General features: G+C 43.1%; 2 protein-coding genes across 3 annotated transcripts; both read right to left on the bottom strand.

The window, feature by feature from the left end:
* Positions 1–6,435: 6,435 nt before the first annotated feature.
* LOC149440596 (uncharacterized) lies at positions 6,436–26,328 on the bottom strand. Its single transcript, XM_089658422.1, has 4 exons — positions 26,113–26,328; positions 19,027–19,231; positions 15,877–15,932; positions 6,436–7,247 (listed from the first exon to the last, which is right to left on the bottom strand). The coding sequence occupies exons 1-4, from the start codon at positions 26,267–26,269 to the stop codon at positions 7,150–7,152; spliced, it is 516 nt and encodes a 171-aa protein (XP_089514548.1). The 5' UTR covers positions 26,270–26,328; the 3' UTR covers positions 6,436–7,149.
* Positions 26,329–34,073: 7,745 nt separating this feature from the next.
* On the bottom strand, positions 34,074–50,030 carry LOC149440595 (uncharacterized). 2 transcript variants are annotated; one of them, XM_089658385.1, is made up of 5 exons: positions 49,770–50,030; positions 43,176–43,386; positions 40,924–40,979; positions 37,822–37,863; positions 34,074–37,767 (listed from the first exon to the last, which is right to left on the bottom strand). In XM_089658385.1, the coding sequence occupies exons 1-5, from the start codon at positions 49,978–49,980 to the stop codon at positions 37,433–37,435; spliced, it is 855 nt and encodes a 284-aa protein (XP_089514511.1). In that variant the 5' UTR covers positions 49,981–50,030; the 3' UTR covers positions 34,074–37,432. The 2 variants fall into 2 exon arrangements, with proteins under 2 accessions (XP_089514511.1, XP_089514510.1); XM_089658384.1 differs by having other exon boundaries at positions 34,074–37,863; positions 49,770–50,024.
* Between the last annotated feature and the right edge of the window lie 22,059 nt (positions 50,031–72,089).

Below are 72,089 nucleotides of genomic sequence, written 5' to 3'. Positions count from 1 at the left end.
TATTGGAGACCTGAATAATACTAGCAAGTTTCTCATGGGACATAATCCAAGAAATGTTTTGCCATACTTGAGAAACGGGGGCTGAAGTTTTCTTCCATGCTCTTGCGATAGTTTGTTTAGCCACCAGAAAAAATAAAGAAAACTAAGCTTTGAGTGGATCGAGACACCTTCTCCAATGGTTCATTCAAAAGAGCTTTTGTATATCTAATGCTAAGTCTGTCATTTATCTGTCAAATGCCAGTATTGCAGTGTCCAGTAGAGGCTCTTGCATTTTGCAACAAGTGATATAGATGGTTGGGCTTAACTTTGATTTGGTTGAACGATTATTTTAAAGTCTATCTCTTGGTGAATTTGTCCCCATCCTTATAATCTCTTCCTCCCTTGTAAATACTCCTATATATGTGCCAATTAATAAATCAAATAATAATTCATGATAAAAATAATATATAAAGTCCAAAAAAATCCAAAAGGTATAAATAAAAAGTCCCAAGTGCAAAAAGAAAGTGCTATAGTGTTCAAGTCAAATCAAATCAAACCATACTCTCCTTCCAACATATGGTTTACTTCAATCCTGCAGCTTTATAATCAGCCTGTGTGTCTGTGAGGGATGATCCCTCCTTTGATCCACTCTCTCCTTCTAATATGTGCTTCAATCCTGCAGCACATCATCCCCGAGACGAAGCTACGCAGTCCCTGTGGCGCAACGCGTTGGGGAGGGGCAGTGACCTTTTGGATTTTTTTGGACTTTATATATTATTTTTATCATGAATTATTATTTGATTTATTAATTGGCACATATATAGGAGTATTTACAATTTTTTAAAGGTATCATTAATTGTTGATTTATTTATATTATTTTTCAAGCACTGAACACTTTTTTAATTAGTATTAGAGCGCGGTAATTATTGAATTAATTGATATCAAATGCATACCTGTAGAGAGTGTGCAAAATAACCAGCGATCTAGAAAAATATATATGCTCCTCTGTTAGTATACCCTGGTGGCTCACAAGTAAACACACTATAATCTTCCTCCCTTGTACAATGTCTTTTTCAAACCCTTTCTAAAACTTTTTTTTTATTTTCCACATGACTTTCTACAGTCCCTCTTCCATGAGTGGAGTCTATTGATCTACCAGTTTAGTTTGGGCCCCAAAGATGTCTTGTTTTCACCCTTCATCATGATGTCATTCCACTGCATCTAGAGTCTTTAGGATCTGTACGTATCCCATGGATGGACAGTCAAGAAAGTGGCCACATCATAAGGCAGTAACAATGTCACCTGAAGAAAGACCCTTTTGCTTTGCAGTTCAAGAGATAGAACACTCGGGACCCAGTGCATAAGTGTTTTGGCCAGGAGGGGTGTGTCCTAACATAGAATGTGAAAGTACACTATCTTTTACAGCTCTGCTAAAATCCTTTGCATTCCTGCTCCAATCTGAACTGAGTTTAAATAATCGTTTTTTGCCAAGGGCTTTTTTTATGATCTGAGGACAGGTGCCTAATCCAAATAATGGATCTGTAAAGTGCCAAAGCTTAACTTAATGTGCTGAAGTTAGAAGGTGATTGGTTACTCTGCACAGCTGCATCAGATTCTGTGTGCACCAATTTTAGTAAATCTCCTGTCTCCACACCTGAATTCTTTATGGAGCCTCCGGATGCCTTGACATCTGCCTTTCCAACCTTGCAGGTACAGCCACATCTTTTCTTCTCCTTGTAGTCACGCTCAGTTGAGTTCAAGGGTGGACCAGAGCTGACGCTGTCTGAGGTATTGTCAGGTACCTGACTGGAGACTATAGAGATAGGGCTCCCCGTATGGTTAAGTGCAGTGCGACCTGAAGGTGGTAACAGAAGGTGCAGTGCCCAAAGAAGCACGGGTTGCCAGGGGTATTACGGCTTGGTGATGCCTGTTGAGACAGAACCCGTGAGTGCTCCAGATTCAGGAGGAGTTTCTTCAGAGGACACGTGGATCCCAGAGGATGAGTAGAGTAGTCAGTATCCAGGGTCAATACGGAACAGCAGACAGGAGCAAGGTCAGGATCAAGCTGGGATAATTCATAGAGAAGCAGACAGGAGCAAGGTCAGGATCAAGCCGGGGTTGTACACAAAGCAGCAGACAGGAGCGAGGTCAGGATCAAGCCAGGGTAGAGAGCCAGGAAGAGATCCAAAGCAAGATCAGGATCAAGCTGGGTCGGTAACGGTTAATCAGCAGTTTACACAAGAACACAGGAACAGGGGGCTGATGATAGTCCAGCAATTCTTGAGCAGAGCTAAAATCTTTATAAAGGCCACTGAGCGTCAGTAATTATCATGCCCTGAGTGTGCCGGTGGACTTTCGCGCACAGGAATGCACGATTACCTGCCACCCACCTATACGCATGAGCACATTTTTGTGCGATTTGGCGAAGCCATATTGAGCATTGGCATGGAAATATTGAGCATTGGCACATTTGCCAGTGCTTCCTCGTCTTTTCTCCTGACAGGTATTAAAGGCCATAAAGGTAAACCACACTTATCTAGTGGGTAAGGTGGAGGAGTTGAAAATAAACTTTACTATACTGCATCAGGATGTGCTTAAAATGTGAGAATGAGTAACCACTTATGAAAGACTCATCAACCCATTCATCCCCAGGGTCAGCAATTTAGATACCAGACTAAAAGGGATAGAAGACAAAAATGATAATCTTGAAAATAGATTGTGCAAAAACAACCTGCAGTTAATTGGCCTACCTGAAAAGGTGTAAGATGTGGATTCTACAGTTTTTGCAAAGAACTAGTTTTAATAAATCACACCTCCTACGATGTACTACTCACCATTTAGGAGACTTCATTTGAGTCTTGAAGCCTGATCTGTACAGAGTCAACCCTTGCAGCCAGAATCCATATATTCTGATAACCAGTGCACAGCCTATGGATATATATCGATATATGGCACTGGAAGTGTCCTACCACAAAGGTATATTTGTGTCAATCCAAATTTTATAGGATCGTATCAAAGCCTAAATATTCTATTGCTACCGCCAATCTATTTCCATGGTTATTGCATGTCCCATATCTGCCTCCATTGCTGTCTGACCACTTTCCCATAAATTATCTCTTCTGTTAGGTCACAGACCATTTTTTCATAACTGTTGGTTAAGTCCTTTGGAAACCTATTGAGGGGGTAAACGTATATGTCCAACGGGGCATGAAAGATTATGGGGATCATAACTTGCACTTTAAATCCTACCACTCCTCAAGGAATGCATTCACTAGGGGCTCCTGTATTCATAGTATTGCCATATACAGACCCTCTTTTCATGCTGTAAAGTCTTCCCTGAACATAAAATTGGAGTGTGCTAGAAAATCATACTTTGAAAACACCTCTCTCTATATAATCAACCTACTGCATGGGGGAGTGGGGGACTTCAATACCAATCCACCTGCCTAGCTGAACACAGAAGGAAGATTATTAAGGCCCTGGCATACCTTTCTAATTTGGACACTTTCATACCTAATATTCATCTCTGAGACGAGACCCCTTATACAGACCCCATAGATGTACCTAAGGCCTTTGCGCAATTCTGCAAGCAACTATACAGTGATACTCTTCCAACTTCCAGACCTGTTCTTGAAAATTGCTATGGGGAACAATAACCTAAATAAGGTTTGGCCCTTTCTTCCTTAAATGGCCCTTACTCCCGTAAATATGGGGCCTAGAGTGAGAGTCCAGGCTAACACTGATATATTGGTATCTTTTCCTCCCCAGAGGATCATTGGGCAGGACTTCCTTCTCTCACTCTTGCTATTCACTATAGCCATGGAACCTTTGTCTCCTTTAGACAATCTCCTTGCATCACTGTTATCTGCTAGGGCCCCAGAGAATTTCACTCTACATGCAAGATACCTTGGTGGATTATTTTCATGTATTGTTACATGTCGTCTTTGGGTGAGTCTCAGGACTGAAAATAGATTGGGATAAATCAACTGGCTTCCCAATAATCCCTTATGACTACATAGCCCAATCTAAATTGCAAACTACTGACCAATTTAAGTACCAGAGAAATTATATCCAGAATGATCTCACTGTAATATAACTCCCATTATGACTCATATGAAATTTTAAATACAAATTTATCTAAAATCCTTGCCCTTAAATCTTATCAGTCACATGAGCATAAATACAATGATATTCCTTCCCAAGTTTCTCCTTAAGGCGTCTCCCACATTAGTCTTTCAGCAATTATTTCAATGTATCGATTCCATTGTCTTCTTTATTTGGAGCAATTCCCAACCAAGAATAGCCAAGTTCTCCTTGCTGGCCACACAGGTGGAGGAAGGCTTGGCCTGCCCTAATCTCTATATTTTACTTCACTGCTTCTCAACTTATTTATCTATGATAGGTTTAATTCTACAAACTTTACAGTAGTCCCTCTACTTTTTTCATGGCAGCAATCAAAGTTCCTCCTTGGTCTTACTAGATGACCTTAAAAATTGCAATAGTCTCAAGCAAATGTTCCTTCGCTGACCTGAATAATAAGGGCATTATCTCACCATTTCTAACTCATGTATCACTCCAGACTCCCCTGAGGCATAACTGTAGGCTGGAAGCCTACAGACAAATGTATTGTATACCTTTCACAGTTTTTTGAAAATGACTTATTCCTCTCTTTGGAAGCTCTTGGGGAAAGGATGCAGATGAGTAATTCATTTGCCCTCCAATACATTTTATTACCTTTTGCCTCAGTAAGTTCAAATTGGTGAACTGTAGATGAACTTGTCTGCTCCCCACTGGAGTGCTCTTTTTATAACGCAGGACAAACTAAGCTACACACAATGATCTATAATATTTCCATTTTGGTCCTACCAATAAAAAACAGAATTATTCTCAACATGTTTTGTGGTCTCTATATGCTGCTTCTTCAAGAGGTAATGGGGTGCAAGTTGCATTGTACTGTGAAAAAAAAAAAATAGCCCAAACTAAAAGCAGAACCTGGTTAATGCCCGGAGAGAATCCGTGACAGCACCTAGTTTGATATATAATAAATTGCACGTAAAGCAATTTTGTATATATTTTCTTCATTTATTATGGCTAGCACTAAAAAATAAAAATGTAAAAGATATACAGTATGTATATGTATATAGTACTGTGCAAAAGTCTTTTTTTTTATAATATAATTCAATATTAAGGCTACAGTCACACCTAAGTATTGGCCTGACAACGTGTACATGCAAGTGTGAGATGGGGAAACAGCTCTCATTGTTTGAACAGTTTGTGTGCAGTAAATTATGGTGTGGAGTAAATTGATGTTTTGACTGACATTCTGCAGTTTAGGCGATGAGATGTCACTGTTTTTCTAACACAGGCTCAGACTGCATTGATATTTGTATATTCATGAAGAAGTGGGGTTTTTAGTGAACAGGAAGAGGAGACTGCAGCCATGTTTTTGGACGATGCTGAATGCAGGACCCATGTTCTGGAGAATGCTGAAAGAAGGGGCCGTGTGAGCTGCAGCTGGGTGAAGCTGATGAGATTGCTGCCAGGAAGCTGATGAGAGCCAAGAAACAACGCAGCATACACTACAATATCACAGGCCTGTTGGAGTGACATTTGTTCTGTTCAGAGTCACCAGCGGATGCAAAGCAGACCCGGTTTGGTAAGATCGTGCACGCAACTCACTTCAGTGTTGGCGCCTTGAGACTAAATCCAGGCCTATAGTTAGTTAGTTAGGGTCTCTGTTTGTGTCAGGCCACAAGTGTTGTTACTGATTATTGGAAGGACTCCACAACTTAAAGTGACATTTCACATTGGAGAGCTGATAAAATCCTACCAACTCAAGCCAGACTGGCCTTTTTGCTCAGCAGGAATACTCAGGCACGTGCTACAGGACCAGTTATGGGAGAGGGAATACTGTAGATTTGTGTAAGATTGTAAGCTGTTGTGCTGCACCGCAGGCTAGCCCATACCATACACCCATACACTGATTCCTGCTCTTTTAGGGTAATAACAGGTAAGGTGTGGCAGCTTAGTTGTGCCCGCCAGTAGGTAAATTACTTCACTTTCTACCTTCATCCATCAGAAGGTGCCGTGCTGTGCAGCACAAGGGTCTCAGCCTTTGGGCTGGGTGTATGTAAATTTATTGTATGTTTCCAGCATTTGTGGCTGTGTTTATTTGCCACATCTAAGTAAAATTCTGTTGTGGCAAAAGCTGGTGTTGGGGTTGCTTTCCTCGTTCGTGACTTCACTGTATCCTGGGGAGCCCACCCCGGTACACGGCTTACACAAGAACCCCAGCAAGCGTCATGGCGATTAGTCATAGGAGGCAGCCTCACTGAAAGCAAGCTCCCTTGCGGCCGCTCACATGTAACCACTATGCAGGAATCACCTGCAAATGATCTGGGTCCAGGTCTGATCACTCTCAGGTGATCGTAAGAGTAATCATTACAAAGTACAATATGTTTTTGATAGTCTTTATTAACTTAAAAAGTAAAATAAAATATTAAAACAACAATTAATATATATACAATTAGCAGTGACTTTCTAATAAAATGCAAATAAAATTTAGCATGGGGAGGAGATCAGCTGTGACTTTATATGTGTTAAACATGTCAAGAAGTTGTCACTAATAAATAGGTATGTTATGACATTTTATAGGTGGGACTGAACCAGGGGCGGACTGACCATTTGGAAACTCAGGCACTGCCCAAAGGCCTGGGGTCAGTAAGGGGCCCCATGAGATGCCCCTGGTACCTTTTTCATAGGCTTTTTTGAGTTTGGGCAAGGACACAGGGGCCCCATGATCCCCTATTGCCCGGGGGCCCCATGATTTGTCAGTCCGCCCCTGGACTGAATCCATTCATTCCTACAGAGAGTCCATTGAGGAGCCAGAGATACCATTGTTTTGTTGTCATTGCTCCTCCTGGTGTATTTTAAATAGATATATTCAGACTAGGGAAGGAGGCGGTTCAGCTCTTGAGGTTCCTCGCCTTTCATGATAGAACTAGAGATGGGGGTTAATTTCACACATTGGGTTTACAAACAGCAGGTATAACCCAGTAGATGGATTTAACCCTTAACTGCTTTTTACAAAACAAGGATAAAATGGATAAAATTAACTTCACATTTATATTAAAGAGTTCATTATGTTGATCCAGATGCTGGATGTTGTGTTCATAACAGCTTGCTGGTGATCAGAAGTAGGCTGAAGGCCTCAATTAGCACTAAGAACATTGAATATGGCTGAATAAAAGAAGCTGCATTTGCTGCACCTGAAAGATAAAAGTACCGAGTTATTACGTTTTATACATTTCTCCTGATGACAAAAAAAACAAATGTGATGAACTTTTAGATATATTATTTGGCAGATCTGTCGTAGTAAACATGGCTGTTTTGGATCACAAAGATTTTTAGCTCTATACTGTATAAACAATGACACAGCGATTCCTAAAATACCATTCATATTTGCAGCGGCAATGTAAATTCCAAAAAATATACTGTATAAGGGTGAAGCAAATCTAACACATACTTTGAAAATTTTGCATATAACTCAGTTCCTTAATATTGTCTGTTTTAGTTTCTCAGGATGTCAGAAATTATCCCACACCAAATATTACTATAAATCTGTAGCCTATGTATGCTTAGTCTGTATATGCAAATCAAAGAGTATATCAAATTCTGTGTTTGGTTCACTGCCTATTTAACAATATTTTATTTACCACTCCAGCATCGGAAAGCTTCACCCCCTTCATGATTAGGTCATTGTTTGCTATTCAGCGCTGTGCTATTTTAACTGGTAACACTGTATTCAAATAAAATTTATATCAATTTTTTTTCACCAAATAGAGCTTTCTTTTTGTGATATTTGATCACCACTGGGTATTTTATGATTTTATTTAATAAAGGAAAATAGACTGAACATGTTGAAAAAAAAATAATTGTTACTTTCTGCGATAAAACCTTTTTTAAAAATCTAATTTCTTCATTTAGGCCAAAATGTATTCTGCTACATGTCTTTGGTAAACAGAAATCCCAATAAGTGTATATTGATTGCATGACAGTTATAGAGTCTACAAACTATGGTGTATATATACAGGAATTTGTATTTACTTTTTTTCATACTAGCAATGGCGGTGATCGGAGACTTATAGTGGAACTGTGATGCGGCAGGCAATCTGACACTAACTGACACTGGGTGGGAACTAACTAACTCACATTTACCCCTGTACAAATCATTATTTATACCTCATCTGGGATATGCAGTTCAGTTTTGGGCTCCAATTCACAAAAAGAACATTGGAAAACTGGAGAAAGTACAGAAAAGGGCAACCAAACTGATAAGAGGCATGGAGGAGATCAGCTATGAGGAGAGATTAGAGGAACTAAATGTATTCTCTCTTGAGAAGAGGAAATTAAGGGGGGATATGATCAACATGTATAATACATAAGGGAGATATGATCAACATGTATAATACATAAGGGGGATATGATCTCCATGTATAATACATAAGGGGGATATGATCACTATGTATAATACATAAGGGGGATATGATCACCATGTATAATACATAAGGGGGGATATGATCTCCATATATAATACATAAGGAGGGATATGATCTCCATGTATAATACATAAGGGGGGATATGATCTCCATGTATAATACATAAGGGGGGATATGATCTCCATGTATAATACATAAGGGGAATATCATCTCCATGTATAATACATAAGGGGGATATGATCTCCATGTATAATACATAAGGGGGGATATGATCTCCATGTATAATACATAAGGGGGATATGATCTCCATGTATAATACATAAGGGGGGATATGATCTTCATGTATAATACATAAGGGGGGATATGATCTCCATGTATAATACATAAGGGGGATATGATCTCCATGTATAATACATAAGGGGGATATGATCTCCATGTATAATACATAAGGGGGGATATGATCTCCATGTATAATACATAAGGGGGATATGATCTCCATGTATAATACATAAGGGGGATATGATCTCCATGTATAATACTAAAGGGGGGATATGATCTCCATGTATAATACATAAGGGGGGATATGATCTCCATGTATAATACATAAGGGGGATATGATCTCCATGTATAATACATAAGGGGGGATATGATCTCCATGTATAATACATAAGGGGGATATGATCTCCATGTATAATACATAAGGGGGGATATGATCTCCATGTATAATACATAAGGGGGATATGATCTCCATGTATAATACATAAGGGGGATATGATCTCCATGTATAACACATAAGGGGGGATATGATCTCCATGTATAATATATAAGGGGGGATATGATCACCATGTATAATACATAAGGGGGATATGATCTCCATGTATAACACATAAGGGGGGATATGATCTCCATGTATAATACATAAGGGGGGATATGATCTCTATGTATAATACATAAGGGGGGATATGATCACCATGTATAATACACAAGGGGGGATATGATCTCCATGTATAATACATAAGGGGGGTATGATCTCCATGTATAATACATAAGGGGGCATATGATCTCCATGTATAATACATAAGGGGGGATATGAACAACACGTACAAATACATAAGGGGGGATATGATCTCCATGTATAATACATAAGGGGGTTTATGATCTCCATGTATAATACATAAGAGGGGATATGATCTCCATGTATAATACATAAGGGGGGATATGATCTCCATGTATAATACATAAGGGGGGATATGAACAACACGTATAAATACATAAGGGGGGATATGATCTCCATGTATAATACATAAGGGGGGGTATGATCTCCATGTATAATACATAAGGGGGGATATGATCTCCATGTATAATACATAAGGGGGGATATGATCTCCATGTATAATACATAAGGGGGATATGATCACCATGTATATTACATAAGGGGGATATGATCTCCATGTATAATACATAAGGGGGGATATGATCTCCATGTATAATACATAAGGGGGGATATGATCTCCATGTATAATACATAAGGGGGGATATGATCACCATGTATAATACATAAGGGGGATATGATCTCCATGTATAATACATAAGGGGGGATAAGATCTCCATGTATAACACATAAGGGAGGGATATGATCTCCATGTATAATACTTAAGGGGGGATATGATCACCATGTATAATACATAAAGGGGATATGATCTCCATGTATAAAACATAAGGGGATATGATCTCCATGTATAACACATAAGGGGGGGATATGATCTCCATGTATAATACATAAGGGGGGATATGATCACCATGTATAATACACAAGGGGGGATATGATCTCCATGTATAATACATAAGGGGGGGTATGATCTCCATGTATAATACATAAGGGGGGATATGATCTCCATGTATAATACATAAGGGGGGATATGAACAACACGTATAAATACATAAGGGGGGATATGATCACCATGTATAATACACAAGGGGGGATATGATCTCCATGTATAATACATAAGGGGGGGTATGATCTCCATGTATAATACATAAGGGGGGATATGATCTCCATGTATAATACATAAGGGGGATATGATCTCCATGTATAATACATAAGGGGGGATATGAACAACACGTATAAATACATAAGGGGGGATATGATCTCCATGTATAATACATAAGGGGGATATGATCTCCATGTATAATACATAAGGGGGGTATGATCTCCATGTATAATACATAAGGGGGGATATGATCTCCATGTATAATACATAAGGGGGGGTATGATCTCCATGTATAATACATAAGGGAGGGGGGTATGATCTCCATGTATAATACATAAGGGGGGATATGGTCTCCATGTATAATACATAAGGGGGGATATGATCTCCATGTATAATACATAAGGGGGGATATGATCTCCATGTATAATACATAAGGGAGATATGATATCCATGTATAATACATAAGGGGGGGATATGATCTCCATGTATAATACATAAGGGGGATATGATCTCCATGTATAATACATAAGGGGGGATATGATCAACATGTATAATACATAAGGGGGATATGATCTCCATGTATAATACATAAGGGGGATATGATCTCCATGTATAATACATAAGGAGGGATATGATCCCCATGTATAATACATAAGGGGGATATGATTACCATGTATAATACATAAGGGGGATATCATATCCATGTATAATACATAAGGGGGGATATGATCACCATGTATAATACATAAGGGGGATATGATCTCCATGTATAATACATAAGGGGGGATATGATCTCCATGTATAATACATAAGGGGGATATGATCTCCATGTATAATACATAAGGGGGGATATGATCTCCATGTATAATACATAAGGGGGGATATGATCTCCATGTATAATACATAAGGGGGGATATGATCACCATGTATAATACATAAGGGGGGATATGATCTCCATGTATAATACATAAGGGGGGATATGATCTCCATGTATAATACATAAGGGGGGATATGATCACCATGTATAATACATAAGGGGGGATATGATCACCATGTATAATACATAAGGGGGATATGATCACCATGTATAATACATAAGGAGGGATATGATCTCCATGTATAATACATAAGGGGGGATATGATCTCCATGTATAATACATAAGGGGGAATATGATCTCCATGTATAATACATAAGGGGGGTATGATCTCCATGTATAATACATAAGGGGGGATATGATCTCCATGTATAATACATAAGGGGGGATATGATCACCATGTATAATACATAAGGGGGGATATGATCTCCATGTATAATACATAAGGGGGGATATGATCTCCATGTATAATACATAAGGGGGGATATGATCTCCATGTATAAATACATCAGTGGTCCATATAGTGAACTCGGTGTAGAGCTATTCACCCTGAGGTCATCACAGAGGACAAGGGGGCACTTTTTACGTCTGGAGGAAAATAAATTTAATCTCGAAACACGGAAAGTTTTCTTCACAGTAAGAGCTGTGAGAATGTGGAATAGACTCCCTCAAGAGTTGGTTCTGGCCAGCTCAGTGGATTGCTTTAAAAAAGTCCTGGATTCTTTCTTGGATACACAGAATATAACTGGATACTAACATTTATAGGTAAAGTTAATCCAGGGAATATCCGATTGCCTTTCAGGGGATCAGGAAGGACTTTTTTCCCTGCAGGAGCAAATTGGATCGTGCTTTGCTGGGTTTTTTTACCTTCCTCTGGATCAACTTTGGTTATAGGATTATTACTTTTTTTTTTCAATGATTGAACTGGATGGACTTTTGTCTTTTTTCAGCCAGACTAACTATGTAACATTGACATCACCAGTGAGACTAATACAGTGATCAATTATAATACTATACATTGTCACTGTAGTAATAGCACTAACTAGGAAGGGGTTAACATCTTGGGGTAATAAAGAGGTTGTGTGTGCTTGGCAAGTGTTAACGTATGTACTATGTGCTGCTTTTTAGTAAAAATCTGTTTTTTCCTTCTCCCTTCTTTGCAGGGAGAAGAAATAAAGAGATTGTTCCCTCTGTATAGAGCCCTGTGTTGATTGTCAACACAGGGCACATGGCTGTGATTAGACACAGCCGATCAGCAGGTCCCAGCCATGAATCATTGGCTGAGACCTGCTGACAAAATCTCGCTGTGTACAATCACAGAATGAGTCGGCAGATGGGGGCCCTTGCGTGCCCTGTGCCCAGAAGAGGCCAGCGATGTACAGGTATTTGCTACATTATTTCATTTATACACCTGGAGTTGCTAAATTTGCCCAGCAGCTTCTAGATGGTAAGTGAAACTTGGGCATCTTTTTTCACCAAAAGAGTGGTGTTGCTTAATGCTGAATAGAAAAAAAAGTAAAACAGATCTAAGCTCTTGAACTGGATCACATTGGCTCTTTTTATCTCTTATTTATTATACTTTTATAGTGCCATCAATTTATGCAGCGTTTTACATATATATTGTACATTCACATCAGTCCCTAACCCTCAAGGGGTGTACAATGTAAGGTCCCTAACTCACATTTATACATACACATACTAGGGACAATTTAGACAGGAGCCAATTAACCTACCAGCATTTCTTTGGAGTGTGGGAGGAAACCAGAGTACCTGGAGGAAACCCACGCATGCACAGGAAGAACATGCAGACTCCAGGCAGGTGGTGCCATGGTTGAGATTTGAACCAATGACCCTAGTACTGCCAGACAGAAGTGCTAACCATTTAGCCACTGTGCTGCCCATGAGCTCATATGTGAAGGTCTCAAAGTTAGACCTCACCAAGATTAAAGTGTTTTTGCTTTTAATATCAGGTCAGCAATGGAAGGCTCTGAGTTCATCTCATTACAGTTTGTTTGAAGACAATATCACTACAGAAAAACAAGATTAGTAAGTTACACCCATTCGGGTTGGTATTGTGTATCCTACCATGACTGAACAGGAATGCCCTTAAGGCTGTCTAAATAGTAGTTTAGGAACTCTCTATCACATGTCTGCTTGTTGAAAGCCCTGCTGGGAAGTTCAAAGTCAGGAACCTGAAACTCAAGAACCTAATCAGCCTAATTATGTAACCCCTGAATACATACGCTATGCCGATAAGCACCTGGATATATGTAGAGAATGCCTGTGCATATTTAAAAAAAAAAAAAGTTGTATCCACATATTAAGTGGCAGAGTGCATATAGCCATTCATATCAGTGACCCCCACCAAGGGATCTTACAGTCTAATGCAGAAGCAAGTGATTTGGTAACTGGTCACAGGCCACAATGAAATCAAGTCGTTTAGAATTTCAAATTTTTTATTTTGAATATTTTGAATAGCATAATGAACATTTTCAGAAAGCGCACCAAACCCACAGGATATAATAGAAATCTATGGCTCAGTGCAACTAACCTGCAGAAAACCGGCGGTGCACCAGCGAATCAGCGTGAAAGCAGCCTAAGATTGACTTCTCTATCATCCAACAACGCTACCATCAAACCCGCCCCGCAGTCCAGAGTACTTGGTGTCATTCTGGACTCCAACCTATCCTTCCAGCCCCAAGTCCAATCTTTAACAAACTCGTGCAGACTCCACCTCCGCAACATCACCAAAATCCGCACGTTCCTAACCCCAGAAACCACTAAACAGCTCATCCACTCCCTCATCATATCACGACTCGATTACTGCAACTCCCTCCTTACTGGCGTGCCTCGCCGCTGGCTATCCCCACTTCAGTCGATCCTGAATATGGCTGCCAGACTCATTCACCTTTCCAACCGCTCCATTTCCACCACCCCCCTCTGCCAATCCCTCCACTGGCTTCCGATTGCGCAAATTCAAAATCCTAACACTGACGTACAAAGCTGTCCACCATACTGCCCCAAACTACATCCCTGACCTAATATCCAAGTACCGCCCAACACGCACACTCCGCTCCTCACAAGACCTCCTTCTCTCTAGTTCCCTGGTCTCCTCCTCCCATGCCCGCCTCCAGGACTTCTCCAGGGTGTCACCCATCCTCTGGAACTCCCTGCCCCAACCCATCAGATTATCACCTATTCTCCTCTCCTTTAGGCGCACCCTGAAAACCCACCTTTTCAGGGAAGCCTACCCCGCCCCCTGCTAACTTGCCAACCTCCTCCACTCTTCCTACCATTCCATCCCCCACAGTTATCTCCTCCTGTGCCACCATCCCCTCCCTCCTAGATTGTAAGCTCGAAAGAGCAGGGCCCTCAATCCCCTCATGTTTTGCATTGTATTGGTATTGTTCTGTCACATGTTCTGTCCCCCTCTGTAATGTACAGCGCTGAGCGAACTATCGGCGCTTTATAAATAATAAATAATAATAATAATAAATAATAATAATAACAGTTGTTAACCCGTTTAGAGGGGCTAATATGCCCATTGGAAAAGTACAGTGTATGTGTTGTGACCTTTTATCTCCTCTTCCAACTTTTGCTGGCATCACTCTCCAGTCTGCTGGAAAAGTCCCAGGTGAAGTGCACTTGGCATCATTGCAGAGGAAGCATCAGCTTAGCTGCTGGCTTAATGCATTCTGATGCTCTGGATTGTCAGATCGGCAAGCCCATATCGCAATCAATGGGTTGCCGGCCCCAGGCATGTGCTTCCCTGATTTGAGGTCGAGAGCCACATCAGAGGGTTCCGAGGGCCACATGTGGCTCGAGGGGCACAGGTTGAGCACCCCTGGTCTGTTGTCTCTGCCATAATGATGTAATTACATGCATAGATACTTTGAATGATTTGGTTGAACACCAGCTAATCTACAAATATTTTTTGGTTGCGGGAGAAAGCCCGCGGAAGCACAGGGTAGAAAAAAAATGAACTTCCTGAAGGTAGTTTTCAGAAAAGAAACTAAACATGGTGCCACAGATTATATCCCTTTAGCAACTATTTGTTTAACCACTTGACCTCCAGAAGGTTTTACCCCTTTCATGACCGGGGCATTTTATTGCTATTCAGCACTGTTTAGGAGCTGTTTACTGTGTCTTCAGCCGGTGATTTCATTGTGAAAGGATGGCATTCTTATGCTCGAGAGTGATATCATCGCAGCTCAGCCTTTCAAACTACCAGAGCCCCCGAACCTGGAAGGAAGACCAGGTGAAGATGGAAGCCCTGCCATTGGTGGTAATGCAACACTGGAAAGCTTTGTTTTAAGGTATGGGATGCATACTAGCACATTATGTCTTTGGTATTTCAAAAAAAATGAAACCCCCTGCAAGCAGAGTTTATTACCGCTTTAATATATGGAATTTTTCTCTTCCTTTCTTCTCTATGATATACATAAGGTGAGGGTATGAGGGCAACAATAAAACCCTTTCCCTTTCTCTATCCACCACCGGTTTAGCTGGAGTTCCATATCTAGATACACTTACCAGCATGCAGTGTTTTTGAGAGTTTAATGGTCACAATTTCATTACTGATCGAGACTCTAGAAGTAAAACAAAATCAAGTGAGAAAAATCCTGCTAATATGTGGAATGCATGCAAAATTTATGTTTAATTCAGCTTAAAGCAGAACTAATTTTTTCATGCAAACACTCTAATATTCCCATTTTAAAAAATTTTACAAGTTCAAAATAGTGCCTGAGTGCGCACATGCAAAACTATGTGTTTGTTTTCACTTTTATAGAAGGTGCTAATGCTGTTGTGTAGGCACAGCACAGGGTCTGGGATTCTGTATGATCTTTTAGTTTCAAATCTGCAGCTTAGAGCTCATAGACTTTCCACACCTCTCTCTCAGTATGCACTTGGGTTGATTTACTAAAATTGGAAAGTGCTAAGTCTGGTTTAGCTTTGTATAGAAACCAGGCGCAGACTGACCATTTGGAAACTCGGGCACTGCCCGAGGGCCCGGGGTCAGTAGGGGGCCCCATGAGATGCCCCTGGTACCTTTTTCATAGGCATTTTTGAGTTTGGGCAAGGACACAGGGGCCCCATGATCCCCTATTGCCCAGGGGCCCCATGAGTTGTCAGTCCGCCCCTGATAGAAACCAATCAACTTCCAGGTTTTATTGCCAAAGCTTATTGAACAAACTGAAGTTAGAAGCTGATTGGCTCCCATGCACAGCTGCACCAGATTCTGAGTCCTCCAGTTTTAGTAAATCAACCCCAGTATTTTTAAGCATTGGCAAAATAAGAAGAGACCATCACTGCACAAAACAATTTTACTTCCTCCAGTTCTCCCTTGTGCCTTTCTGTTTGTTGACAGCAGACAGCCATCTTCCATTCCAATCAGCATGGGATCCATAAACAGATTCCCAGCCAGGGGCGGACTGACAACTCATGGGGCCCCCGGGCAATAGGGGATCATGGGGCCCCTGTGTCTTTGCCCAAACTCAAAAAAGCCTATGAAAAAGGTACCAGGGACATCTCATGGGGCCCCTACTGACCCTGGGCCCTCGGGCAGTGCCCGAGTTTCCAAATGGTCAGTCCACCCCTGTTCCCAGCTGAATCCAAGCTAAACAGGAACAATGCCACTTTTGTGACATTCATATGCATTCATTTTTTTTCCTCCAACCTGTGAGCAGAGGCAAATTGACCCATGTTAGGTCTTTAGGCAAGCAGATGGACACAAACATGCATTCCCTTATAGACTTTTACCTGAAATCCATCACATTCAGATTAAAAAAAAACAGAAAAGGACTAAAACATTTTCTTTTTTTTCTGATTTAGACAGATTCAGAGGTAATCGGATGTATACAAATAGATTGACATTGAGCTTCCGATCACATCTGAGAGGTGGATCTAATCCAGTAATGCCCGTAGCGTAAAAGAAAGAAAAGAAGTAGCGCAGGGCAGGCATGACTAGGCCTAGAGTGGGAAGGAAGATTAGAAAGGGTTAAGTTAGTGCCAGGGGGTTTGAAAATATAGCGGGGGAGCTGGTTGGTAGAGAGAGAGCGTGGGTGGTCTCTTTGGCACCTTTGGGTGGGGTGTCCTGGGTGGGGGGCAGTCATTCGGAGCTGGACGCTGGTGAGTGAGCGTGGTCCGCAGGTGCATTTCAGAGCATTTTGGTGTGGTGCCATCAAAAGACTAACAACATAATCTGTATGTTTTTTCTGTTATAAGGAATGGTTGGTGTTAAAACGTGTTGTTAATAAAAGGCCACGTAGGCCATTTTACTCCAAATTGGTGTCATGTTTTTCTTTAAGTTGAAGTAGAGGGGGGGATCTGGATGAACCGATCTCTGGTGCACTAGTCAAGTGTTTCTCAAACTTTTTTAAGTCAATGCACCCATTAAAATTCTGCACAATCTCAAGGTACCCCATTCTAAAATATAAAAACTATTCTACACACATTCAGCACACCCAACGGTAGAGGTGATTTATTCTTCCAAAGCAAATACACCTTTGCACACTGGTACTGACTAGTATTCCAGTGTGTCTCTCTTTTCCTCTTCCTCAATCTGCTAATTTGACTCCAGTGCTGATGGAGAGGTGAAACCAAGGATGATGTGCATGCACCCCACGTCCTCCTTATCAACTGATGATGTCACTGGTTGTTGGGTTGCCAGCACATTATGTCATAAAAGTGCACAATGAAAACCTGTGGCTTTGTGTACTAAAAGGCAGGATTGATCCACCTGCTGGCTTGTATACAATGTTTGGGTATTTTGTCAAGGCTCCCCTGAAGAAGCCTGCAGGCACACCAGGGTGCCTGGGCACCCTGGTTGAGAAAGGCTGATCTAATCAAACGCTAAAAGGACCCTAAATGGTCATTAAAAAAGGAGAAAGGGAGGATTACGCCTAGTACACACAATGAGAATATAGGACAAAACAAATACATTCTGAGTGATTGTTCTATAATCTCTTCTTTAGTACAGCTTTGGAGAGTGGATCATCCATTTTCAATATGAGACTAGTGTACACAAAAAAAAAAAAGGATGACCATTCTTCCGATATTCTCAACGTGTGTACTAGGCTTTACGGTGGAGATAGAACCATCCAATTACAGGCCTGATTCCTGGCAATGAATACAAATAGTCTATACAGGCAACTTTCAGCAAGGAAATGATTGCATCACTTCACTCAGTATTACCTTCATCAACTTCCTATATTGCTGAGAAAGAGAAAAAGTATAAGAGCCGTAGCTTGTGTGCAAGTGGGACTTCTACCTGCAGCATTTAGCTAAATATATCGTAAAGAAATTAGGAAAGCGCCAAATCAAAAAATTAGGAATAAATAAATAAATCACAAAAGCAGCAAACCTCAAACCCCAAATTAGGTATAAAAGGTAAATATAAATAGGAATGCGCTGAAAAGAAACAGAAAAAAAGTCCAAATAACTTTGCGTAGAAGTCCAAACACCATATGGTTTATATGGTGCTTGGACTTCTACACAAAGTTATATGGACTTTTTTTTCTGTTTATTTTCAGCACGTTCCTATTTATATTTAAAATTTAATTTAGCTAAATATGCCATATTAGCATAGATTGACCCATTAAGCTGATAGGTAGTCCATAGTATACTAAATCCTGTCTTTTGCATAGCTATTTGTCATGCTTTCATCATGTTTGTAATACTTACATTATGTCAACAGAATCAGGAATTGATGAAGATGGTGAGGTCCAGTTAGCAATGAGTGAATTATTTGCATTAAAGGTGAAATTCAGCAGTGGTCCTCCAGAACAGCTACTATATCCACTTAGTGACCAGTTTCCAGCAGCTGTGTTGTTTGATAGAGACTCTAATAGGACTTTGACACTTTCATTGCTGTTGCCAGTGATATTAACTGCAATTCAGATGTAAAGTGTTATTCAAAATCAGCCAGTGGAGGTAAAACTTTTATCTACAGAATTTAACATCAACGCACCTTCATGTCAAAACAGTTATAGTGTATTTTTCTTTAGTAACTACTATTGTCAGGAAAACCAAGTTGCTTGTAAGCATGAGCATGCATGTTTGAATTGACTTTGGCGACCAGTGGCCGGCCGTCAGCTCCTTTTACCCATGACTAAACCCTACTTGTTCCTGTAATATATCTGGTTTGCCTTCTGACTACACCTGATCTCAATCCCTCCATTATCTGACCTTTGACTTGCTTCCCTCCAGCTCATCTGCTACTTCTGTGATACTGACCTGGCTCCTCTTATTTTCTAAATCTCTACCTTCTGCTGCCTGCCTGTTGCCAACCTCTGCCTGTCTGACTATGTTCCTGCCTCCTGCTTCTGTAAGCCCTCTGACAACATCTTTTCAGTTCTTATGCTGGCCAGGACTTGCTACCCTCTCCTACCCTGTCATCATTGCAAAAGTCAGTTCTTATGCTGGCCAGGACTTTCTACAGTTGCCCATGCCACGCCATATACTCTCCTACTCTGTCATCATTGCAAGAGTCAGTTCTTATGCTGGCCAGGACTTACTACAGGTGCCCATGCCATGCCATGTCCTCTCCTACCCTGTCATCATTGCAAAAGTCAGTTCTTATGCTGGCCAGGACTTTCTACAGTTGCCCATGCCACGCCATATCCTCTCCTACCCTGTCATCATTGCAAAAGTCAGTTCTTATGCTGGCCAAGACTTACTACAGGTGCCCATGCCACGCCATGTCCTCTCTTACCCTGTCATCATTGCAAGAGTCAGTTCTTATGCTGGCCAGGACTTACTACAGGTGCCCATGCCACTCCATGTCCTCTCCTACCCTGTCATCAATCTCGGGGACAAACAGGACAGGAGGCATAAGAAGGGCTGTGGATAAGGGGGTATCACCAGTCCTCCTGTATGGGGCCCAGGCCAGCAGGGGGGCCCAGGCAGCTGGGTGAATTGAATGTGTGCAGGGAGGGTCGTCGGTAAGGTGGGGGGCAATTACTGGAACTGATCCCCTGTGTGGCTCTCTCTGTAGCAGCTGAAAGCCAGCATCTTCTCCTCTCCCTCCCAATGGCTTTCAGCTGCTGCAGAGAGAGCTGTACAGGGGATCGGTTGCAGTAATTACTCCCCCCTGGTGCATCCATCACACTCCCTGTGCATTATAAATTTTCCCCTGCTGCCCAGGCCCTCCTTTGTGCCCCCACCCTTGCAGTGCGGCCGACTTCCCTCTTCTCCTTCCCACCAGCAGCTGCAAGCACACAATAGGATCCTTCAGGATGGAGAGTGGGGGAAGGGTCCAGTAAATGTTTCTCATTTACCAACCCCTACCTTTCCTGAATGAGCGCACAACGAGTGATCAATACCCATCACCAGGGGCGGACTGACCATTTGGAAACTCGGGTGCTGTTTGAGGGCCCGCGGTCAGTAGGGGGTCCCATGAGATGCCCCTGGTACCTTTTTCATAGGCTTTTTTGAGTTTGGGCAAGGACACAGGGGACCCATAATCCCCTATTGCCCGGGGGCCCCATGAGTTGTCAGTCCTCCCCTGCCCATCACCCACTGTGTTCATTAAAACTGGAACATTGTAAACTTTTTTTTTGGGGAGGTTCCTATCAAGTTGGCTGTATGGGGTCCCATGGTTTCTAACAGCAGCCCTGGGTGTAAGGGACAGCCCTCTCTTCAGTGCGGCCTCTACCAGGTACGTGACAATTGGGTATTTTTATATCAAATCTAGCCTTAGATGCCTTATGTTGTAACACTGCTAACGCATTAAAAAGTCATATTGGTAGCATTTAGCAATTCAGTGACCCAGATGGGTTAGCAGAAAATATACTCGCTCTTCTGAAGGCAGTGCATAATTCCAAATGTTCTGAGATGGGAAAGAAGGACAGCTTTTAACATCCTGACCACATCCCGAATCACACAGACCACTCAGAATTAAAGCATGAGGAATGTCATACTAACCCAGTGGTGCTGTTCTTTTACCGCTTCTTTTCCTTTATGTTAGTACATGACAATATAAATGCAATGATAGGGAATTTGGAATAAAATGGGAAAAAAGTGCAATATAACCATGCTGGCAGGTAAACCGAAAACTCATCTATGTAGTCCACTACATCGAACCAAAGCAGGAAAAAGGAATTCGGTTACAATTCGGTTATATTTGGCTTTCTCATAGAAAGAACAAATTCATTTATATCAAATTTGGTTTAGCTTAGTTTTCTTTGGGACCTTTTATATCTAATTTGTTTTATATTCAAATATTTTTTATTGAAAGATTTTAACAAACATATAAGGATATACGAGCATTAGCATAGGAAGGTTCACAGTTGGGAGGTACAGTGTAAGGAGAGAAGAAGAGGAGGGATCCCCACCAGTTGGCTGGGGAACCTGTTTATTTATGTTACATTTACATGAGAAGTATACTCAGTGTGTTGTGAACCGTATTGGTAAAGTAGTATGGTGTAGATAAGGGGGGGGGGGTGGGAGGGGTAGAGAAAGAGGGGAGGCACCAGTTCGATAAAGAAAGATCATACTGTGGCGTCTAATTTGTTTTAAAACAAACTGGTTACATAGTGTGCGTGTTAAATAGTGTTTTTTCAGCAAATGTGTGGCGTATGTTGCATAAGTTGTGTTAAAAGTACCAGTCCAGTAAGCACCACGGAAAAACAGTGGATGGTGTATTTCAATGAATGCGGATTGATTTGGTCAGTTAGGGGTTTGTTTACTAAGGCTAGGTTTACATCTGTGCAGTTTGAGTTTGATCCTTATCTGATGTGCTTTTTGCGGTGTGTTTTGTGACATGCTTTTGCTGCGTTTTTAATGCTTTTTGCATTTTTTTCCAACTTGTTGCTAGGCAGATTAAACCGCATCAAAAATGCATCAAAAATGCACTACATGCTTTTCTGAAGCATCTCTATTGAAGTCTATATAACCAAAAATGCAAAGGTTTGCATTTAAAAAAGTCCATGACCCTTTCCAAAATGCGCACCGGGTGAATACGCAGAGATGTGAACCTGTCCCATAGGAAATCATGTTCAATGGACGGTACTGCGTTTCTGCAAAACGCAACAGAAAACGCATAGATGTGAACCAAGTCTAAAGCTCGTTCACTCAGAATCTGGAGCAGCTGCGCACGGCAGCCAATCAGCTTCTAACATCAGCTTGTTCAATTAAGCTTTAGCAATAAAACCTGGAAGCTGATTCGCTTCTATACAGAAGTGCACGAGTGAACTAGATTTAGTAAATAAACCCCTTAGGTCCTTTCACAAGGGCGTTCTGTTTCTTTTCTTCAGTTCAGTCATGTTTTTTCAAAGAAAAAGCGGGTGAGTTTACATCTGTTTTTTCATCCGTTTACATCCGTTTTTTCAACTGTTTTTGTTCATCCGTTTACAACCATTTACATTGGTTTACATCCATTTTTTCAGCTGTTTTTGTTCATCCGTTTTTCATCCGTTTGCATCCATTTACATTGGTTTACATCCATTTTTTATCCGTTTAGATCCATTTAGATCTGTTTACATCTATTTTCATTCGTTTACATAAGTTTTTGGTCCGTTTACATCCGTTGACATCCGTTTCCCATCCGTTCCTGGGTTTTTTTGCAGAGGAAAAATATGGTTTTCCTCCGTTCAAAAAAAATGGATGTTAACGGATGCGGACATTAATGGATGTAAAAAGATGTTCATCCGTTCATAGAAATACATGGGGGTCCATTTTTCATCCGTAAAAGGACAGATAATAAAACGAACATACGGAACGCCCGTGTGAAAGGGGCCCTAGTGTTTTATACAGACAGTGAATGATTACCCGATGAATGCTCAGTGAATGTATTGTTAATATGCGGTGAATGACACAACACCCACTTTATAAATATACCCTTATATAGTGATAATTCATACCAAGCTTCATTATTATGTTAGTCAGAAGACTAGTTGTTCCTTCTATCTAAAAGTTTTCCAACCGCTACAGAACATGGAATCTGCCATTGTTAACTTGGTTTTAATAGGTCAGACAGTGGTGCACCTGGGGTATGGCATGTGCCTAGGGTGCCACTTGAAGGGAGCACCACAAAGGGGATGTGACAGAGGGGGACTTGAGTGTGCTATAGCACCCTCATAAAATCTGTTACCTCCCACATCAGCTTACCAGGTCGAAGCACCCTTATTTTATTACAAAATCTCCAATTTATCAAAGTCCCCTATTTACTGGATCTGTCTTTGTCTTTGTCTGCACCATGAAAATGCTTGATGCCGATCCAAGGTAAGTGGCAGCATTAGGAGGGGGGATGTTTGCATTTGTCCAGACCTGCTCTGCCTCCCACACTCTGCGATACTATAAATGATGTACTATTTAAAATGTACGACACTAATGTGAAGGAGCTATGAGGTCACAGATGGGTGAAGGTTTTTGGGGCTCTTAGGACTCTGATGTGAGGGGAGCTTTGAAGACACTGATATATGTGGTCTTTGATGTTAAGGGGACTGTGAGAACTCTGATGTGATGGAACATTAATGCAAGGGAAAACTTGGATGTGAAGTGAGTTCCTGACATGAGAGGGGGGACTCTGATGTGTAGGAGGATCCTAATGTAAAAGACTCCTGGTGTAAAGGGAGCTTTGAGGTCAGTGATTTAGGAGGGGGGTCTAAGAATGCTGATGTGAAGACTCTTATATGAGGAGAGTTCCTAATATGAAGGGGGCTCCTAATGTGAAAACTGGACACTGATGTAAAATAGGGGCTCCTGACATAAAAGGAGGACTCTCCATCAGGAGTCTCCTGATGTGAAAGAAGGTACTCTGATGTATAAGTTCAGACTACAGAGATAGGAAACCAGCCAAAGTCTGAAGCGTCTGCAGTATCACTCAGTTCCAGGGGCGGACTGACAACTCATGGGGCCCCTGGGCAATAGGGGATCATGGGGCCCCTGTGTCCTTGCCCAAACTCAAAAAAGCCTATGAAAAGGCACCAGGGGCATCTCATGGGGCCCCCTACTGACCCCGGGCCCTCGGGCAGTGCCCGAGTTTCCAAATGGTCAGTCCACCCCTGCCCAGTTCAGAGGTGGATTAGACTGTTAATTAATGAGGTTAACAAGTTTGATATACATTGTTAAGTTGACATTTTGGTAAAGCAATCTAAAATGTGGGTGGCAGAAGTTTGGACAAGGACACAATTTTCAGTAAACATGCCCTTGCTATCTGCCTATTACTGATAGAGTTACTGACCTGGAACAAGCATTCCAGCACTCTTGTGTCCAGCTGTCAGGTGCCATCAGTGAACCAGTCCAGGCTCTGGAGAAATCCTACCCAGAGTCCTGGACCGGCAGCAGGCTCAGCCTCTCACCGAATTACTGAAAGCCTGAGCCAGCAGCTCCCACTCACTCCACAGCACGGTGCTCCTATATCGATGGAGGGGCAGAACAGAGAGCGGTCTTTGGTCGCTAAGTTCTCGGTCTTAGAAGCAGCAGAGGACAGATGCAGCATCTACCCAAGTGAGTATGAATGTTTGTTAATTTTATATCCTGACTTCTCCTTTAAGGATGACACCTCTATAGAATCCACATTTAAAAATGTATCAGCAGTGATGGTTCCTGTATTTTATCCTGGCATGATGACTGATGACGAGTAGCTAGTGAATGTGATTGAGCCAGGGGCGGACTGACCATTTGGAAACTCGGGCACTGCCCGAGGGCCCGGGGTCAGTAGGGGGCCCCATGAGATGCCCCTGGTACCTTTTTCATAGGCTTTTTTGAGTTTGGGCAAGGACACAGGGGCCCCATGATCCCCTATTGCCCGGGGGCCCCATGATTTGTCAGTCCGCCCCTGGACTGAATCCATTCATTCCTACAGAGAGTCCATTGAGGAGCCAGAGATACCATTGTTTTGTTGTCATTGCTCCTCTGGTGTATTTTAAATAGATAAATTCAGACTAGGGAAGGAGGCGGTTCAGCTCTTTGTGGTTCCTCGCCTTTCATGATAGAACTAGAGATGGGGGTTAATTTCACACATTGGGTTTACAAACAGCAGGTATAACCCAGTAGATGGATTTAACCCTTAACTGCTTTTTACAAAACAAAGGATAAAATGGATAAAATTAACTTCACATTTATATTGTATATGGTTTGGATCAGGGGCGGACTGACCATTTGGAAACTCGGGAACTGCCTGAGGGCCCGGAGTCAGTAGGGGGCCCCATGAGATGCCCCTGGTACCTTTTTAATAGGATTTTTTGAGTTTGGGCAAGGACACAGGGGCCCCATGATCCCCTATTGCCCGGGGGCCCCATGAGTTGTCAGTCCGCCCCTGGATTGAGCTATGCCAAACCTCAGAAATGCCAGAACACAAACATTCTGAAACCAAACAAATGAACCTGGCCCACCTAAAATGTTAACTGTTGAAGGTTGTTAAAGTACTGTATATGTAAAGCCAAAACTTTTAAAAAATTATTTGTAGGGAATGGATAAAACCTCTGTCAACATTCTGTATTGTGTTGGGGAGATATCCTTACACTGCCTATCCTGAACTGTAAACCGAAATTAAGAGAAAATCTCTACAAAGTGAGGCGAATTGCCCTTCTAGACAATTGTCACCGGAACAGATGCTTCATTGGAAGATGTACCTTCACACCACGTCTTGTTCTGGTGACAAGTTTGGATGTCCCCTCACTTTCTTTTTGGAGACAATGGTCCTCAGGACAAAAAGAAAGGGTGAATCTCTCCAGCAATAAAAAACTGACATGTTTTCTTTCCAGGCTCAATAAAGAACTTTTGCCTATACAGAATAGCAGAATTAATGAGTTCTGAAAGACTCACCAGTATACACAGTATCGTTGTAGAGGACCTCGGGAGAGATAGTCATCTGATAGCTGTGGTTTGATGATGTGTTGTTCGGAAAGTCACACTCAGCTGCGTATCCTGTAGTGATGACTCCGATGAGTAGGAGAAGAGCAACACATCCTTTAGGAGACATTGTGGTATGGTCCTTTCTTCTGTGGAGTTCACTTGTGCACCTCTGTCTTCTCGCACACCTTTATATCCTGTGAGGGCAATATGATGTACTTTCCCACTTCCTTTTATTTATTTACGCAAGGAAGATTTCTTTATGAGTTACACAATAAAACTATTCCTGTTTTTACTGAAACTAATTTGGCAGCCATTTATTAATTGCAACATACATATAATTTTTGACTCACCCATAAGGAAAACATTGGGTATTCATGTATAAAGTTGTTTTTACGTCTATTAAAAAATTAGTAACCTATAACTTATTTCACTTGCAGCATGACTGATCATTGAAGTAGATGTTAAACCAGTTTGATGGGTTTCACTTTACCCTAATAATATATCTATGTTGCTATGTGACGTCTTTGGAAAAGTAAGAAATTATAAAATAGTTTAAATTTGTATCTATAAACTCATCAATGGCTCATTCTGAAAGGAAGTCATTATTAAATAGGTTTTACATTTATTACAAGAGACCCCATTGAGGAAGACCAAGGGGATATACCCTTTCAGTTCCACTTAATAGTAGATCCAAGTGGCCCTGGGATAGGGTGGATTCAGGGCTTTTTTTTTTTTTTTTTTTTGTTTAGATTCTTAAATTATATCTGGAAAGTCCTATACCTACAAGTCTCTGCTCCTACGTAATGTTTGCTAGGCGGCCCAGTAGGCATTGCAAAAGTATCTCAGCTAGACTTTACTTCTTTCTAGCATGCTTGAAACAACCTCATTTCATTTCTTCAGACATTTATTATTTATCCCATTGGTGGATATACCTTCCAAAGTACCCCACTCAACCTTTTGAAAAGCAAAGGCCACTTAAGTGATTTGGTAACTGGTTGCGGGCGATAATGAAATTATATGGTTCAGAATTTCAATTTTTTTATTTTTGAACAGCATAATGAACATTTTTCTCCCACAGCTGCTGAATGCTGGAGGGAGGGAAAGGAGGAGAAGCCAGCTTTTAGCAGTTTGGGGAGTAAAATGGAGGGGATCAGTTCCTGTATATGCTGCCACCACCGCCCCTCCTGTCCGAGTGTAACACAGAATGTGACAGGAAGGCCTCACAGGCTCCCTGGAGCATGGGGCCAGGTTGCCATTGCAACCGCTAATGCTAAACCAGTGGTTGGAGGCAGTGGTGTATTTAGGTTTTGGGCTGCCCTAGGCAACACAAAAATTGGCGCCTCCCCCCCCCCCACAAAGAAAGAGCCTGACATTGACCAAGAACACCCCTGCCCTCCACCCGAGCCTTCCACTACCACTGCCCCCCATACACCAGCTACTATCCCCCATGATGAGAGAAAGACACTCACCTTCACAGCTCCAAACATCCCCAGGAACAAGAGTTGGGCTCCGCATACACTGTCATGAAACCCACAGCATCTCTCAGAACCCACCAGGTCCCCATGTCGTGTGTCCCTTCTTCCATCCCTTCTTCCAATGGGCAGTGCTGCCCCCCCCAAAAAAAATGCCACCATAGGCAAATGCCTTGTGTGCCTTGTGGTAAATACACCCATGGTTGGAGGGTGTGGTAAACCCACCTGCCCCTCAAAACCTCAAATGTATCCCTTACTGTCCTGAGCCCCCAATAAAGCTGATCTCACACTGATGTGCTGTTTACCTGCACTGCACCTGCGGCTTTCCTGTGGGTTAGCTGTGCTTTGCTATAGACTTCTAATATATCTTTCAGGTGTGGTGCATGTTCTGAAACTGCAGAACAAGCACCACAGGGTGAGGTAAAAACCATCCACCCCCCCAAACTGCAATTGTAAACAATCCCTTACTGTCCTGAGCCCCCAATACTACAACGAAAACTCCTGGGGTTCTCTCTGTGGCTGCATAGGCTTTCTCTGGGCACTCTGGTTTCATCCCATGCTCAAAAGACATGCTGGATGGTTAATTGGCTTCTGTCTAAATTGGCCCTAGTATGGGCATGTATGAATGTGAGTTAGGGACCTTAGATTGTGAGCTCCCTGAGGGTTAGGGACCGATGTGAATGTACAATATATACCGTATTTTCAGGCGTATAAGACGACTGGGCGTATAAGACGACCCCTACTTTTCCTGTTAAAATGTAGTGTTTGGGCTATACTCGCCATATAAGACTACCCCTCTTCCAATGCACACCAGTGGGAAGAATCGTGCCCCATCATTGGTGTCAGTGGGAGGAATAGTGCCCCATCATTGGTATTAGTGGGAGGAATAGTGCCCCATCATTGGTATTAGTGGGAGGAATAGTGCCCCATCATTGGTGTCAGAGCGACGAATCGTGCCCCATCACTGGTGTCAGTGGGAGGAATAGTGTCCCAACATTGGTGTCAGTGGGAGGAATAGTGTCCCAACATTGGTGTCAGTGGGAGGAATAGTGTCCCAACATTGGTGTCAGTGGGAGGAATAGCGCCCCATCATTGGTGTCAGTGGGAGGAATCGTGCCCCATCATTGGTATTAGTGGTAGGAATAGTGCCCCATCATTAGTATCAGTAGGGGGAATAGTGCCCCATCTTTGGTGTCAGTGGGAGGAATCGTGCCCCATCATTGCTGTCAGTGGGAGGAATAGTGTCCCAACATTGGTGTCAGTGGGAGGAATAGTGTCCCAACATTGGTATCAGTGGGAGGAATAGTGTCCCAACATTGGTGTCAGTGGGAGGAATAGTGTCCCATCATTGGTGTCAGTGGGAGGAATAGTGCCCCATCATTGGTGTCAGTGGGAGGAATAGTGCCCCATCATTGGTGTCAGTGGGAGGGATAGTGTCCCAACATTGGTGTCAGTGGGAGGAATAGTATGCCATCATTGGTGTCAGTGGGGGGTGGAATAGTGCCCCATCATTGGTGTCAGTGGGAGGAATAGTGTCCCAACATTGGTGTCAGTGGGGAGAATAGTGTCCCAACATTGGTGTCAGTGGAAGGAATAGTGTCCCAACATTGGTGTCAGTGGGAGGAATAGTATTCCATCATTGGTGTCAGTGGGGGTGGAATAGTGCCCCATCATTGGTGTCAGTGTGGGGGGGGGAATAGTGCCCCATTGTTTGTGTCAGTGGGGGGGAGGAATAGTGCCCCATCGTTGGTGTCAGTGGGAGGAATAATGCCCCATCATTGGTATCAGTGACACCAATGATGGGGCACTATTCCTCCCACTGACACCAATTACACCTGTTTTAGTATGGTGCTGCTGCAGCCAGCATATGTGGTTGCAGCAGCACCTCTGCACGGCACACGTACCGGTCGCTCCTTCACTCGATTTTCGCAGGGCCGCTCGGCTCCGCCTCCTCGCCGATGATTGGCCGCCTGTGTGCCTTTCCTGAGCTACAGTTCTGGCGTCCAATCACGGGTGAGGAGGCGGAGCCGAACAGCTGCACGAACATCCAGTGGCCGAACCAAATGAAGGAGCAGCCGTGCTTCTTCGACCGGATCATCACGGGACCGGAGCCAGGTAAGAGACAGCAGCCCCTGCCCACCCCTGTACTTAATGTCCCTTCCGTCGGAAGGGGGGGGGGCGGCGGCGGCACCGCGCCGCCCCCCCTAAAAAATGTCAGCATGCCGTATACCGGCGTATAAGACGACCCCCGACTTTTGAGAAGATTTTCAGGGGGTAAAAAGTCGTCTTATACCCTGGAAAATACGGTATGTAAAGCACTGTGCTAACTGACAGCACTCTATAAGCACCTATAATAAATAAATAAAATACATAAACACGCCTAATGTTTCTGTTGCTCTAAGTATCTTTCTCACACTTCCAGTATCAGTGGCAAGTGGTGAACGTAGTTTCTCAAAGCTCAAACCTATAAAAACTTACAAATATTCTATAATGTTGGAAAAGAGACTAGTTGGCTTGGTACTTGATCTGGTGGAATTGGTGAAAATATTTGCAAAGGAAACGGTACAAAAAGTGAGATTTTGATGTGTCTGAAATGGAAACTTTTATGAGACATTTTTAACTCTGTCTCTTTTTTTGTTTGCTTCTCTGTCTGACTTTAGGAAAAATATAGATAATTTATATTTGGTTAATATATATTTTACATTTAATATTGGTGCTGTTGGCATCTTATGGCATTTACTTTTGCAAATAAAAGACATTTAGCAGTTTCATGTTTTGTTGTTTTAATATTTCTACTCTTTTTAACAATTTTAACCTTTTATTTTTTTTTTGAGGGGGGTTGCAAGTAGCTGGTCTTGCCAAGGGCGCAAAATAATGATGTCAGCCGACCAGGCCCGGCGCTAGACTGAGTCAGTCCAGGCTCTGGAGAGATCCCAATGTTATCATCAGGATCTACCTCAGGGGCGGACTGACAACTCATGGGGCCCCCGGGCAATAGGGCATCATGGGACCCCTGTGTCCTTGCCCACACTCAAACCACACCTAAAAAAGCCTATGAAAGGTACCAGAAACATCTAATGGGGCCCCCTACTGACCCCGGGCCCTCGGGCAGTGCCCGAGTTCCCCAATGGTCAGTCCGCCCCTGATCCACCTAGATGCCTGGACCAACAGCTGGTTCAGCCTCTCAGTATGAAGCTGAGAGCCACTCCTGCCCCCTCAATTGTCTGGCACTCCAGCGAGAACAGGATCAGGGGGTCTTTGATCGCTCAGTTCTCTATTTTAGAAGCGGTGGGGGACAGATGCAGCATCGGACCAATGTTGCATGCACCTAGATGAGTATGAAAGGTTGTTTTTTTAATTACCATACTTCTCTTTTAATAAACAATGTAGTCATGGAAGAAAAAGGAAGCAGAATGAAAAACAGAGCATAGTGAAAAAGAGATAGCATGAATAAAAAAATAGTTAAAAAAAGGAACATGGGTAAGAAGAGACACGATATAGTGATTATGAGTAAGAACTTTTCCTGAGCCTCTCCTATCCAATGGAACTCCCTACCCCAATCTGTCTGAATATCTCCTACTCTGTCCACTGATGATACCTGAACACTCTTCTCTTCAAAGATGCCTATCCTGCCACAGTGTAATAAATCCACCTAAAGATAGGAAATATACATTATTTAAGGTAAAGGCTTTTATTTCGGTGGGAATTATTATAGTTGCGCTAGAACATCAAAAAATATAAAAAGATGCAAATCCTTTACTAATCTTTCTGCAGGAAAAAATTATGGTATAACCCTTTGAGGACCGTAAGATTTTGGAATGCCAAAAGAATTTTTTTGTTTTTAAAGTTCGTACATTTCAGTTGCTGTAACTAAGCCATTTCATGAAATAATTGGCAAAAAGCTAGATCCATTTGTTGTTTGTTGATAAGAACTAATATTTTGACTCAAACCAAAAAAAAAAAAGAGTTTTAAGTTCTTAATCAGATGATACACGCAATTAAAAACATGGGACAAATACGTCCCTTGGTCCTCAAAGGGATAAAACATTTTACATTGTGCCATACAAGAGGAGTGGTTTATGAGTTAACATGCCCATGTGGGTATTTTTATGTGGGGAGAACAAAAAGAGCACTAAAAGATCATATCAAAGAGCATGTATATGATATCAGTAGGGGATACAAAAATCATCAAATTTATCAAACTATTTTAGGATTAAGCCTAATAAGAATTGTAAAGATTTGCAATTCTGGGGAATAGAAAAATACAGAAAACACTGGAGGGGGGATAACATGATCAGAGAATTAGGTAAAAAAGAATCCTTGTGGATATACGAATTAGGATCGCTTGTCCCCAAAGGTTTGAATGCAGAATTTGATTTAACGTGTCACAACAATTTTGAGCATCCACAGCAACCCCCCGGGCATAGTATGCCTAGAATTAAAGTTAACAAAGTTGGCTATTGGGAACTTTACACAAGTTAAAATATGTGATTAAATGAATGGATGGAGAAGGGGGTGGGTGAGGATAAAAGCACTGATGCATGTTCCCAGAACTATGCTCACACATTCCTCTTCTTCACATACTGCCTGCCATCATAACATTCACAGTCCTCTCCTTCATATACTTACTAATAGATCCTCTGAACGTCTCTCTTACTTATACTGCTCACTTTCATAGGGCAAACAAATTGCAAGCGCCCCAACCTATAACTGGCCTTTGCAGCTAAAAGCACTTTAACGGGTGACGAATGTAAAAAAACAAACAAAAACATTCCCAGCTCACTTACTAGCCAGCCTGCAACAATCTGAATTACTCTGTCTAACAGTTCATGTTAAAACAAGGGGTTTAGTTTGCACACATTTGCAAATATATGTGTAAGCTGCAGAGTTCACTTCACAGCACCCCAATATTCTGCAGTCCTAATACATTTTGGGAGTCTCCAAAGTTGGAGCACATATATAATAATGGATAGATTGAGGTAAGATACACCTGGAGGGAGCCCACCCCTCCTTAAGGGTATAGGGACACACTGGCCACCCAGCAACAGCACAATGGCAGTGAAGGTATGCAGTGCTTCCCCTCCCCAATTCACCAACAGTACAAACAAATGCCAACCATCCCAACCTATGACTGGTCTTTGCAACAAATAGCACATGGAAGAGCAATACATTTCAAAAAACAATAAAGAAATATCCCCCAGCCCACTTACCAGTCTACCTGCAACAAACCAAATAAACTTTGTCTAACCGTTCACATTAAAGCAAGTGGTTTAGTTTGCACACATTTGAAAATATATAAAGAAGATTGAGCAATTGAACGGAAAGATCAAAATCAACAGCATTGACATACAGCTATGAATTGGAGCATCCACAGCAACCCCCCAGGCATAGTGTGCCAAGAATTAGAGGTAACCAAGATGGATCGAGTACACAGGTTCTACTTTAATAGTCCCATCTTATTGAGACAGGATTGTGTCTCTTCTTGCAAATGAAACAAATTGTGATTCTGTGCAGAAGACATTCATAGAACGTTACAAAAGTTAAAATATGTGATTAGGTGAATGGACTGGGAAGGGGAGTAGTGCCAGGATAAAAGCACTGATATATATATATATATATATATAGATAGATAGATAGATAGATAGATAGATAGATAGATAGATAGATATTCCTGGAGCCGCTCTTCATGGGGACACTACACTATGCTCACTCATTCCTCTTCACATACTACCTGCCATCAACCATTTGCAGTCGTCTCCTACATATACTTCCCACCATTAGTTCCTCCAAACTTCTCTTACTCATACTTCTCACTTCTCATACCCTCCACACCTCTCTCCATCATGTATTGCATGCTGTCATACCATCCAAAATCCTCTATTGCACATCTTTGCTAAAAAGACTTTTTCAGCATTGAAATATCCCAAACATTGCCCATTCCAGAACACGTTTACAAGTTAATTTAAAGCACAGATGAATAGGTCACAAAGACACCAAAATAAAAAAAATATTCAAAGTTGGCTGTTATGTGTTCCATCAAAACGTGAAACCCCATTGAACTGCCATGTTGAAGTCCAAAACAAGGTTGATTTACTAAAACTGAAGAGTGCAAAATCTGGTGCAGCAATGCATGGAAGCCAATCAGCTTCTAACTTCAACTTGTTCTATGAAGAGCTGCACCAGATTTTGCACTCTCCAGTTTTAGTAAATCAACTGAAATATATATCTAATTTGACATTTGTGTCAATATCAGATGGGAAGATGTTCTGGCCAAATCATTACTTTGGCTTCTTCTTCAGCTTATGAAGTTGATAAGGGAGAACGAGGCAGACATCTTCATTTCAATGGTTGTTCATTGAGTAAGATTTTCTTAGGATGTGTCAGCAGGGGCACAGAGGTTTGCCCCAGAAACTGTTATCTTTTTAATAGAAACCAAAAAAAAGTTTAAATACACAAAGATGTGTTTGAAGTTTTTATTAAAACTGAAAAAACAATTTTTAAAATCAAAATAATACATTACAGAATATTATGCGTTTTTATACATTAACTTCCCTTTGCAAATGCACAATAAGTTTTAAACAATAGAGTTGTTACATGTTATAGTAATGATGTTCATGATAAATTCTTTACACAGCAAGAACAGTATTTTAACATGAAGTCAACTTGTATTTCATGTGAATGCCGAGCAAACAGCTTAATGTACTGTACAAATACATTAGTTAGGGCAATTTTATCTGTAAAAGGATTGTTATGTTTGTCTCTCCTGTTCTGAGATATACATAGCCATACCAAACAACAGTGGCAGGATAAGGACCTTACTTTTGTCCGCTGCAGTTGAGCAATACAACAAAGTCTACTGCCTGCCCCCAGCCTGTGATTGGACAATGAAGGTACAGCAGTAATATCTCTTAATGCACTCTGCTCTCCTCTTCTTAGACTGGAAGTGGGAGGGGTATGTATAAGAGGAAATCAGTTGTGCTGCAATGCATTTGAGCTGACAAAAAACATTCAGAGTGCTTTTGTGCAAGAGGCTGATACCAAGTCAAAATCATGTACTTTAGTTTATATTGCATTTAAAATGATTTTCATAATTTTTGTAATAACTAATGTTTTGATGTTTGCCTGGAGTTTAGTTTGAAGTTAGTTCTGTGGTATTTTAAAAATTGCGCATAAGCAATGAAAGCAGGTTTCTAAAAATTAAAAAAAAAAAACAATGTAAAATGCACAGGTTTATTATAATTTTTTTAATATTCTATGTAAAATCTTACAGTGTTCATATCCGGATAAAAAATCCAGCTTCCCACTAGTTAATAAAAAAATATATAGCTATTACCATATGGTATAAAGAATCAAGTAAATATAGAAGTCTTCAAATAACAGACCTTGGTGTCTTTATAGAACATTTCAGAGGTTGGAGAAAAAACAATGCCTTATCCATAAGACAGACATATATGGAAGGAGCACCGAATAAAAAAGAGTCCAAATTCATGAATGGATATTGTGTTAAAAGACAGCCAATGTGTTTCGGGGATCGAAGGAACTTCCCCTTCATCAGGGCAACAGTTAAAAAGGAGAACTTTGAGTGGACTCAAAGTAAAAGCTTTACTGTTTGATGTGATTTTAAACCAAAAAAAAGGTAATGCAGGTACTGCTGGCCAGGAATCCTAATCCAGCTTTCCGGCACAGATTCAAAGTCCCAGCACCTCTTGGATGCCCCTTCCTTTTATCCATGGAATAGATCTACATATAGATTTAGCAAGATTAAAAAGCAACTCAGGGAAGCTTGCAAACTCTTGGATGTGCTAATACAATCCAAGACACATTTCAGCTGGAATAAAATCTGAATGACCATTGGGATCCCTTCCTCTAGACCACAGATAGGCAATTAATTTTTTTATACTTATGAATGCATTTGATTAGCTTTTTAAAGTGATTGAAATAGCTTCTGTTTTTTTTGTAATTAAAATAACAAACTTGTCATACTTACCAGCTATCTGTAATGGTTTTGCATAGAGCAGCCCCCATCCTCTTCTCCTCAAGTCCCCCACCAGCACTTTTGGCTCCTCCTTTTCATCCAGCTGTTTCCTATTGGGGCACTGCTTCTGGCTCACTTCTGAGCCCCTCTGCCTGCGTCCATAGAAAGAGATAGCGAGGCATGGCCCTGCTTCACTCCACTTTCTCATCATATAGTATGGTTGACAGCAACAGGAGCCAATGGCAAACGCTGCTATGGATCTGCCCTGTGAGGAGCGGCAGAGCAGAGAGAGACGCTGATCTCATGCACAGCGCTGTATCATGATACGGCTCAGGTAAGTAAAAAGGGAGGGGTGGGCTGGGGGGGATCTCAGGCACATATGTTTTTTTTACCTTAATGCATTTAGGTTAAAAAAAAAAAAAAAAAGTGTAAGGCTTTACAAGCACTTTAACTCCATTGAAGTCTATTGCTATTCTATGTCAGTGCACTCCATGCCTTTTGTATTTTGTGGTCAGAGTTAGCTGAAATTTGGGGAGAAGTAGAATCCTCCCTTGCAGTGGGGATGCCCCTTCAGTGCAAAGGTTATATGCTTGTTTATACTAGGATACCAGAAAAAGCACTTTTTCTGACCATATTCCCCCGCTCCTGCAGGCTCCCTCCAAGCTGTAAGACCAGCATCCACGGCATTTTCTCCCATACATTTCAGTGGCCACAAGACCTTCAAAGGACTGGAGGATGCAAGGGGGTCAGGTAATTACAACTGTTTTTATTTCCGGTTCCCAGACATAAATGAAGATAGTGCAAGGGATTATTTTTGTTGTCCTTGGAGATAAACTTCACAACAGGTTCAATGAGAGGAAGAGATGGTTTCTTAGGAACTTTAGATTTAGATTGGTGCAAGCCATTGCTAGGACAGGGTGACCAGATGTATTGCAACCAGGGGCAGACTGACCATTGGGGAACTCGGGCACTGCCTGAGGGCCCGGGGTCAGTAGGGGGCCCCATGAGATGTCCCTAGTACTTTTCATAGGCTTTTTTTGGGTGTGGTTTGAGTGTGGGCAAGGACACAGGGGCCCCATGATCCCCTATTGCCCAGGGGCCCCGTGAGTTGTCAGTCCGCCCCTGATTGCAACACCTATATAAAAGACAGAATCCCTTGACAGGTAGGAAGGAATTCCAAGGCTTCGTTTTTACTAACTATTGGATTTCACCTTTGTTTCATCAACATAATATAAATCTAAATGTTCTTGGACATAGAGGGACATCAGGCTCTCTCTTTAGGTAAATTGGGAATATATACAATATTTAATTTATCAGTAAGAGTTCATGGTACATGGCCGCAAGAAAACCCAAGAAAACCTCCCAAAAACAGTTTTTCTTTTTTCCTTTATGGATCTGAATGCAGATGTTTGGTTTGTTATGGCTCCATGCATGCATGTGTCAAGATCAATAAACTTGCGCTGCGTTTAGATCCGTAAAATCAAAGTAGAAAAATCTTCATCCACGGTATATTATGCTTTACGCATACAAACATTTGTGTACATGCATACAGCTCAATTGTACTCTATTGATGTATAAGAGCAGCGTCCTAGCAAAGAATCATGCAGCAATAGCCGTCTGCATCCTAGCAACAAAGGATGCCAGGCAGAAATTGCTGCTTGTGCCCTAGCAACCAATAGGCTTCATTAACACTGTGTACCTGTATGCATGTTACACAAATGTTACATGTGTAGAGATGCTGGACAACTTAAAAGGCAGGGACTTTCATGTGGTTTAGATTGTAAAGCTCAGTTTGCCCATGTGGATATAGTATAAAAGTCATTGATTTGTTTTCAATTCTAACTTATAACAGAAATTTGCCGGTGATCACAAGGAAGAAGAGTGTTTCCACCAATGTAAAAAACATAGATGCTGGATGATTGGCAGGTCCTCCGCTTGTTGCAGCAATCTTGGTAGTGGCTGTTGTGTTCGCTATAGTCGCTGTGTTCACTGAGGTTGCTGTGTTCGCTGTATTCGCTGTGTTCGTTGTGTTCGCTGTGGTCGCTGTATTTGCTGTGTTCACTGAGGTCGCTGTGTTCGTTGTGTTCGCTGTGGTCCCTGTGGTCGCTGTGTTCGTTGTGTTCGCTGTGGTCGCTGTGGTCATTGTGTTCGTTGTGTTCGCTGTGGTCGCTGTGGTCATTGTGTTTGTTGTGTTCGCTGTGGTCATTGTGTTCGTTGTGTTCGCTGTGGTCACTGTAGCCGCTGTGGTCATTGTGTTCGTTGTGTTAGTAATTGCTAGAGCAGGAGAAAAAGAGAAAAAGTGAAGTTACTTCACGCGTTATAATTACTTACATTTAATTAAGTAATATTTAAAAATTTTACATTTCAGCACAAAAAAATAATTATGCCTAGTACACATGATCACAAAATCAGATGCCAAAAAAAAGGCTTTTGGAGGGATCGCATGGTAATCTGATTAGTTAATGCACAGCTTTCACAATAGTTCATGCGACAATATCTAAAGGGACAAGCACAAACATGTTTCTCGTACGATAACTGAGTGAACGATTTTCATTTATTCAGTACAGTATTCGTCTGAAAAAAAAACAGTGACCAAGACCGCGCATGCTTGGAAACGAAAGAATACAATACATTACAATACAATGCATTGCACCACTTCTGAAATTGTATTCTTTTGTATGAGAATTTTCTTAACTTTAGCACCCTCTTCGTTTTTTTTTGCATGTTAGTCTCATATCGAAAATGGACGACCATTCATCTGATATTCTCATTGTGTGTATGGGGCATTAAAGCCAAACTGATGCCATTGATTTAACCATTTCCTGTCCTCCCTATAGCAGAAATAGTGCTACAGGGCAGCACGGGTACACAAAATCACGTATACAGGAGCCTCTACCTGAAACTGCAAAATCACAGATACAGGTGAAACTAGAAAAATTAGGATATCTTGCAAAAGTTCATTTATTTCAGTAATGCCGCTACTGAAGCATCCTGGTCTTCCATAACACCTCAGCAGTGCCACAGGCTGATAGCTTCCATGCCACGCCGCATTGAGGCTGTAATTACTGCAAAAGGGGCCCAAACCAAGTACTGAGTACATATCCATGCTTATACTTTTCAGAGGTCCGATATTGCTCTATGTACAATGCTTGTTTTATTGATTGCATGTAATATTCTAATTTTCTGAGATTGTGGATTTGGGGTTTTCATGAGCTGTAAGCCATAATCATCACAATGATGACAAATCACAGCTTGAACTATCTTGCTTTGCATGTAATGAGTCTATCTCATATATTAGTTTCACCTTTTAAGTTGCATTACTGAAATAAATGAACTTTTGCACGATATTCTAATTTTTTGAGTTTCACCTGTATATGTGATTTTGCAGTTTCAGGTAGGGGGCACATGCAAGGCTCGCATGTGCTCTACCCGCACTGCCATTCAATCAACGGGTACCAGCCAGTGATTCCTCACTGGCGCCTAGTGCTTGACAAGCATCTCCGACAGGGGGGAGAACTGTTTGTAAACAATACAGTTCTCTCCCCTATCAGGTCCTGTACACTGCTTTGCATGGCTGTGCATAGCACAGCAATGCAAAGCAGTGTGCTTACAGTGAAGGACACAATGTAAAACAGCACACTGTTAACCCTTTGATCACCCCACATGTTAACCTCTTCCTGCCCAGTGCCATTAGCACAGTGTCAGTGATTTGTATTAGCACTAATCACTGTATTGGTGTCACTGGGGATGTCAGTGACACCAAGTCAGTTCCCCCCAGTGTCAGAATTCCCACAACAGTCCAGCAGTCCAACTAGAAGTCACTGTTCGCCACCATTACTTGTAAAAATTAAATAAAATCCCACTATGTATACCACCATTGTTAAATGCTATAACTTTAACGTAAGACAATTAATTTACACGTATTGGGATTTTCTTTTACCAAAGACATGTAGAAGAATACATTTTGGTCAAAATTTATGACAAAATTTGATTTTTTAATTTTTTTACTGGACTTGTTTAATAGCAAAAACACAAAAGTATTGTTTTTTTATCAAAATTGTCGGTCTTTCATTTGGGTGCAGTGTTGCTTGACCATGCAATTGTCAGTTAAAGTAACGGAGCTCTGTAATGCAAAAAATGGCCTGGTCAGGAAGGGGGGGGGTGGTAATCCTCTGGAGGGCAAGGAGTTATATGGTTCCCAAAACAGTTAGATTCAAGGCATGCCTCTGGTTGTAACCGTCAAGGTTGCCAGTGTGCTTATGTCAGCTCTCAACTAAACAATCAAGGTCACGAATGGCCAATGTCATAGCTGATCACATGTGAAACACAATGGCAACTGCAGATCGGAGACTAAGATGGCATCATCCTTGGCTGTAAAGACTAAAAGGCTTTAGCTCCTCTTTAATTCAATTATTTGGATTGCAGTCACATAATTCATTCCATTTCTTGCTTACATTTTCAAACTAACACACATATCAGATAGATGTAATAGAACTGCAGGTTTTTTCCACTCAGAGTTGTGCAGTTGAGCCCATTCCTTTATGGTACTAGTGAAATCTCCAACCTGGGATCTGCTTTCGGCCAACTCTACTAAGGTCAATGTCATATGCATATATGTAAGGGTTCAAGATGGATCAGGGTGCACACAAAGCTGACTATGGGGGTTATTTACCAAAATTGCAGATGGCAAAATCTGGTGCAGCTCTATACAGAAACCAATCAGCTTCCAGGTTTTATTGGCAAAGCTCAACTGAACCAACTGAAGTAAGAAGCTGATTGGCTACCATGCACAGCTGCACCAGATTCTGAGTGAGTTTTGGCAAATCTCACTGTATTCACTCTATACTTTGTATAGGTTAGCGAGAACCTGACTGGTTTTATTTAAGATGCAACTTCTCTCTAGTACTTAAAGGGTAAAGAGTCTCAGAAACTCCCAATTGGATGATCTTTCCTCACCCATCTCTGTAGGCGTGACAGGCCTTAGGCCCTTGACAGGCCCAGTGTTTTTGTAAAGCTGTCCTGTGAAGTTAGATTCTGCATAAAATTTGCTAAAGTGATATTAAAGGCTTTTTATTTTCTAATATCAAACATGTTATACTTACCTACTGTGTGCAATGGTTTTGCCCAGAGCAGCCCCTATCCCCTTGTTCTCAGGTCCTGGGTCAGAACCTGGGAGGGTTTTTAATGTTGAAAGCTAAGGACATATGGTAAAAGATCTTTCCACCATGATCCCACATATTCATCAAGCCAGGGATTGTTCTTTGCTACCGAAGCCTTTTTAATACCTTATATTCCCTCAAATATAATTGTGGATAACTAATAGAGGAAACTTACCAAATGACGCAGTTTGGCTTGCTACAAATGCTCCATATGTGTCATTGATTGAAGCTCTGCAGGATAAAAATATGTTATTGGAACAGTCAGTAAAACCAAATTACAATTACTTAGTAAGAAAAAAGTGCAGTTTCCTCTGATTTACTATTACTCTTTCCTCGCTTCCTCACAACAAGAGCCCGCTAGATCCATGTGCAAGGTAATATTTTTGTGAGAATGTTCAAACTTGTACAGGGTTAAGTGGGGGCATAATAACCTTTTTGTTTTAGTTCCTGCTAGGTTTTTTGAGGGAGGTATATTGTCTATATTTTATATGTGTGCAGTGTACACTTGTTGCTGTCATAGGCATAGCATCCCTTTGTTCACAGCAAATCACTTGTGCGATAATGTAGTGTGCACCACAGCTGCACGTATTTAATCCCCCTATTGCCAAGCTGTCTGGAGACCATACTAGTGAAGACCCGAGCCTTAGACTGCAAGTGAAGAAACCAGGAGGCAGTGCAGCACTGTCCGCATCACTGCCACAGGGAGACTGGAGCATCCACTCACCCTCTGCTTCCCACAGCTGATCACTGGAGGCTTTTGAGGGAGAGACGAGGATCCCCCCTTCTACACTGAGAGGTCACTGCAGTATCCTGTAGACTGGTAAGAGGGCTAATTGTCCATTGCTGATACTGCTTGCAGGGGCTGAGCCACTGAGAGCAGGGCACCCAAAGTGTACTCCATCCATACTGCACTCTATACTGCAGTTATTACAAACCTAGACTGCACCTATACCAACCCTATAATTCATTATGCCAAACCTTTACCGCATCTGAACCACAGCTATCTAGCACCTGTACCAAGACTATACTATACCTATACAATACCTATACTGCATGCAGGCTAGCTGGGACTGTTGTTACGTGCACCAATGTTCTTAAAGGGACCTAACAATAGGCAGCAGAAGAACATCATAAAGAATTGCCCCTCCGTGATAAGGAGGATTTGTTGGAAAAGGTTGAGACAAAAAACAGAGGACCCATCCTAATCAGTGGCTCCTACGGGGGTAGAGCTACACTTAAATGCTTATGCAAGGATATCAGGATTTAGTTCATCAAAGAAAGGGCCCACTATTGGGTAGCCATCCTACATGTGACCTACAATACCAACATTATTCTTTGTTTCAGTAAAATGGTGCAGTTATATTCTCTCATGTTACTGAACCTTCAATCAGGGGCGGACTGACCATTTGGAAACTCGGGCACTGCCCGAGGGCCCAGGATTGGTAGGGGGCCCCATGAGACGCCCCTGGTACCTTTTTCATAAGCTTTTTTGAGTTTGGGCAAGGACACAGGGGCCCCATGATCCCCTATTGCCTGGGGGGGGCCCCATGAGTTGTCAGTCCACCCCTGCCTTCAATCTATATTAAAAATATTTGTTGTGGCATCTTTCCAGAATCTCTTTTTAGGCTCGATAGAGCAGTTTTTGTTTTTTAAGTGGAACTTCACTCTCTCAATCAACATTGACTATTTTTTATCCTTTTACCACTAGCATTAGTAAATAGGAAGGTATATTATACTTACTTGCTTCAAGCGTTTTGGGTTTTTTTTTTATTTTTTGTACCTGTCTTCAGTTACTTCCTAGGAAAATGATGTGATACATCCCGGAAGTCTTCAGGGGGGAAGCAGAGGCTTTCTCAGCTCGGCACATCCTCCTGCATGCATGCCTGAGATAAGGGCAGATGGATTCCGAGAAGTAAATGCTACATGAATCATTTGCCCTTTCTCAAGATGGCCACAGCTAGAAATGCTGGGGGGGGGGGGGGGTGTTTTCCAAAGTGATTTCTCAACAAATAAAGCATAGAGACATGGATGGATGGGGGAGTTTTCTTTGCATATTACAAAGGAATTAAATTGGTTGAATTTAATAAAGTTAATTAATTTAATGAAGTTGGTTGAACTGGATGGACATTTGTCTTTTTTTAAGCAGATTAACTATGTAACTATGTAAATAGGGTTTTGCTAAAACTAGCATTTGGGAAGGTCTTTGAAGTTCTGTATGAACCTCCTCTCTGACATCTTCAACATGAACTAGCAGTGCGCATAGCCAGGCTGCCACAACATGACAGTAGAAAAGTACCTCTAAATAGATCAATATTAATGTGCAAAGTGTAGTGAGCACATCCAAATGTAGCTCACTATAGTATGACTTATGAACTATACAAACTGTATTCTTTGTAGGAAACTCCACAATTAATATAGATAACTTACTTAAATATAACGGAAGTAGCGTTTAGCGTTGCTGGTGATGTCCAATTTGCTATAAACGAGGTGTTGCTAGCTGTAAAATTGCCCCAAATGCCTCCTCCAGAACAATCTTCAAATCCAGTTGGTTTTAATGACCAGGTGCCCACAGGGGTATTGCTTGATAAAACTTGTATGTGCACACTGCCACTTGTGCTGTTAGTTGTTGTAAAGTTTACTGTGGATGAAACACAAAGAAAACATTCTTAGTCAGATTTAGATCTATGTTATAATATATGAAACAGATTATTTGATTTTGTCATCAGCCAGGCTCCGATGTCAGATGTGGACCAGTCACACATATTTGATCATACATGTGTATCTGAAAGATTTGTGCAAATTCCAATTTCAGTTTTAACCTCCTTAGCGGTAATCCCGAGTGTAGCTCGGGGTAAAATTTCTATACCAAAAGCGGTAACCCCGAGCTACACTCGGGCTTACCATGCGGCGCTGCTCTGGGGGTCCCTGCAGCACTTACCTTGTCCTTCGCTCCCGCGATGTGTCCCCTGCAGCGTCCCCGGCCATCTCCTCCGGCCATTGGCGGCATCCGGCTTCTGTGTTCCGGTCCCTGTGACGTCGGGACGTACGGGCGCCGGAACCGGCGGAAATTTTTAAAAAATGTAATTTTTGCTGTCATTGCTGTTTCAATGCATTTCACATATATTTTGTCCCTACTGCTTTGTCCTGTGCCCTGCCTGCATTTTGAATGTTCTTTCTGCCTGGAAACTGAGAAAAGTCCATGGCGTCCTAAAAGCGTCCCTTTACGTTAAAAGCGGTTTTAGAGCAGCTAGAGAACAGCGATAGTAAATCAGAACCACTTGCAGAATTGAGTGATAATGATTTGTGGGGAAATTCGTCATCAGACACTGAAAACGATTTTGCGACTTTGCTCAGCGATGTGCGAATTTGCCTCTGTATTTCAAATTTCAGTGTTTTGGGTTTGATTTTGGTTTGATTATATTATTGAATTAAATTTATTATTATTATATTATTATTTTTTATGATTATTTATTAAATTATAATTTATGATTTCGTGTTTCAAATTTTATCATACCTGGGATGTTTAATAGACTCTTGTTCGTACAGATTTCAGTGAAAAATTACAGCCTACAATAAAAAACTACATATTTCCAAGCAAAATAATGGTACCGCTTTCAGCACCAAAAATCGGAAAGAATCATACCGCCAAGGAGGTTAATAGCCTTTTCTAATTTCCGCCCTGCCTTTTTACTATACATGTATCACGTCTCTTGGGGGAAGATTGCTGCTTATCAGAGTTAGGTCCTTTTCTCTCTCATTGAATACTTTGGATTGTGTGCTCTCCCCCATCATAATTTCTCCAACATTTTCTCTGACTTGTAAATCATTTTAACCACTTCAAGTCCGGACATTTTCACCCCCTTCCTGTCCAGGCCAATTTTCAGCTTTCAGTGCTATCACACTTTGAATGAAAATTGTGTGGTCATGCAACACTGTACCCATATGAAATTTTTGGCATTTTTTTGAGACAGATAAAGCTTTATTTTGGTGGTATTTATTCACCACTGGGATTTTAATTTTTTTTGCTATATAAATGAAAAAGTCCAAACATTTTGAAAAAAAGTGTTTTTCTTGTCAAATTTTGCAAATAAATAATATTTCATCATAAATATTGGCCAAAATGTATTCAGTTATCTTTTTAGTAAAAAAAATATAACCCAAATTAATTTATAACTAAAAATTATAATTTTTTTTTTACATTTTTATTTTTTAATATCATTATTATTATTATACAGTATTTATATAGCGCTAAAAGGTTTGCTCAGCACTGTACATTATAGTGGGGGACAGAACATGAGACAATACAGTAACAAAACAAACAGGGATTCAAGGGCCCTGCTCTTTTGAGCTTATTATTTATGTTTTTTTTTACATACTGTCACCCTAGCAGTACAGTGTCACCATGGTGATACTGTACTACTTGTGGGGGTGATGACGTTTTTTTTTTTTTTACACTGATTGCTTTTACACCCATAAAGGCTGCAAGAGCAATCATTTCTCCTTCTCTCTGGCTGCATTCTTGCAGCCATTAAGAAGTACTGTGTGAGCTGTGATTGGTCACAGCTTGTCACATGGTACAAGCCTTGAGAATAGCCTTGTACCATGTGACCTCTGTGATCATTCACAGATTTCACACATAGTAAGCAATGATGTCAGAAGTGACATCTTGCTTACTACTCTGCATGTGATCACTGATTGGCCAATCAGTGATCACATGATCGGGAACTCGCAAAGAGGTCCCGTACGACGATTGGTGTTCCACACCGGATCACGGTGCTGCGCGCTCCCAGGGTGCGCACACAAGCAGGGGGCGGAAAGGCCATATATATACTGCCACCCACCCCTGCACTGCCACCGTCCGGCCATTATATACAACGGCCGGACGGGAGGTGGTTAACTATGCAAATGAATACTGATCTGAATGAATACTGCATGGATTATACATAGTTAACTCACAGGTCTACCCATTCAAATCCTATCCTCGGTACAAGATAAGTCATCATGCGGCAAGCCAGAGCTTTAACTAGCACCTTCAGGGCCCTGGTGCAAGAAACCATAAAGGGCCCCCCTGACACCTTCCCTTTACATTATTCCCTGGGCCTTTTCTATTGGTCCCAGTGTTTTTTCATCTGGTCCCAGGTCCTTTCCTCTGAAGTTGGGGTCCTTCCAACTGAGCCTAGGGCTCTTCTCTCTGGGCCTGGGGCCTATACTCCCATTGCAGGGCCCTTTATTATGGTCCCGCAGTGGGACCCTTTCACATGTTCTGCAGTTTTCTCCCTTCCTGCCATCTTAGGGCTCCCCAATGTGGCAGAAAGCAAGATATGTGTCACCAGCACACCAAAGGAACTACATACAAGGGTCGAAATCAGTGGCAGAACAACCAAGATCGCAAAGGTTGCACTTGTGACTGGGCCCTTGTGTTCTGCCACCATGGGGGTTCCCAGCTTCTTCTTGCTGCCTTGCCCCTGCTATTGATAGTGCCGATCCAGCATTTCTGTCTCCATGGCAGCAGCAGCAGCACATTAGGATCCAGTGCAGCTACATTATGGGGCTGATGGACGCATGCGTGGGAGGGAATTATTGATAGTAGAAAGCCGGGCCGCCCACCGGTCATGGTAAGAGGTAAAGGGTGAGAGGGTAAGAGCACCAGTCCTTTTCCTTTACCTTTTCTTTACATCTACTCCATCATATAAGTAATAAAAACATGACAGGGATTTAGACACATACTGTACTACTATATGTACTCTACTGTATGCAGTGTATGCTGTGGAGTTATTTGAATCTGTGCACACTCTTTTTTCCCTTTATTCTTCACATACATTATAGTGCAGCATGCATACTTGGATTTTGTGATAATATATGTTTTTCTAATTTAATAGCCACCAAATATGCGTTCAAGACTCAAATAAAAATATCAGACCTTTCAATTGACTACTATATAAGACACTGTGGCATCATGTGATACTCCAGGAATCTTATATCCCATCATGCACTGCCTTACTGTGCACAGAATAGGGTAAGTTTTACTTCGGTGGGCCACACCTCCCCCTTTACTATACCACCTCTTTTTTATTTCCACTCACTTTTCTACTCCTTCATTAAGGTGGCCCTACATTGTACAATCCAATTTTCATTAGATCTACAATAACTATGTAGTGCAAGGGCCTGTCTGATTTGATAAAAATTGAATGGAAAGTTCAGGTGGTTTCCCGTTACATAGGGAAGAGTGTATACACATTCATTTCACTTTCTGGCCTCATTTACACAGCGCAGTGCATTTTTATTGTACTTTTTTGTTCGCAATACACATAGGGCAGCCCATTGATATCAATCAGCTGTCCTACATGCAACAAAAGGAGCTAAGTAGCTCAAGGGGCATTTTGGTGCTTTGAGATTTGCACATTTTTTACTACATCAACTTCTTATTAAAGGACTCAATTTTACATTTGCCCTTGCTTACATTAAGGGACATTTACTGGACTACTATGGCTGAAATTCTCTCAATGGCCCTGTTGGCACTGTCCTACCAGACATCATTCAAATGAAAAATTGATAAGGATTCAGGTGGAAAATTGTCTGCTAAACAGCACCTGCATCCAATCAGATGCAGGCATTGTTTGGGTATTTTGACACCTAGTGGCACTGGATATTAGAATACAATAGTTGCAACAAGAGATCTGTCCATCCACTTTTATCGTGGATAGAGGAATTTATTACCACTTTGAGTGGAACGAAAAAATCTTTGTGTGCATGACTTTCCAGCTAGTTCTCGATGGACTACGAGGGAGCTGGTGAGCGCTCTTGTAAGCCATTGATCCTTTCTGCCATTCAGTAACTGCTTGCCTTGTACAGGCAGACAGCTTACACTGACAGTCTGCAGGAGCCCTGCATTTCACTTTCAATTTGCTGATCATTACAGGCTGCTACAAAAAAAATTATAAATGCACATTTTTTTACCTGCCAAAAGGTGTACTTTTTTTTATTTTAAAGGTGAACTGAGCCATTAAAATTGGTGTGACACGTGATATGGTGTGAAAAATTCACAGCAGTGTATCAGAAGGCACCGAAGGTCACTGTGTTGCATCAGGGATTTGGATGGAGTGTATAGCCAGCCATAGACAATTCAAATCTGGGCCAGTTCAGGAGTAACTGGCCGAGATTCGAACTGTACATGGGCAGGCTGAATGTACCCAAATTGATCAATCGATCAACTTTGGTACAACCAGCCTGGTGGATTTTACATGCGATTATTACTAGCGGCTATTATATCTGCTAGCACTAATCACTGTGTGGGAGTGGCTCCCCTGTCCCCCCTTGCCAGGGGAACACAATGGCTCCAGTGGATTCCCAACTGTGTTGATGGGGGAATCAAGCGATTTTCTATTTGAGTATGAAAGAAAATTGCTTCATCTATGGCTGGCTTAACTTTGAATACTATATATAAAGTTAAAAAAAAAGTAAACAGTTCATTGCATTGCATCGCCCCTCACTGCCCAACAAAATTAACAGCAGACATTATCTGCAAGCTGCAGCGGGGATTTGGATGCAGTGTGTAGCCGGCCATAAACAGTTCGAATCTGGGCCAGTTCAGGAGGGACTGGCTGAGTTTCGAATCATGTATGGGGAGGCTGAATGTACCCAAGTTCAATCGATCAACTTTGCTTCAACCAGCCTGTTGGATTTTACATATTATTATTACTATTGGCTATTATAGCCGCTAGCAGTAATCACTATGAGAAGGCATCTCCCCCGTCCCTCCCACAGGAGGGATTCCCCCATTAACACTGACTGTGTTGATGGGGGAATCGAGCAATTTTTTATTTGAGAGTGAAAGAAAATCGCTTAGTCTAAGGGTGGCTTAACTTTGTGCACTATATATAAAGCTAAAAAAAAGTAAACAGTTCATTGCATCACTCCTCACCACCCAACAAAATGAACATAGGCATTATCTACGCAACGTTTTAAATCAATATCAGAAAAGTTCAGACACAATGTTATTTTCAAAGCTTTAAATGAAACCTATAGTAAAAGAAAATATACAAATGTTATTGTTGATTTATCTCAAAAAATGCGTATTATGGCTGTCATGGCTTTAAAAGGTTGAGTCACTGACCAACACCAGGTATGCAGGGTTTGTTCTGACTTTGTAAGTAATCCAGACTAGTGACCCATTACTTAGGCAGACACAGCCAAACAACTGACATTTTTAGGGGGATGTCACCAATGGCAGTCATTGGGGTTGATTTACTAAAACTGAAGAGTGCTGGTGCAGCTCTGCATGGTAGCCAATCAGCTTCTAACTTTAGCTTGTTCAATTAAGCTTTGACACAAAAAAATCAAACAAAAAATAACCTGAAAGCTGATTGGTTTCTTTGCAGAACTGCACCAGATTTTGCACTCTCCAGTTTTAGTAAATCAACCCCATTACACTTATTTCAGTACAAGTTTTGTTTATTGTGGAACTAAACTCCCTCAGTCAACATTAACTACGTTGAAACCTCATGCTGCCAACATTAGCAAATTAATAGGAAGGTATATTATAATTACCAGTTTTAAACTTTTATTTTTAACATTTCTTCAATTGCTTCCTAGTTTCTGGCCTAGGTCAAAATGATCTCATACATCCCAGGAGTCTTCTTTATTTTTTCTTTCAGCTGGAGAGGGGCTTTCTCACCTAAGCACACCCTCCTGCCTGCATGCCTGGGCAAAAAGCAAGAAGGATTCCAGGAAGTAAATACTACATGAATCATCTGCCCTTACTCAAGATGGACTTGGCTAGAAATGCTAGAGGGATGCTTTCCAAGTGGTTTCTCAACAAGATAAATAACGGAGACATGGATAGAAGGTGAATTATACTCTGATTATTAAAAATAAATTAAATAGCGTTTTCAGTTTGTGGCTCTCAAATGAGATTTAGTTCCACTTTAACTGCCAAATTCTGTAGTCGTTTTTTTTAAATGTATTAATGTGGTTTGCTAATGTAAGATCTAAAGAAAGTACAATTTATAAAATTTCACTCACCTTGGTAGACAGTGCCATTGGTAACACTTGTTGGGGCGGTCAGTGTATAGTTAGTGCTGGTTTTAGTAGCATCACCTAACCCTAAGCAGACAGACTGTGCATTAGCCAATGTGACAATGGCACAGAGAAGCAGAAGAACGGAGGATCTTATGAGTGACATTCTGTGACTTGAATGGATGGTCATCAGCATCTGGGTTTTCTCCTTTCTCATCCTCTTTTATAGCCAGTTGGTATAGAGATGCAAATGACAAAGGCAGGACCAAGACAAGTCAAGACTATTAATTTGGATCTACTACCTTGTGCTGGGCGTAATGTATTTTCCCATACCACAAATCAGCTTTAAATGTCACTACAAATTCTTTTTTGCATAGTTTACAGAGTTAGGTTGAAAAAAAAAGACACAAGTAAATGTAGCTCAGCCAAAAGTAAAAAAAATGTTAAAAATTAAAAAGCTCCATTTACACATTCCTATACCATTAGTCAGTGTGGGGACAAGGTCAATTAGAGCCCAGGGCGAACATGTCAAATTGTGCCTCTCCCGCAAAAATGTATGAGTATTATGTCTCAGAAAAAATCCACTCCCCCCAAAAAAATATTGAGCAATAATCTGCATGCTTACTCTCTAAGCATAAATTCCCAATCTTCCCAGAACATATCCACCCCCCTACTGAAATCCCCCCTCAGCCCAAAGCCTTTTACTCCCCATATGCCACAGCACAAATCCCCCTCCCCAAAAAATTGGCTTGCAAAAAACCCCACTCCTCAATCCATCCCCCTATTCCAAATCTTGCCTTCCCAGCACAAATTTCCCTTCTCCAATTCCCATCCTAGCACATATCAACCCATCCAAAAAAAATGTATCCTTCTAGTGCAAATATCCCCCAGTCATTCCTACTAGTACAAATCCTCCCCCCCACAAAAATTCCCCCCTAGCACAAATCCCTTTCCCTCCCCTTAACACAAATCCCCCCAAATCATCACTCCTAGCACACCTCCCCAAATTCCCCCTCCTAAAACGATTCTTACCCCTGCCACCTCCAAAATTCCCACTCCCAACACAAATCCCTCCCTCCAGTCACCATGTGGTGCCCCCTCCCCCGATCTCACATGATACCACAGTGCCCAGGACAGCCACCCCTCCTGCTCACCCTTCATCCTGGCTCTGCCCACAGTTGACCCAGAAGAAGGCAAAAAATCCCAAATAAAGCATAATACCATTTGCTCCAGCGGGGGGAAAAATATCCTTCCTGATCCCCCAGGCGACAATCGGATATTCTCTGGGGATCAACTACCCTTAGTGTTATTACCTATAATTGTTAGTACCCAGTTATATTTGATGTATTTGCGAAAGTATCTAATTCTATTCTAAAACTCATCATTGAAATGGCCAGAACTAATTCTTGAGGAAGTCTATTCCACATTTTCACCGCTCTTGTGCAAAAGCCTTTCGGCACATGGGGGGTTACATTTCTTTTCCCTCAGACATAAAGGGTTCCCATCCTCTGTAATAACCTGAAAGTGAAAAACTCTACACCAAGTTCACTTTATAGACCACTTATGTATTTATACATGGAGATCATATCCCCCTTATGTATTTATACATGGAGATCATATCCCCCCTTATGTATTATACATGGAGATCATATCCCCCCTTATGTATTATACATGGAGATCATATCCCCCCTTATGTATTATACATGGTGATCATATCCCCCCTTATGTATTATACATGGAGATCATATCCCCCTTATGTATTATACATGGAGATCATATCCCCCTTATGTATTATACATGGAGATCATATCCCCCCTTATGTATTATACATGGAGATCATATCCCCCCTTATGTATTATACATGGAGATCATATCCCCCCTTATGTATTATACATGGAGATCATATCCCCCCTTATGTATTATACATGGAGATCATATCCCCCTTATGTATTATACATGGAGATCATATCCCCCCTTATGTATTATACATGGAGATCATATCCCCCCTTATGTATTATACATGGCGATCATATCCCCCTTATGTATTATACATGGAGATCATATCCCCCTTATGTATTATACATGGCGATCATATCCCCCTTATGTATTATACATGGAGATCATATCCCCCTTATGTATTATACATGGAGATCATATCCCCCCTTATGTATTATATATGGAGATCATATCCGCCCTTATGTATTATACATGGAGATCATATCCCCCCTTATGTATTATACATGGTGATCATATCCCCCCTTATGTATTATACATGGTGATCATATCCCCCTTATGTATTATACATGGAGATCATATCCCCCCTTATGTATTATACATGGAGATCATATCCCCCCTTATGTATTATACATGGTGATCATATCTCCCCTTATGTATTATACATGGTGATCATATCCCCCCTTATGTATTATACATGGAGATCATATCCCCCCTTATGTATTATACATGGTGATCATATCCCCCCTTATGTATTATACATGGAGATCATATCCCCCCTTATGTATTTATACATGGAGATCATATCCCCCCTTATGTATTATACATGGTGATCATATCCCCCCTTATGTATTATACATGGTGATCATATCCCCCCTTATGTATTATACATGGTGATCATATCCCCCTTATGTATTATACATGGTGATCATATCCCCCTTATGTATTATACATGGAGATCATATCCCCCTTATGTATTATACATGGTGATCATATCCCCCCTTATGTATTATACATGGTGATCATATCTCCCCTTATGTATTATACATGGGGATCATATCCCCCCCTTATGCATTATACATGGAGATCATATCCCCCCTTATGTATTATACATGGAGATCATATCCCCCCTTATGTATTATACATGGAGATCATATCCCCCCTTATGTATTATACATGGTGATCATATCCCCCCTTATGTATTATACATGGTGATCATATCCCCCCTTATGTATTATACATGGTGATCATATCCCCCCTTATGTATTATACATGGTGATCATATCCCCCCTTATGTATTATACATGGAGATCATATCCCCCCTTATGTATTATACATGGAGATCATATCCCCCTTATGTGTTATACATGGAGATCATATCCCCCCTTATGTATTATACATGGAGATCATATCCCCCCTTATGTATTATACATGGTGATCATATCCCCCCTTATGTATTATACATGGAGATCATATCCCCCTTATGTATTATACATGGTGATCATATCCCCCTATAGCTACATGTATACTGGAACTGCTGTAGACTTTAAACTCTACTGGTAGCAGAAAAATGCTACAAATGGCAAAAATGCGTGTAAATACGGTTCTGCGTTTAGCCGTGTTGGTATGCATTCTGCTGTGTTTAGTGCTCGGATGTTTATTCATTGCATTGGACAGAGTACTTACCATTGAAATTAATAAACACCCAAGCGCTAAACGTGGCTAGCACTTAGGCGTGTTTACACACATTTTTGCCATGTTTGGTGTGTTTTGGATAAAACGTTCCTCTCCTGAACACAATTCGTCTGCATTCAGGAGAGGGATGTTTAACTGCCCCTAAACTCTGCTGCTACTAAACTCTGGTAAAAGTCTATGTGCGCATGGACACATAGGGGTTTATTTACTAAAGCTGGTTAACTTTTAGGAGCAGCAGTGTACATGAGGCCTTAGGCTTCACTCCTAGCACACCTCCCCAAATTCCCCCTACTAGAACTAGTGCTTAGGCTTCATGTACACTGGCAACTCTTAAATTTAAGTTTAGGAGCTTTTGATGTTTTTTTGCCAAAGCTCCTAAACTCAACTCCATAAAAGCCGATGTGTCCATGTACAGATAGGTTTTAGCAGAGTTCAGGAGCTGCCATTTTAGGTGAGGTTAAACCTCCCTCTCCTGAAGAATCACGTTCAGGAAAGGTACATTTTGACATGTTTTGTGTTTTCCCGCATCCGGGCTAGGCTGGTGTGCATGTAGCCTTAATATCCTCTTCTCAAGAGAGAATAAATTCAGTTCCTCTAATCTTTCCTCATAGCTGAGCTCCTCCATGCCTCTTATCAGTTTGGTTGCTCTTCTTCAGGTTGAGCATCCACAGCAACCCCCCTGGCATAGTATGCCTAAAATTAAAGTTAACAAAGTTGGCTCTCATCAACTTTACACAAGTTAAAATATGTGATTAAATGAATGGATGGAGAAGGGGGGGGGGGGGGGTCAGGATAAAAGCACTGATGCATGTTCCCGGAACTGATCATCATTGGGGACACTAGACGGATTGATCCTCTGAACTCTTCTCTTACTTATACTGCTCACTTTCATAGTACAAACAAATAGCAAGCGCCCCAACCTATAACTGGCTTTTGCAGCAAAAAGCATTTTAACAGGCGATGAATGTAAAAAAAAAAACATAAATTCCCAGCTCACTTACTAGTCAGCCTGCAACAATCTGAATTACCCTGCCTAACAGTTCATGTTAAAACAAGGGGTTTAGTTTTCACACATTTGCAAATATATGTGTAAGCTGCAGAGGCCACTTCACAGCACCCCGATATTCTGCAGTCCTAATACATTTTGGGAGCCTCCAAAGTTGGAGCACATATATAATAATGGATAGATTGAGGTAAGATACACCTGGAGGGAGCAAAGGATTACAAGAGGCTGATACCAAGTCAGAATCATTTACTTTAGTGTATATTAGTTGCATTTAAATGATTTTCATAATTTTTGTAATAACTGATGTTTTGATGTTTGCCTGGAGTTCAGTTTTAAAGTTTGTTTTCTGGTACTTTAAAAATTGCGCATAAGCAATAAATGCAAGTTTCTAAAAATAAAAATAAAAACAATGTAAATGCACAGGTTTATTTTATTTTTTTTATATTTTATGTAAAATCTTACAGTGTTCATATCTGGAAAAAAAATCCAGCTTCCCACTAGTTAATAAAAAAATTAATTGTTATTACCATATGGTATAAAGAATCAAGTAAATATAGAAGTCTTCAAATAACAGACCTTGGTGTCTTTATAGAACATTTCAGAGGTTGTAGCAAAAACAATGCCTTATCCATAAGACAGACATATATGGAAGGAGCGCCGAATAAAAAAGAGTCCAAATTCATGAACTGATATTGTGTTAAAAGACAACCAATGTGTTTCGGGTGTCAAAGGAACTCCCCTTTCATCAGGGTAACAGTTAAAAAGGAGAACTTTGAGTGGACTCAAAGTAAAGGCTTTACTTTTTGAATCTGTGCAGGAAAGCTGATTGCTGGATTAGGATTCCAGTTTTTTTTGTTTAAAATTATATCAAAGTCCCAGCGTCTCTTGGATGACCCTTTTTTTATCCATAAAACAGATCTACATATAGAATTAGCAAGATTAAAAAGCAACTCAAGGAAGCTTGTAAACTCTTGGATGTGCTAATACAATCCAAGACACATTTCAGCTGGAATAAAATCTGAATGACCATTGGGATCCCTTCCTCTAGACCACAGATAGGCAATTGAATGTTTTTATACGTATGAATGCATTTGATTAGCCTTTTAAAGTGACTAAAAAAAACCATAAGCTTAATATAACAAACACTTACCTGCTCTGTGTAATGGTTTTGAACAGAACAGCCCCAATCCTCTTCTTCTCAAGTCCCCCCACCGGCACTCATAGCTCCTCCTTTTCATCCAGCTGTTTCCTATTGGGGCACTGCTGCTGGCTCACTTCCGAGCCCCTCTGCCTGTGTCCATAGACAGAGACAGTGGAGCACGCCCCCCCCCCCCGTTCCCTCATCACATAGTATGATTGACAGCAGCAGGAGCCAATGGCAAATGCTGCTATGGATCTGCCCTGTGAGGAGTGACAGAGCAGAGAGAGATGCTGATCTCATGCACAGCGCTGTATCATGATGGGCTCAGGTAAGTAATGCATTTAAAAAAAAAAAACTTAAGGCTTTACAAGCACTGTAACTCCATTGAAGTGTATTGCTATTCTATACAAAAACAGCGCAAAATCTAAAATTAAAATAACACAAGTGAATAAACACTAAATTCATGATACGTGTCCGTGAAATTTTTTTTTTATATATAAGTCCTTAATCCCATCAAGACCAATGAAAAAAAATTTTCAAAAATATTCCAAATGTGCTTCCACCTATCCACCACGTGAGAAATAATGTTGACCGCACTCACCAGATGGAGGTGAGTAGTGAGCCTTATAGGATATAAGGGATCCTATAACCCCTTCAAAGGAACTCAAATCTCCTTCTTCACCCTGCTATGGTATAGCCCTCGTCTCCACTCTATTCCTCCATGGATTCCTCAATAGTGTGCAGAGAAAAAAACTACATAGTGTAATACTGCCACTCCATATAGAATATAAAGATAGAATAAGGCCACTCACATGTTTAAATAAAATTAAAAGCCTTGTTTAATAGCCTCAATGGCTTCAAGATAACCAATTTCCAGAATGTAGATATAGGGATCTCACGCTTCTATAGTAACTGCAGAGGATGAACAGCCTTCCACATCTAAGATGGCCGCTTGAACCGCATAAGCCGGCGTGCGTTCCAAACACCGGAAGTGACGTTAGCCAGAATGACGGCGGGCCGGAAGTGTGTCAACGCGTTTCGCCCCACCCACAGGGCGTTCTCAAGACACCGCCTTCAGTCTCCAGCCAACATTTATACAGCTCAGGGAGAGCTCACATCCATCTCCTATGCAAATAATTGTATGTACCTCCCACTGCCACACCTGGTCAATAAACCGTTCAAATTGCTGCTGATAGTACCCGCCCACTACCCTTACCTCATCCTCTGTGAACTAAACGTGAGATTCCTTCACAGTTTATATATGACCCACAGTTAAGACAATATAACAGAAATCAAAACGAATATATATATAAATCGCATTAATATAAAAATAACATTTATCATGAATTAAAACTGTGCAGAAATAAATAAAAACTATCTTTAATCATATATAAAAATCTAAATAAAAATGCAAATAATAATAAAAATACATAGTAAAAAATATAATGAAAATACAAAATAAAATAAAAATAAAAATACAAATAAGAATAATAAAATAATAAAAATTTTAATTAAAAATAGAAAATAAACAATAATAATAGAATATAAAAATTAAAAATAATAAATAAAAAATATAAAAATAAAAATGAAAATAAAAATAAAAAACAAAAAATATCTAAATGAAAATTAAAAAAATTAAAAATCAAATCCAAAAAATGTGCTCAAATGAACATAAAAATTCATGAAAAATCAAGAAATTCCTCTGTTGAGGAGGTGGTTGATGAGAAAAAATCATCTCTTAAAACATCTCTCACTACAACTAATTTGAAAGGTAATCCATCTATTAGTATTGCTAATTCATCTCCTAAAAATAATTTTTGGAAAGATAATACATCTGGTTATAATATACCTATAAAAAATCGTTTTGAACCTCTGAATAGTTGGGGTATGGCATCTCCCAGGGGATACAGTTATAATACAGGGAGAGACAATTTTTCAAGGGGAGGTTATGCAGGACCCCCATGGAGAGGGGAAGGTTCAAGAGGTTCTTACCATATGAGAGGGAGAGGGGGACCTTATTACCACCCCGGGAGGGGAAGAGGAGGGTGGGGGCCACCCAGGATGGATCAGTACCCTTATTGGGGAGGAGGAGAAGGAGGGGGTGTAGAGGATTAATCTAAAAAAATATTGGAGTAAGAAACAAATTGTTAATAATGATATTGGATCAGAGAAGAGGGTTGTTGGTGATAACCTAAGTTTATATTCCATTAGGAATATGCAAAAGGATACCACAGGTCCTTATTTGCATACTAAGTTAAGGAAAAATTAGGCTTTAACCCTAAAATAGCAAATAATTATTGTGTGGAAACTTTCAAAAAAATGGTAGAGCATGATTTGGAGCATTTGTCTATCCCTAAGCTAAGAACTAAACAGGATTTAATTCAAGGAATTCGGAAGTTAGAAAAGAATAAAAATATTGTAATTAGATCAGCAGATAAGGGAGGTGCTGTAGTGGTGTTAAATAAATCAGATTATTATATAGAGTTGAATAGATTGGTGGATGATGTTAAAACATATGAACTATTGAGAAATAATCCCACAAGAAAATTTAGATTAAAATTAATTAAACTGGTGAAAGAAGGAGAAAAATTGGAAATATTGAATAGTAAGGAGACAAAATATCTAGTGCCTAAGGCTCCTAAAGTACCAGTGATTTACCAATTGCCTAAAATTCATAAAAATCTGGCAAAACCTCCAGGAAGACCGATCATAAATGGGATTGACTCGCTGTTCTCTAGACTGGGAGAATATGTTGACAAGTTTCTGCAACCCTTGGTTTCTTCCTTTCCCGCTTACCTAAGAGATAGCGGGGATTTGATCAACTTACTCAAAGATATTAATGAAAGTGAATATTGTGTCATGGCCAGTGTAGACGTAAACTCATTATATACTAATATAAAACATCATGATGCCTTATTAGCAGTAAAATGGGCATTGGAAATTAAGTCAGGAGTTGGTTCTGACCAAATAGAATTTATTGTAAAATGTCTAGATCTGGCTATGACACATAATTTCTTCTGGCACTCTAATAAGTTTTATAAACAAATTATGGGTGTAGCTATGGGTGCTAAGTATGCACCGTCAGTAGCCAATTTATTTATGAGTAGGTGGGAAGGCAAGGCAATTTTTGAAGGTAGTAAGAAAGAATTGCTATTATATAGAAGGTTCATAGATGACATCATCATTGTATGGAAAGGAGAGAGAGAAGGACTTGTTGACTTTATTAATAAAATGGGGAATAATGATGTTAACTTTTCGTTCACCTATAACGTGAGTGAAACAGCCATTGATTTTCTTGACCTGACGGTGTACAGGCAAGGAAATAGGTTTTTTACTAAGACCCATTTTAAAGATGTTGACAGGAATGGGTACATTCCTAACCATAGATGTCATCACAGAAATTGGCTTAAGGCCATTCCTAAAGGCCAACTTATTAGGTTAAAACTAGAGATGAGCGAATCGAAGTATCCGAAGTGGAATTCGAGTCGAATATCGGAAAAATTTCGATTCGTGCCGAATCCGAAAAATAGCCTAATTCGGACACGCAAATCGAAATTTTTCCGAAAATGGCGGCTGACATGTGCGGCGACGGAGCGGGGATGTCTGGGAAGGCGCGCAGACAAGGCGCGCTGACCCATAATGCATTCCTCAACGACATGTGATCGCATCAGCCAATCAGCAGCCAGCCAGCTAGCACTGTGTAATGGTCGAGCTATAAATAGCGGCCATTTTGGAATTCTTCATTTGCCTGCAGTCATTGAACAGAGGCAGACCGCTCTGTATTAGGGACAGGGACAGAGTTAGGGCCACAGAAACGATACTTGGGGACAGAGAAAAGTTACTTAGGGACAGAGAACTATTACTCAGGGACACAGAATTGTTAATTAGGGCCACAGAATCGTTACTTAGGGACAAAGAAACGCTAGTTAGGGCCACAGAATTCATACTCAGGGACAGACAGAAATGTTACTGAGTGCCAGAGAATTGTTATTTAGGGCCACAGAAACGTTATTAGGGCCACAGAATTGTTACTCAGGGACAGACAGAATTGTTACTGAGTGCCAGAGAATTGTTACTTAGGGCCACAGAAACGTTATTAGGGCCACAGAATTGTTACTCAGGGACAGACAGAATTGTTACTGAGTGCCAGAGAATTGTTACTTAGGGCCACAGAAACTTTAGTTAGGGCCACAGAATTGTTACTCAGGGACAGACACAGAACCGTTACTGAGGGCCACAGAACTGTTACTTAGGGCCACAGAATTGTTACTCGCACAGACACAGAATTGTTACTCGCACAGACACAGAATTGTTACTCAGGGACACAGAACTGTTACTTAGGGCCACAGAACTGTTAGTTAGGGCCACAGAATTGTTACTCGCACAGACACAGAATTGTTACTCGCACAGACACAGAATTGTTACTGAGGGCCACAGAACTGTTACTTGGGGCCACAGAAACGTTAATCAGGGACACAGAATTGTTACTGAGGGCCACAGAACTGTTAGGGCCACAGAATTGTTACTCGCACAGACACAGAATTGTTACTCGCACAGACACAGAATTGTTACTGAGGGCCACAGAACTGTTACTTGGGGCCACAGAAACATTAATCAGGGACACAGAATTGTTACTGAGGGCCACAGAACTGTTACTTAGGGCCACAGAATTGTTACTCGCACAGACACAGAATTGTTACTCGCACAGACACAGAATTGTTACTGAGGGCCACAGAACTGTTACTTGGGGCCACAGAAACGTTAATCAGGGACACAGAATTGTTACTGAGGGCCACAGAACTGTTAGGGCCACAGAATTGTTACTCGCACAGACACAGAATTGTTACTCGCACAGACACAGAATTGTTACTGAGGGCCACAGAACTGTTACTTGGGGCCACAGAAACATTAATCAGGGACACAGAATTGTTACTGAGGGCCACAGAACTGTTACTTAGGGCCACAGAATTGTTACTCGCACAGACACAGAATTGTTACTCGCACAGACACAGAATTGTTACTGAGGGCCACAGAACTGTTACTTAGGGCCACAGAATTGTTACTCGCACAGACACAGAATTGTTACAAAGGGACACAGAACTGTTACTGAGGGCCACAGAACCGTTACTTAGGGCCACAGAATTGTTACTCGCACAGACACAGAATTGTTACTCGCACAGACACAGAATTGTTACTCGCACAGACACAGAATTGTTACTCAGGGACACAGAACTGTTACTGAGGGCCACAGAACTGTTACTTAGGGCCACAGAATTGTTACTCGCACAGACACAGAATTGTTACTCAGGGACACAGAACTGTTACTGAGGGCCACAGAACTGTTACTTAGGGCCACAAAATTGTTACTCGCACAGACACAGAATTGTTACTCGCACAGACACAGAATTGTTACTCAGGGACACAGAACTGTTACTGAGGGCCACAGAACTGTTACTTAGGGCCACAGAATTGTTACTCGCACAGACACAGAATTGTTACTCGCACATACACAGAATTGTTACAGAGGGCCACAGAACTGTTACTTGGGGCCACAGAAACGTTAATCAGGGACACAGAATTGTTACTGAGGGCCACAGAACTGTTACTTAGGGCCACATAATTGTTACTCGCACAGACACAGAATTGTTACTCGCACAGACACAGAATTGTTACTGAGGGCCACAGAACTGTTACTTAGGGCCACAGAATTGTTACTTGCACAGACACAGAATTGTTACTCGCACAGACACAGAATTGTTACTCAGGGACACAGAACTGTTACTGAGGGCCACAGAACTGTTACTTAGGGCCACAGAATTGTTACTCGCACAGACACAGAATTGTTACTCGCACAGACACAGAATTGTTACTGAGGGCCATAGAACTGTTACTTGGGGCCACAGAAACGTTAATCAGGGACACAGAATTGTTACTGAGGGCCACAGAACTATTACTTAGGGCCACAGAATTGTTACTCGCACAGACACAGAATTGTTACTCGCACAGACACAGAATTGTTACTGAGGGCCACAGAACTGTTACTTAGGGCCACAGAATTGTTACTCGCACAGACACAGAATTGTTACACAGGGACACAGAACTGTTACTGAGGGCCACAGAACCGTTACTTAGGGCCACAGAATTGTTACTCGCACAGACACAGAATTGTTACTCGCACAGACACAGAATTGTTACTCGCACAGAGACAGAATTGTTACTCGCACAGACACAGAATTGTTACTCAGGGACACAGAACTGTTACTGAGGGCCACAGAACTGTTACTTAGGGCCACAGAATTGTTACTCGCACAGACACAGAATTGTTACTCGCACAGACACAGAATTGTTACTCAGGGACACAGAACTGTTACTGAGGGCCACAGAACTGTTACTTAGGGCCACAGAATTGTTACTCGCACAGACACAAAATTGTTACTCGCACATACACAGAATTGTTACTGAGGGCCACAGAACTGTTACTTGGGGCCACCGAAACGTTAATCAGGGACACAGAATTGTTACTGAGGGCCACAGAACTGTTACTTAGGGCCACAGAATTGTTACTCGCACAGACACAGAATTGTTACTCGCACAGACACAGAATTGTTACTGAGGGCCACAGAACTGTTACTTGGGGCCACAGAAACGTTAATCAGGGACACAGAATTGTTACTGAGGGCCACAGAACTGTTAGGGCCACAGAATTGTTACTCGCACAGACACAGAATTGTTACTCGCACAGACACAGAATTGTTACTGAGGGCCACAGAACTGTTACTTGGGGCCACAGAAACGTTAATCAGGGACACAGAATTGTTACTGAGGGCCACAGAACTGTTACTTAGGGCCACAGAATTGTTACTCGCACAGACACAGAATTGTTACACAGGGACACAGAACTGTTACTGAGGGCCACAGAACCGTTACTTAGGGCCACAGAATTGTTACTCGCACAGACACAGAATTCTTACTCGCACAGACACAGAATTGTTACTCAGGGACACAGAACTGTTACTGAGGGCCACAGAACTGTTACTTAGGGCCACAGAATTGTTACTCGCACAGACACAGAATTGTTACACAGGGACACAGAATTGTTACTGAGGGCCACAGAACCGTTACTTAGGGCCACAGAATTGTTACTGAGGGCAACAGAACTGTTACTTAGGGCCACAGAATTGTTACTCGCACAGACACAGAATTGTTACTCAGGGACACAGAACTGTTACTGAGGGCCACAGAACTGTTACTTAGGGCCACAGAATTGTTACTCGCACAGACACAGAATTGTTACTCAGGGACACAGAACTGTTACTGAGGGCCACAGAACTGTTACTTAGGGCCACAGAATTGTTACTCGCACAGACACAGAATTGTTACACAGGGACACAGAATTGTTACTGAGGGCCACAGAACCGTTACTTAGGGCCACAGAATTGTTACTCAGGGACACAGAATTGTTACTGAGGGCCACAGAACTGTTACTTAGGGCCACAGAATTGTTACTCGCACAGACACAGAATTGTTACTCAGGGACACAGAACTGTTACTGAGGGCCACAGAACTGTTACTTAGGGCCACAGAATTGTTACTCGCACAGACACAGAATTGTTACTCAGGGACACAGAACTGTTACTGAGGGCCACAGAACTGTTACTTAGGGCCACAGAATTGTTACTCGCACAGACACAGAATTGTTACACAGGGACACAGAATTGTTACTGAGGGCCACAGAACCGTTACTTAGGGACACATAATTGTTACTGAGGGCCACAGAACTGTTACTTAGGGCCACAGAATTGTTACTCGCACAGACACAGAATTGTTACTCAGGGACACAGAACTGTTACTGAGGGCCACAGAACCGTTACTTAGGGCCACAGAATTGTTACTCAGGGACACAGAATCGTTTAATTAAAGAGTATGTCAGACAACATGCAGAGGAGTGGCAGAGGAGGCAATGTTTTAGGAGCGAGCAGACGTGGCAGCAGAGGAAGGGGTCGAGGCAGCACTATTCGCAGCCAGAGGCTAGTGCTCCCGGTGTCATCCAGTACAGTGAGGAAGAGCTAACAGAGGGCGGTCAGGAACGGGGGGAGACATCCGCCTCTTCAGCAGCCAGGCGAAGAAGTAGTGGCTCGGAGAGTGGCTCGGTAGCCGGTGTAGAGACAGGTCTGTCTCCTGACCCACACACAGCCGAGGGGGCTAGTAGTGAGGCGGAGACCCTAATTGATGATGATGAGGCTGATCGCACTTGGCAGCCTCGTCGTCATCAGGCTATTGCTTCCGCATCATCAGGAGAAGAGGGTGGCAGCTTGGCAGCGAGCAAAACAGTCGGTGGGTTGTCTCCATCGCCACACTCTGCCATGTGCCACTTTCAGGTCTCCTCACACACTGCTGGTGTGTTGAATTTTTTGACATAGGGTGCTGGCAGATTACGGGCCTCCCATAGCTGCTGCCAGGCCCCTAATCTGCCATGGGCCCCTATATACCGCCTCCTCATGCTGCTGCCAAGTCCAAAGTCTCTCATGGGTCCCTGTACGGCCTCCCATTGCTGCTGTCTCCATCGCCACACTCTGCCATGTGCCACTTTCAGGTCTCCTCACACACTGCTGGTGTGTTGAATTTTTTGACATAGGGTGCTGGCAGATTACGGGCCTCCCATAGCTGCTGCCAGGCCCCTAATCTGCCATGGGCCCCTATATACCGCCTCCTCATGCTGCTGCCAGGTCCAGAGTCTGTCATGGGTCCCTGTTCGGCCTACCATTGCTGCTGTCTCCATCGCCACACTCTGCCATGTGCCACTTTCAGGTCTCCTCACACACTGCTGGTGTGTAGAATTTTTTGACATAGGGTGCTGGCAGATTACGGGCCTCCCATAGCTGCTGCCAGGCCCCTAATCTGCCATGGGCCCCTATACCGCCTCCTCATGCTGCTGCCAGGTCCACAGTCTCTCATGCCATGTGCCACTTTCAGGTCTCCTCACACTGCTGGTGTGTTGAATTTTTTGACATAGGGTGCTGGCAGATTACGGGCCTCCTATAGCTGCTGCCAGGCCCCTAATCTGCCATGGGCCCCTATACCGCCTCCTCATGCTGCTGCCAGGTCCAGGCGAACGTAATCACACAGGGGAGGAACTTCTGAGTGTAATGAACAGAGAAATCGACAGATGGCTGTCTCCGCGCAAACTGAAAATCGGAACCATGTTGACCGACAACGGAAAGAACATGGTGTCTGCTCTGCGTCAAGGAAGGTTGTGCCATGCGCCATGCATGGCTCACGTGTTCAATCTGGTTGTCAAGCGGTTCCTAAAATCCACCATCCCACTGCAAGACATCCTTAAAATGTCACGTAAACTTTGCATGCATTTCAGCCATTCCTACACCGCAAAGCACACCCTCCTTGAGCTGCAGCGGCAGAACGGAATTCCACATCATCGTCTGATCTGCGACGTTGCAACAAGGTGGAATTCAACCCTACACATGTTAGACCGCCTTTACGAGCAGCGAAAGGCCATCACCGATTTCCTGATGTTACAAGCGGATAAAGGTACTCCCCTGTGTAACTTCGATGTCAGCCATTGGCAGCTCATGCTTGACACCTGCCGCTTGCTCAGGCCCTTTGAGGAGGCCACGCTATTCGTGAGTCGGCAGGACTATGGGATGAACGACGTCATTCCTCTGTTGCACGTCCTTGAACAAATGCTGTTAACAATGGCTGGTCAGGGTGCGGTAGACGTGGCGCACAGATCTCAACGCCACATGACCCCTGTGGGGGCAGGACAGGAAGAAGAGGAGGAGGTAGAGGAGGACATTTGTGCTGAGGAATTATTGAGTGAAATGGGTGGTTTTTCCACTCAGCGGACAGGAGTGGAGGAGCAGGAGCATCTGGTAGAGGAGGAGGAAGAGGAGACAGAGGACCCAGACGCACCGTGGCAGTATGCTGTGGAGATGGAGGCAGGGAGTCCCTGGCATTCCTTGGCACAAATGGCCCATAGCATGCTCGGTTGCTTGCGTAGCGACAGCCGAATAATAACCATTTTTTGACATAGGGTGCTGGCAGATTACGGGCCTCCCATAGCTGCTGCCAGGCCCCTAATCTGCCATAGGCCCCTATATACCGCCTCCTCATGCTGCTGCCAGGTCCAGAGTCTCTCATGGTTCCCTGTACGGCCTCCCATTGCTGCTGTCTCCATCGCCACACTCTGCCATGTGCCACTTTCAGGTCTCCTCACACACTGCTGGTGTGTAGAATTTTTTGACATAGGGTGCTGGCAGATTACGGGCCTCCCATAGCTGCTGCCAGGCCCCTAATCTGCCATAGGCCCCTATATACCGCCTCCTCATGCTGCTGCCAGGTCCAGAGTCTCTCATGGTTCCCTGTACGGCCTCCCATTGCTGCTGTCTCCATCGCCACACTCTGCCATGTGCCACTTTCAGGTCTCCTCACACACTGCTGGTGTGTAGAATTTTTTGACATAGGGTGCTGGCAGATTACGGGCCTCCCATAGCTGCTGCCAGGCCCCTAATCTGCCATGGGCCCCTATACCGCCTCCTCATGCTGCTGCCAAGTCCAGGGTCTCTCATGGGTCCCTGTACGGCCTCCCATTGCTGCTGTCTCTATCGCCACACTCTGCCATGTGCCACTTTCAGGTCTCCTCACACACTGCTGGTGTGTAGAATTTTTTGACATAGGGTGCTGGCAGATTACGGGCCTCCCATAGCTGCTGCCAGGCCCCTAATCTGCCATAGGCCCCTATATACCGCCTCCTCATGCTGCTGCCAGGTCCAGAGTCTCTCATGGGTCCCTGTACGGCCTCCCATTGCTGCTGTCTCCATCGCCACACTCTGCCATGTGCCACTTTCAGGTCTCCTCACACTGCTGGTGTGTAGAATTTTTTGACATAGGGTGCTGGCAGATTACGGGCCTCCCATAGCTGCTGCCAGGCCCCTAATCTGCCATAGGCCCTTATATACCGCCTCCTCATGCTGCTGTCAGGTCCAGAGTCTCTCATGGGTCCCTGTACGGCCTCCCATTGCTGCTGTCTCCATCGCCACACTCTGCCATGTGCCACTTTCAGGTCTCCTCACACACTGCTGGTGTGTAGAATTTTTTGACATAGGGTGCTGGCAGATTACGGGCCTCCCATTGCTGCTGCCAGGCCCCTAATCTGCCATGGGCCTCTATACCGCCTCCTCATGCTGCTGCCAAGTCCAGGGTCTCTCATGGGTCCCTGTACGGCCTCCCATTGCTGCTGTCTCCATCGCCACACTCTGCCATGTGCCACTTTCAGGTCTCCTCACACACTGCTGGTGTGTAGAATTTTTTGACATAGGGTGCTGGCAGATTACGGGCCTCCCATAGCTGCTGCCAGGCCCCTAATCTGCCATAGGCCCCTATATACCGCCTCCTCATGCTGCTGCCAGGTCCAGAGTCTCTCATGGTTCCCTGTACGGCCTCCCATTGCTGCTGTCTCCATCGCCACACTCTGCCATGTGCCACTTTCAGGTCTCCTCACACACTGCTGGTGTGTAGAATTTTTTGACATAGGGTGCTGGCAGATTACGGGCCTCCCATAGCTGCTGCCAGGCCCCTAATCTGCCATGGGCCCCTATACCGCCTCCTCATGCTGCTGCCAAGTCCAGGGTCTCTCATGGGTCCCTGTACGGCCTCCCATTGCTGCTGTCTCTATCGCCACACTCTGCCATGTGCCACTTTCAGGTCTCCTCACACACTGCTGGTGTGTAGAATTTTTTGACATAGGGTGCTGGCAGATTACGGGCCTCCCATAGCTGCTGCCAGGCCCCTAATCTGCCATAGGCCCCTATATACCGCCTCCTCATGCTGCTGCCAGGTCCAGAGTCTCTCATGGGTCCCTGTACGGCCTCCCATTGCTGCTGTCTCCATCGCCACACTCTGCCATGTGCCACTTTCAGGTCTCCTCACACTGCTGGTGTGTAGAATTTTTTGACATAGGGTGCTGGCAGATTACGGGCCTCCCATAGCTGCTGCCAGGCCCCTAATCTGCCATAGGCCTCTATATACCGCCTCCTCATGCTGCTTCCAGGTCCAGAGTCTCTCATGGTTCCCTGTACGGCCTCCCATTGCTGCTGTCTCCATCGCCACACTCTGCCATGTGCCACTTTCAGGTCTCCTCACACACTGCTGGTGTGTAGAATTTTTTGACATAGGGTGCTGGCAGATTACGGGCCTCCCATAGCTGCTGCCAGGCCCCTAATCTGCCATAGGCCCCTATATACCGCCTCCTCATGCTGCTGCCAGGTCCAGAGTCTCTCATGGGTCCCTGTACGGCCTCCCATTGCTGCTGTCTCCATCGCCACACTCTGCCATGTGCCACTTTCAGGTCTCCTCACACACTGCTGGTGTGTAGAATTTTTTGACATAGGGTGCTGGCAGATTACGGGCCTCCCATAGCTGCTGCCAGGCCCCTAATCTGCCATGGGCCCCTATACCGCCTCCTCATGCTGCTGCCAAGTCCAGGGTCTCTCATGGGTCCCTGTACGGCCTCCCATTGCTGCTGTCTCCATCGCCACACTCTGCCATGTGCCACTTTCAGGTCTCCTCCCACACTGCTGGTGTGTAGAATTTTTTGACATAGGGTGCTGGCAGATTACGGGCCTCCCATAGCTGCTGCCAGGCCCCTAATCTGCCATAGGCCCCTATATACCGCCTCCTCATGCTGCTGCCAGGTCCAGAGTCTCTCATGGGTCCCTGTACGGCCTCCCATTGCTGCTGTCTCCATCGCCACACTCTGCCATGTGCCACTTTCAGGTCTCCTCACACACTGCTGGTGTGTAGAATTTTTTGACATAGGGTGCTGGCAGATTACGGGCCTCCCATTGCTGCTGCCAGTCCCCTAATCTGCCATAGGCCCCTATATACCGCCTCCTCATGCTGCTGCCAGGTCCAGAGTCTCTCATGGGTCCCTGTACGGCCTCCCATTGCTGCTGTCTCCATTGCCACACTCTGCCATGTGCCACTTTCAGGTCTCCTCACACTGCTGGTGTGTAGAATTTTTTGACATAGGGTGCTGGCAGATTACGGGCCTCCCATAGCTGCTGCCAGGCCCCTAATCTGCCATAGGCCTCTATATACCGCCTCCTCATGCTGCTTCCAGGTCCAGAGTCTCTCATGGTTCCCTGTACGGCCTCCCATTGCTGCTGTCTCCATCGCCACACTCTGCCATGTGCCACTTTCAGGTCTCCTCACACACTGCTGGTGTGTAGAATTTTTTGACATAGGGTGCTGGCAGATTACGGGCCTCCCATAGCTGCTGCCAGGCCCCTAATCTGCCATAGGCCCCTATATACCGCCTCCTCATGCTGCTGCCAGGTCCAGAGTCTCTCATGGGTCCCTGTACGGCCTCCCATTGCTGCTGTCTCCATCGCCACACTCTGCCATGTGCCACTTTCAGGTCTCCTCACACACTGCTGGTGTGTAGAATTTTTTGACATAGGGTGCTGGCAGATTACGGGCCTCCCATAGCTGCTGCCAGGCCCCTAATCTGCCATAGGCCCCTATATACCGCCTCCTCATGCTGCTGCCAGGTCCAGAGTCTCTCATGGGTCCCTGTACGGCCTCCCATTGCTGCTGTCTCCATCGCCACACTCTGCCATGTGCCACTTTCAGGTCTCCTCACACTGCTGGTGTGTAGAATTTTTTGACATAGGGTGCTGGCAGATTATGGGCCTCCTATAGCTGCTGCCAGGCCCCTAATCTGCCATAGGCCCCTATATACCGCCTCCTCATGCTGATGCCAGGTCCAGAGTCTCTCATGGTTCCCTGTACGGCCTCCCATTGCTGCTGTCTCCATCGCCACACTCTGCCATGTGCCACTTTCAGGTCTCCTCACACTGCTGGTGTGTAGAATTTTTTGACATAGGGTGCTGGCAGATTACGGGCCTCCTATAGCTGCTGCCAGGCCCCTAATCTGCCATAGGCCCCTATATACCGCCTCCTCATGCTGCTGCCAGGTCCAGAGTCTCTCATGGGTCCCTGTACGGCCTCCCATTGCTGCTGTCTCCATCGCCACACTCTGCCATGTGCCACTTTCAGGTCTCCTCACACACTGCTGGTGTGTAGAATTTTTTGACATAGGGTGCTGGCAGATTACGGGCCTCCCATTGCTGCTGCCAGGCCCCTAATCTGCCATGGGCCCCTATACCGCCTCCTCATGCTGCTGCCAAGTCCAGGGTCTCTCATGGGTCCCTGTACGGCCTCCCATTGCTGCTGTCTCTATCGCCACACTCTGCCATGTGCCACTTTCAGGTCTCCTCACACACTGCTGGTGTGTAGAATTTTTTGACATAGGGTGCTGGCAGATTACGGGCCTCCCATAGCTGCTGCCAGGCCCTAATCTGCCATAGGCCCCTATATACCGCCTCCTCATGCTGCTGCCAGGTCCAGAGTCTCTCATGGGTCCCTGTACGGCCTCCCATTGCTGCTGTCTCCATCGCCACACTCTGCCATGTGCCACTTTCAGGTCTCCTCACACACTGCTGGTGTGTAGAATTTTTTGACATAGGGTGCTGGCAGATTACGGGCCTCCCATAGCTGCTGCCAGGCCCCTAATCTGCCATGGGCCCCTATATACCGCCTCCTCATGCTGCTGCCAGGTCCACAGTGTCTCATGCCATGTGCCACTTTCAGGTCTCCTCACACTGCTGGTGTGTTGAATTTTTTGACATAGGGTGCTGGCAGATTATGGGCCTCCTATAGTTGCTGCCAGGCCCCTAATCTGCCATAGGCCCCTATATACCGCCTCCTCATGCTGCTGCCAGGTCCAGAGTCTCTCATGGGTCCCTGTACGGCCTCCCATTGCTGCTGTCTCCATCGCCACACTCTGCCATGTGCCACTTTCAGGTCTCCTCACACTGCTGGTGGGTTCCATTTTTTGTCATAGGGTGCTGGCAGATTACGGGCCTCCCATTGCTGCTGCCAGGCACGTAATCTGCCATGGGCCCCCGTACCGACTCCTCATGCTGTGACGTTGCAACAAGGTGGAATTCAACCCTACATATGTTAGACCGCCTTTACGAACAGCGAAAGGCCATCACAGATTTCCTGATGTTAAAAGCGGATAAAGGTACTCCCTGTGTAACTTAGATGTCAGCCATTGGCAGCTCATGCGTGACACCTGCGCTTGCTCAGGCCCTTTGAGGAGGCCACGCTATTCGTGAGTCGGCAGGACTATGGGATGAACGACGTCATTCCTCTGTTGCACGTCCTGGAACAAATGCTGTTAACAATGGCTGGTCAGGGTGCGGTAGACGTGGCGCACAGATCTCAACGCCACATGACCCCTGTGGGGGCAGGACAGGAAGAAGAGGAGGAGGTAGAGGAGGACATTGGTGCTCAGGAATTATTGAGTGAAATGGGTGGTTTTACCACTCAACGGACAGGAGTGGAGGAGCAGGTGCATCTGGTAGAGGAGGAGGAGGAGGAGGAGACAGAGGACCCAGACGCTCCGTGGCAGTATGCTGTGGAGATGGAGGCAGGGAGTCCCTGGCATTCCTTGGCACAAATGGCCCATAGCATGCTCGGTTGCTTGCGTAGCGACAGCCGAATAATAACCATCAGATAGAGGGATGACTTTTGGCTGTCCACCTTGTTGGACCCTCGCTACCGTTCAAAAATGGTGGCCTTTTTCACACCTGCTGAGAGGGAGGCCAAAATAACGTACTATAAAAACCACCTATGTAGTCAGCTGGTCTCTGCCTGTCTGCGCCAACGTCCATCCTCAGACACTGTGGGCCCTGTGCGCTCGCGTTCCGCTGGCATGGCAGCAGGGGAGGGGTGGGGTGGTAGGAGCAGTGGCAGCTCCACCAGCAGCGGCTGCCTCAGTCTGCAGTCGATGATGAGTAGCTTTCTTCACCAGCGCAGTGAGGAAACTACTAACCAGCCGCAGCAGCAGCAGCATCAGGTGGACCTGGAGCAGGACCTCAAACAACAGGCTTAGGCCTACTTGGACAGCACCCTGCCAACCGAGGTAGACAATCCCCTTGACTACTGGGCAACGAAACTTGACCTTTGGCCCCAACTAGCTGAATTTGCCCTTGAAAGGCTGTCATGCCCGGCCAGTAGCGTGGCATCGGAGCGCGTGTTTAGTGCGTCAGGAGGTATTGCAACTCCGCGGAGGACACGACTGTCCACCCAAAGTGTGGAGAGACTGACGTTTGTGAAAATGAATCAGGCGTGGATTAGTCTGGATTTCAAACCACCAGTTCCTGACACAACTGACTAAATCCGCCATGAATCATGCCCCAAACATGTGCCACTTTCAGGTCTCCTCACACTGCTGGTGTGTTACATTTTTTGTCATAGGGTGCTGGCAGATTACGGGCCTCCCATAGCTGCTGCCAGGCCCCTAATCTGCCATGGGCCCCTATACCGCCTCCTCATGCTGCTGCCAAGTCCAGAGTCTCTCATGGATCCCTGTACGGCCTCCCATTGCTGCTGTCTCCATCGCCACACTCTGCCATGTGCCACTTTCAGGTCTCCTCACACTGCTGGTGTATTCCATTTTTTGTCATAGGGTGCTGGCAGATTACGGGCCTCCCATAGCTGCTGCCAGGCCCCTAATCTGCCATGGGCCCCTATACCGCCTCCTCATGCTGCTGCCAGGTCCAGAGTCTCTCATGGGTCCCTGTACGGCCTCCCATTGCTGCTGTCTCCATCGCCACACTCTGCCATGTGCCACTTTCAGGTCTCCTCACACTGCTGGTGGGTTCCA

Source organism: Staurois parvus, unplaced genomic scaffold (genome assembly GCF_062004578.1).
Source record: "Staurois parvus isolate SC_StPar_1 unplaced genomic scaffold, SC_StPar_1.0 ptg001066l, whole genome shotgun sequence".
In the NCBI taxonomy this organism is placed as follows: domain Eukaryota; kingdom Metazoa; phylum Chordata; class Amphibia; order Anura; family Ranidae; genus Staurois; species Staurois parvus.
The sequence above is the reverse complement of the archived record's forward strand: the minus strand, read 5'-3'. Positions and strand labels throughout refer to the sequence as shown.

Bases quoted from the DNA above. Each gene is read 5' to 3' on its own strand.
- LOC149440596 (XM_089658422.1), bottom strand. From the start codon at position 26,269: ATGTCTCCTAAAGGATGTGTTGCTCTTCTCCTACTCATCGGAGTCATC. The intron at 19,232-26,112 runs GTGAGTCTTTCA...TCTGAATTGCAG, and splicing joins CAACGATACTGTGTATACTG to TTAATATCACTGGCAACAGC. The intron at 7,248-15,876 runs GTAAGTGTATCT...TTTATCTTTCAG, and splicing joins CTCAAAAACACTGCATGCTG to GTGCAGCAAATGCAGCTTCT.
- LOC149440595 (XM_089658384.1), bottom strand. From the start codon at position 49,980: ATGAGAAAGGAGAAAACCCAGATGCTGATGACCATCCATTCAAGTCAC. The intron at 40,980-43,175 runs GTAAGTTATCTA...TTTATCCTGCAG, and splicing joins GCTACTTCCGTTATATTTAA to AGCTTCAATCAATGACACAT. The intron at 37,864-40,923 runs GTAAGTTTCCTC...CTCCTGCTCTAG, and splicing joins AAGCCAAACTGCGTCATTTG to CAATTACTAACACAACGAAC.